Source organism: Candoia aspera, chromosome 9 (genome assembly GCF_035149785.1).
Source record: "Candoia aspera isolate rCanAsp1 chromosome 9, rCanAsp1.hap2, whole genome shotgun sequence".
NCBI lineage: Eukaryota > Metazoa > Chordata > Lepidosauria > Squamata > Boidae > Candoia > Candoia aspera.
The window spans coordinates 5,092,209-5,163,975 of record NC_086161.1 but is presented as its reverse complement, the minus strand read 5'-3'; the positions used below and the strand labels follow the sequence as shown (position 1 = coordinate 5,163,975).

Below are 71,767 nucleotides of genomic sequence, written 5' to 3'. Positions count from 1 at the left end.
TGAGTTGACCGAAAATAAAGGTGGGATTAAAATCTAATAAATAAATATATGTGAAATAGATTTGCTATAATGGGTATGCTGCTGTGGGTTTATTTTTAATTTCCTTTTTTCTTGTCTTTTAGGGTTCCACATACACAGTTTTTTCTCTATACACACACATATACATATGCACATACACCTATTTCAAAGAAAATAAATGAAACTATATCGTCACGTTACATGGTCAAGATGAGGGAAGCAAATCATAATAAAAACGGATTTTCCACAGTTCCTTCTCCTTCTTCCTGGTCTCATCTAACATTTGGTATACAAAGGGACGGCTGGGGTTAAAATCTCATTTTGACCAATGTGAGATTTATTCAAAATATCAGAAGAGAAAGTTTCCAGGCTGTGATGGAAAACTTGTAGCCCTCCAGCTGTTACTCAGTTACAACTTCCATCTGCTTCAGGCAGCCTGGCTAATGTTGAATGAAGATGCCCGGCATTCTGGGGATGAACTCCATTTGACATCCTTCAAAGCCCGTCTAAGTCCCTTCTCCTTCATATTATTGTTCTGCAACTTGCAGCATGAATGATATAATTCAGACACCTCATTAATGGAAAACCTTTGCATTTGGCTGCTGTCACAAAGGCGTGCTTCAAACTAATCTGTCTCCCCACAGCAGCACTTACCTCTTTTAGAGAATAAAGGCTATCTGTGTCATGGCCTGGAGCAAAAACTCAACAGCAGGCTTCTTCCTACCTCGCCACAGAATATTCTCACTTCTCAAATCCTTTCATTAAATTTTCTGGTCTGTTGCTAGAGTCATTATTCAGCCGTGAGATATTGTACTCTAACATGGAAGTAAGTCCCTGCCCCAATGCTAGATTGGCTTCCATTATTCTGAAACACCAAGAATATATCTCTAGCCTCAAAGTTTGTGCTGACTAAGGATCCATTTCACGGAAAATTTAGTTCTTCCTGGGCAGCCCTGGATGCTTAGTATGGGCACTGGTTGAGGTGGGTTTCTTTTTACAGTCTACAGCAATGTTTCTCAACTTTGTCAATTTTAAGATGCGTGGACTTCAACTCCCAGAATTCCCCAGCCAGCATGCTGGCTGGGGAATTCTGGGAGTTGAAGTCCACGCATCTTAAAATTTATAAGTTGAGAAACACTGCTCTGCAGCATACAAGCAGTGCTTTTCAGCTGTTCCCAGGACTAGAACCAGAGGTATAATGTACATTACGAGACCCAATATTCCCATAATAACAAAATGATGATTAAATAAACATGCAACTGTACCTCATTCGTACTAGCCTAATGCCCTAAATAAACCATACACCCCTACAAAAAAAAGTACTTCAGTTACTTAACTTTGCACCTTAGATTACTTGACATCCTAGGTATTCACCTACAAGGATGGGCCATCCCATCTGTACTTCATTGCAAGGACGAAGAAGTAATTGCTGTCTCATTCTAGTTATTTCTCACACACAGCAACCTCTTGAAACTGAAGGCTCCTCCCAACAAGATTTTCTTTACAAATCCTTTTCCAAGACAGTCCTCTGAAGGAGTTTTTCTGTGTACTGGAGGAAGGGATCGTTTTGCATCAGCTAAGAATAGAAGACGCTGTTGAAAACAAAGGAATTAGCACAAGGTGCAAAAATGGTTGCTGAAGGGCCTCAGGTCCATCCTTGCTCAGAAACACATCCAGGCCCTTCTTCTTTCATTCCCTTCTTTCTTAAAGAGAACAGGAAACTTAAAAGGAAGAAAAAAAGAGAAACCCTTCAAAGCAGTACCTTCTCAGAGCAGGACATTCAATTCTAAGCACTTGCGTCTGTATTCCCTTCTTTGAAGCTCTTTTATATAATATGTGCCCCCACCACACACACCATCTTCTCCAACCTCCTGTCTTCCAAATGTATTGGAGACATTTGGCTGAACATGATGGAACCTGTTTCCATCATGTTCAACCAAGATGGCCATTAGCTTCTTGACTGAAGATATGGGTACTGTAGACCAATATATCTAGAAGAACCTGGGATTAGGAAAGCTACTTTACTTTATTCACCTTGTGCCATTTGGGAGGAATCACCAACCCAACCATGTGAGATAAACTTTTCACTTGACAACATACACACTCCCCATCATATTCTTTACTTAATGACTGCGGCATGTTGCAATAGCATACACATGTACAGAGACTTCATCAAGCAAACCATGCAGGTTGAACTTTCACACCATCTCAACCCCATTAATTCTGTATGTCTCAGGAGACCTCAAGGGAAATATCCACATTCTGAAACCTAATTTGCTGAATCAAAATGTACAGAATGAACAGTACATTAATTGTACATTAACTAAGCTGACCATATTTCCTTGAGACAAAAACGGGACATTGGGATGGCAAAACGGGGCAGGGCTGGGCGACAGGCTGGATCGGTGGGCAGGAACGTCTCTGGTTTTCTCAGGCTGGGAATCTTCGGATTCCTTCCTTTGCGAGAGGCAAGGCTGGGCTGGAGAGTCTGGTGAACAGTTGTCCCCAGCAAGCTGTTCCTCCTCTGGCCGTGCTTTTACGTTCTTTTCTTCTCGCTGTTGCAAGGCAGGAGCTGATCGGCTTGCCCTCTGATCACCGCCTATCAGCTGATCCTGTTTTTTTCTTTTTAGGTTTCCTGCCGGGTTGAGCTCTGCGGCTTTTTTCCCGCCGTTTCTGCTGAGCTCCCCCTCTTTCCCCTCAAAGTCAGACTGCCTTCTGACAGGTTCACGAGAACTTTCACATTTTAAGTAAGGTTTTTAAGAAAACAGGACAAAATGGACATTTATATTAAAACGACGGGACGGTCTGGGAATGTTAAAAAAATGGTACTGTCCCATTCAGAACAGGACGTGTGGTCAGCCTAACACTAACCCTGATGCTGCTGACAACAACCAGTTCTGCTACTTCAAGAGGTTTAAATGGCATTTTGCTCTCTGAATGTTGTTCTCTGCATCTAGGGTAGACTCCTCTAGCAACCTTCATAATTTGACCTCTTATTTGGCCATGTTCACCACTTGCGCCTAACCCTGCCAATATCACATCTTCTTTCCTGCTGTATTCCCATTACATCGCCCTTGTTTTATGCCCAGCACATGAATGAGACAGGCTTAAGTCATCCTTAGCAATATTGAGGCTGAAGTCTCTTTCCCCCCTTTCCCTCATACAAGGACAGCTGCAAAGTGTGTAAAATGTGTTTGTCACCCATTAACTTGAAATTAGGGAAGTGCAGTGACTCGAAAGAGGCAATAGAAGCAAGATAGGATCAATGGGGATAGCAAATTTCATGCTGGCAGTTTCATTACTGAGCACTATAACTCAATAATGGGGAAAGGCCCTCAACAGACTTCAATCACACGCTCACATAGACACCCCACTTAATTTACCAAAGATCTTTCATGAGCCCCAATGCTTCTGCAGCTGCCAAGTGTTTATACATATTTCATCTTCAGCCCTGAAGCCCTTTGTGGATGTAGATATTTAAAGGAATTCCCCACCCCCATCTCTCTTCTTGGGGTTCTTTTAATGTTTTCCAAAGCCACACTTAGCTGAAGGCTAAGCACAACCTTTTAAAGCACCAGATCTCCTCATTTCATCAATCATTTTGCACAGGGGAAGGGATAAGACTGCCAACGTTAATTTCATCAGACAGGAAGCTCACTTCCTTTGGGGTTACTGCAAATCTTTCTGTGCCATCACAGACTAACCATAAATTGCCTACAACTGGGTCTTCTGAAAAGTCAAGGGAAACTAGGACAGCTGGTAAATAGCTGAACCTGACATATCTGTGTTAGATTATGTTAATGCAGTTGGAAGAAACAAGAAAGAGACAAGAGAGGGGTAGAGTTAAAACATAAGGCTCATAATGCTGCCAAGCACAAGGGTGTAACCAATGATGCATTCATTATTTATTTATTTATTTATTTATTTCTACTGCAGCTGTCATCCTAAAGCTGCATGAGCAACCTCTTTCAGTTGGTTCTCATATTAGAAATGTATCACCAGCACCTGCACAAAATGGCATCCATTAATGGTCTGGCCCATCACACAACAGCCCTTGTTCAGAAGGCAAAATAGTGAATGCATCAGTTGGTGAAGCCTGGGCACAGAAACTGAGTCACAAATTTCTGGGCTGAATCTAGCACTGCTGGATTAGACCCTGTTTCCATACCCAAGGTGAGAACAGAACTTTAAGTCAGGTTTCCATCACAGCTTCCCAATGTCAACTGTTCATGTGAGCAGCTATGATCATAAAAGGTTTAAGCACAGAAAAGTAACCACTGCAGCATTCCTCTGAATTCAAGACTTATTTTACAATTTTCACTTCTTGCAGCCTAGGCTGATAAAATGGAACACAAGCATGGTTTTCCTTTAGATAGATTATACTGAAATGAGAAATGACCATCAGATCTACTACTGTGGACAAGAGGACCACAGAAGAAATGGAGTAGCCTTCATAATTAATAGTAAAGTGGCTAAAGCAGTGCTTAGATACAATCCAAAAAATGATAGAATGATCTCAATTCGAATTCAGGGCAAGCCATCTAACATCACAGTGATCCAAATATATGCCCCAACCGCAGATGCTAAAGAAGCTGAAGTAGAGCAGTTCTATGAGGATCTGCAGCACCTACTGGACAACATGCCTAAAAGAGATGTTATTTTCATCACAGGAGACTGGAATGCTAAGGTGGGCAGTCAACTGACACCTGGAATTACAGGTAAGCATGGCCTGGGAGAACAAAACGAAGCAGGACATAGGCTGATAGAATTTTGCCAAGACAACTCACTCTGCATAACAAACACTGTCTTCCAACAACCTAAGAGACGGCTTTATACATGGACTTCACCAGATGGACAACACTGAAATCAGATTGACTACATCCTTTGCAGCCAAAGGTGGCACACATCTATACAGTCAGTAAAAACAAGACCTGGAGCTGACTGTAGTTCAGATCATGAACTTCTTATTGCACAATTTAGGATCAGACTAAAGAGATTAGGGAAGACCCACAGATCAGCTAGATATGAGCTCACTAATATTCCTAAGGAATATGCAGCAGAGGTGAAGAATAGATTTAAGGGACTGGACTTAGTAGATAGGGTCCCGGAAGAACTATGGACAGAAGTTCGCAACATTGTTCAGGAGGTGGCAACAAAATACATCCCAAAGAAAGAGAAAACCAAGAAGGCAAAATGGCTGTCTGCTGAGACACTGGAAGTAGCCCAAGAAAGAAGGAAAGCAAAAGGCAACAGCGATAGGGGGAGATGTGCCCAATGAAATGCAAAATTCCAGAGGTTAGCCAGAAGAGATAAGGAATTATTTTTAAACAAGCAATGCGCGGAAGTGGAAGAAGACGATAGAATAGGAAGGACAAGAGACCTCTTCCAGAAAATTAGAAACATTGGAGGTAAATTCCAGGCAAAAATGGGTATGATCAAAAACAAAGATGGCAAGGACCTAACAGAAGAAGAAGAGATCAAGAAAAGGGGGCAAGAATATACAGAAGACCTATATAGGAAGGATAACAATATCGGGGATAGCTTTGACGGTGTGGTCGGTGAGCTAGAGCCAGACATCCTGAAGAGTGAGGTTGAGTGGGCCTTAAGAAGCATTGCTAATAACAAGGCAGCAGGAGACGACGGCATCCCAGCTGAACTGTTCAAAATCTTGCAAGATGATGCTGTCAAGGTAATGCATGCTATCTGCCAGCAAATTTGGAAAACACAAGAATGGCCATCAGACTGGAAAAAATCAACTTATATCCCCATACCAAAAAAGGGAAACACTAAAGAATGTTCAAACTATCGAACAGTGGCACTCATTTCACATGCCAGTAAGGTAATGCTCAAGATCCTGCAAGGTAGACTTCAGCAATTCATGGAGCGAGAATTGCCAGATGTACAAGCTGGGTTTAGAAAAGGCAGAGGAACTAGGGACCAAATTGCCAATATCCGATGGATAATGGAAAAAGCCAGGGAGTTTCAGAAAAACATCTAGTTCTGTTTTATTGACTATTCTAACGCCTTTGACTGTGTGGACCATAACAAATTGTGGCAAGTTCTTAGTGGTATGGAGATACCAAGTCATCTTGTCTGCCTCCTGAAGAATCTGTATAACGACCAAGTAGCAACAGTAAGAACAGACCATGGAACAACAGACTGGTTTAAGATTGGGAAAGGAGTACAGCAGGGCTGTATACTCTCACCCTACCTGTTCAACTTGTACGCAGAACACATCATGCGACATGCTGGGCTTGAGGAATCCAAGGCTGGAGTTAAAATCACTGGAAGAAACATTAACAATCTCAGATATGCAGATGATACCACTTTGATGGCTGAAAGCAAAGAGGAACTGAGGAGCCTTATGATGAAGGTGAAAGAAGAAAGTGCAAAAGCTGGCTTGCAACTAAACCTCAAAAAAACCAAGATTATGGCCACCAGCTTGATTGATAACTGGCAAATAGAGGGAGAAAATGTAGAAGCAGTGAAAGACTTTGTATTTCTAGGTGCGAAGATTACTGCAGATGCTGACTGCAGTCAGGCAATCAGAAGACGCTTAATCCTTGGGAGAAGAGCAATGACCAATCTCGATAAGATAGTTAAGAGCAGAGACATCACAGTGACAACAAAGGTCCACATAGATAAAGCAATGGTGTTCCCTGTAGTAACATATGGCTGCGAGAGCTGGACCATAAGGAAGGCTGAGAGAAGGAAGATCAATGCTTTGGAACTGTGGTGTTGGAGGAAAATTCTGAGAGTGCCTTGGGCTGCAAGAAGATCAAACCAGTCCATCCTCCAGGAAATAAAGCCAGACTGCTCACTTGAGGGAATGATATTAAAGGCCAAACCAAAGTACTTTGGCCACATAATGAGAAGACAGGACACCCTGGAGAAGATGCTGATGCTAGGGAGAGTGGAGGGCAAAAGGAAGAGGGGCCGACCAAGGGCAAGGTGGATGGATGATATTCTAGAGGTGACGGACTCGTCCCTGGGGGAGCTGGGGGTGTTGATGACCGACAGGAAGCTCTGGCGTGGGCTGGTCCATGAAGTCACGAAGAGTCGGAAGCGACTGAACGAATAAACAATTACTGAAATGAACCTCAGAAGATGCAATATTAGAGTGCCATTGCATTAAATATAATGAGTTAATAGTCACAGATGACCTTTACTAGAACCTAAGAAAAAATACTCATTTTTTAAAAAAATGTAAAATACAGATGCTATTATATTTAAAAATGGTAGGATGGAACATATATTTGAGAAACTGCTTAATCCCTGCTTTTAAAATGTCAGCCCTTCATGTTGCTTCCAAAAGATTCCCTGGTCTGTTCAATAAAAAGGGGCATTGTAAAGTTATATCGGTGGCCATCAATCAAAATAGAGTAGGGTCCAATCCATTACAGAGTTAAATGCATTTCATCTTGTTTGAATCATTAGACTGAAATGTGCCTCACCCTGTATTAGCTTACCATCCGTATTTCTTAAATGCATTTCTTTATCTTACTGAGCTCTCCAAGGAATAGCAGAGCTGTAGGCTAGACTGCAATTTGAAGAAAACATCCTGAACCCAGGCAGATTACATCCTGCTGCCAAGAAAACTACAAGGACAGAAATTTAACTTTTTGTTACTATGATTAATACAAGCAAAGAGTCTGCAAGTTTGTCACTACTGTACAAATACTTAAAGAGAAGATTGTGTAGGCTTGTAGGCGGCAGCAGCAGCAATCCACTAGATCAAAGACCAAAGGACCAAGCTATGGAGCAGGAAATGGAAACTTTGGGGAGCAATTCCTTCTCTAACTAACGGATCAGGAAGTGTTCGGGAAGAACAAAGCAAGTTCTCTGCAAGAACTTCTTTCCTTGTACTTCATGAAGGACATTATTTTCCATGTGATGTTGGGGAAAAATAGGATTTTTTCCCAAAGCCTTTTACTCACTTTCTTCTGCAATACTGGACATATAATGAAGCTGTTTGGATGTTGTAAGCCACTGCAAGCACTCAAAAAAAGGTGTCTAGGGCAAAAGTTGAAAAGGAAAGATGATACATGGAAGCATTTGGTGTGGCTTGGCAGTATACACCAAGTTGGAACACATTTCACTCTGTCCATGCAAGGACTGAGTAACATTCACTCTGTTGCCAAAGAGTAAATTCCTGCATATTGAGGTGAGCTCTTGTCAAAGCTGATCCTCCCAAGAGACAAAGTTAATACCATTGTCTCATACGGAAAGGGAAAGCAGGTAATCTCTTAAAACCTATGTGTTAAGTTACTTGTGAGCTGGTCAGATTCAGGTCCTGAATTCTGCAGAGAAAGATCAGGATGAGAACGGGAGAAGGAGGCATCTGGGAGGCAAACTGCTCTCATCACTGCTCTTAAAGCTGCTCCAGACAGACCTTCCGAATTTTTGCCACCGAATTTTGAGAAGTATGGACCTTACGTGTCCAGTGAGCTGGAGAATGCCCACCTCTGGAATAAAGGAAGAAATTGGTCATTGCTATTACACAGGGAAATAAAATATGGTAATAATTGTAGCTCTTGAGAGAAACACATTTCATTATGGACATTCTCGCTGTTTTTCCCTCTAAATAGGTGAACTATATTTTTAGCTAGAAAGTGATGGGAAGAGGCCCTCCAGCATTCTTAGCACATGGTTTCCATCCATTCCAATGAGCTCCCAATTCTGTTCTTTTCCATGTAGCTAGTTTCCTTAAAGATTTGTCCCAGTCTAAAGTCCAACTTAGAACAGATTTGAAGGAAAGGTAGAAAAAATCCCACCACTAACCCACACAGCAAACTTTTCTACACAGCAGCATATGCTTTAATATAGTATAGAAACCTTCAAGGCCAGGGAGTGAGAAGCCAAATGACCATTGACTCAAAAAGATGGAAGGATGAAGCCCAGGATTTAAACCTTGGGGCTAGCAGAGAGAGACAGATACACACACAACAGGGTGTTGCTTTGTATGCAGAACAAAAGGTCCCATATTAAAGAGTGTCATCTGGCAAGACCCAGGAAGAATGCCTTTTTGGTTGCTGTGCCTGCCCTTTGGATCACCAACCCAACTAAAATTAGATTGGCCAGACCCTGCCAGCCTTTCACAAGGACCTTAAGCCCTGGCTGTTCTCCCAGGCATGGGGCTCAGGAGGTCAGTCAAGCTGGTGAGGTACTGCTAATTCATTGTGGTTGGGATATTCTCTTCTCATTATGTATGCATTGTGTTATTCATTGTTATATTGGTGTTTTAACCCTGTTCGCCGCCCAGAGTTGCTTTAGTGAGAAGAGTGGGAATATAAATCAAATAAACTGATAAATAAACGTCTTCCTATAATTCTTTGCAATACATTAACTTATTCAACTTTCCTGGGAATGCGGAGCTGAGAGTTCCATTGCCATGCCTGTTTCATAGCTCTGACTTCTATCGATGTTGATTTAAAAGCAGGCTGCACTGAATTCAGCAAGGCTAAAGCCCAGGCAAATAGGCATGGAGCTGATGCTCTGCCTTACGTGAGCCTCTAAGGATTTCAAGAGACACAGGAGGGAACAAGTCTTCCCTCAGCTCCTGACACATTGATTCTATTAAAACCATGAAGCATTTGGGGAGCATTGATGACAGAGCTCAAGACATCATCTGTCAAAGCAATAATTTGGCATGACAAGCTTGGTGTTTCTAGGGGCGGGGGGCGGGGGGCGGGATAAAATGCACATTTTTCTCCACTGGTTTGTTTCATACCTGGAAAATCCAACCAAAGTCCTACTACCTGTTTGAACTGTTCAACTAAGCAAGAATAAAAGTTGGAAATTAAAACCAAGCTCATTTGCTGGCTCAGAATGCCAAGATGCTGCTGTTCCTTTTTTTTTTTTTTTAGCAACAGTTAAGATTTGCTAATAGCTTCTGCTGACTTTGGATGGATTCACTTTTAATAGACAATTTATCCAAGGTGCAGTATTAAAATCTTCCTTTTCTCTGACTTCTGAAAACACCTCATATCAAAGCATTCTGGTTCATACTTACTTAAACCAAGTAAAGCTAAGGGAAATGCTGAGGTACGACATTTGCTAAGGAAATACTTACCATTAACTGACATCATCTGTGACCTGCTTAATGCTTAAAGCTGAAACATTTTAATATGTTGACTTTTATTTTTTCATCCCACTCCATTTTCCTTCTGCTTAGCCCAAGAGATAACTAAAACAAAGGTACAGCCACAAAAAGGCAGGGTTAATCCATGAAGGTATGAGCGACTTTAATTTCCTGCCTTAAAGTAAATATTTAAGAGAAGGTAACGCGACAGTTGAAAACTAGGTTACAAATATTCTTTAAAGTCTGGCAGATTAAGGTTGCATTCTGTTGCCAGCTCCTTCCATTTACAGTGGTACAAACTGATAAGCAGACAACTCTGAAGACCAACATTTTCTCTTCCAAGACAGGTTGGACAAGAGAGAGATAAAAGCATGCCTATTTTTGCCTTAAAAGACAATTTTGACTCGCAGTCCAATGTGTTCATCTAATGAGAACCCACTATTGATTTATTTATGGGGTGCCAACCCACCCCACCGCCAACCTTAAAGCAACATTAATCACTTCATATGATCAAGCGAAAAGGATTCTTCTGCTAGGATGTTTCTCCAATAGTTTTTTTCGGGACTATCCTATACAAAAGAATTATCCTATAACCTTTTGACAATGGGGGTCTTAGTGTTTGGGGAGATCAAATTGATCATTGCCTTGTTAGCTGCCTGGCATTGCTCTGGCAAGTGGGTCGCCATATAAATAAATTGAATGAATGAATAAATAGTGGGGCGATACAGTGCTGCAAAGTGAGTACAGCTCTGTGACATACTGCATAGAGATTTTTGGCTTTTTTCCCAAGTATTTTGAAGGGGGGGGATATTTTTTAAACCATGTTAAGTTGATGCAGAGCTACTATTCCAAGTTAATTAACTCTAAAAAAAAAATTTTAAATCCACTAATCTAACCTGAAAGAAGAAACACACGTCTCATCTTCCTCATCTAGTGAAATTAATTAAATGTTTTTCAAAAATCTCATCTTCTGCTCTCCATTTGTAGAAACCAAGGATGTTTGAGAGATCTGAAATAATTCCAGAAAGAAGGCTGATGAAGACTAATCCAGAGGAGCCATTATGAAAACAGAATGAAATATTTGAGTACGGCAGGGCTGTATCCTCTCACCCTACCTATTCAACTTGTATGCAGAACACATCATGCGACAAGCTGGCCTTGAGGAATCCAAGGCTGGAGTTAAAATCTCTGGAAGAAACATTAACAATCTCAGATATGCAGATGATACCACTTTGATGGCTGAAAGCGAAGAGGAACTGAGGAGCCTTATGATGAAGGTGAAAGAAGAAAGTGCAAAAGCTGGTTTGCAGCTAAACCTCAAAAAAACCAAGATTATGGCCACCAGCTTGATTGATAACTGGCAAATAGAGGGAGAAAATGTAGAAGCAGTGAAAGACTTTGTATTCCTAGGTGCGAAGATTACTGCAGATGCTGACTGCAGTCAGGAAATCAGAAGACGCTTAATCCTTGGAAGAAGAGCAATGACAAATCTCGATAAAATAGTTAAGAGCAGAGACATCACACTGACAACAAAGGCCCGCATAGTTAAAGCAATGGTGTTCCCCGTAGTAACATATGGCTGCGAGAGCTGGACCATAAGGAAGGCTGAGCGAAGGAAGATCGATGCTTTTGAACTGTGGTGTTGGAGGAAAATTCTGAGAGTGCCTTGGACTGCAAGAAGATCAAACCAGTCCATCCTCCAGGAAATAAAGCCAGACTGCTCACTTGAGGGAATGATATTAAAGGCCAAACTGAAATACTTTGGCCACATAATGAGAAGACAGGACACCCTGGAGAAGATGCTGATGCTCGGGAGAGTGGAGGGCAAAAGGAAGAGGGGCCGACCAAGGGCAAGGTGGATGGATGATATTCTAGAGGTGACCGACTCGTCCCTGAGGGAGCTGGGGGTGTTGACGACCGACAGGAAGCTCTGGCGTGGGCTGGTCCATGAAGTCACGAAGAGTCGGAAGCGACTAAACGAATAAACAACAAACTACATGAGACAAAAGGAATAAGAATTAGATTAGCTGTACTATTCTTCACCCCAAGGATTCTCATCTCCTGGTCTTTGTTCTTCCCACTGATTGAATTTGGCAGTTCTTATCAACAACCAGGAGATTCATCAACAGAAGCAAAGAGGTTGGCCCTCAGCTCTGGATGCAGAGCCAGAGTGACTAATCTTGAAGAATAATCACACACACCAGCAGAGATTGGAACAGAGGGCATCTGGGATTAAAACTACTATGGTTACCCTGCATGTCAGAAGATGGATGAACCTAGCAAAACCACACTGATTCCCTTGAATTAATGGCACCAACTACAGAAACCTTCACAATTGCCATGTTGGAATATTGCTAAAGGCTGTAGCTGTAGGCCTATTTCAGTAGGTTATGATGGGAGTGAGAATCAACCATCTTTAACTCTTCCAGCTTCTCTTTCCATGCACACAGAGCAGACTCAAAAAAAAAATATCCTCTGGTTATGCCAGAAGATACTAATTTCACTGCAGGGGGAAATCAGGTTGGGACAGTTGCAATTGTTCCCTGTTGATGGAAGCAGTAAATTTCTGTTGCTGGGATGGAAATAATTTGATGACTGGAAGTTGGCAGGAAGTGAAGTCCAGAACGAGAGAGAGCCTAATACAAAGGGATACAGCTCCATCCATATATGCAGTCTTCAGATGCAGTTGGCATCCTTTTGTTATCTGTATCAGCATATTTTGCCCATCATTGAGCAGTCTGGCTGATCTTCAAAACCTAAGGAGGTTTGGACCTGGTTAATATGAGAATGGAGACCACCAGGCTCTGGCCTAGAATGGGAAGTTGAAAACATGTCCGAGAAGGAGACAACAGTAAATCTTTGGTACTGCTACTTGCAACCAAGAAAACCACATAGGACACATGAATTGTGCTCAGCTCAGGAAGCATCTACTTGTTAAGAAGTCTTTGGTTCCTTTGTGTGCTTCCAAATGAAGGGAGACCATACTACCAATCTTCGGCAACTGTGCCATCACAATTCAACAGCTCAATCTGACTGCTCCAGGGGCTGCTGGGAAAGTGGGGGGTGGGTTCAGGGAGCCTGTATTTGCTATAGTGATTCTAGTGAGTCATCCCTGCAGTCAACATTTTATCTTTAAGGCCATGTTGCTTGCTTTAGTTTTAAAGGGAATCTTCATCTCTTCTTTGCCTGCTGAATGAAGATGATTTTCCATGTTTAATCCCCATCTCCATTAACCATTTTTGACATGAGGAAAGCCTATTTACTTTTCCCCCAGAAGGATGAATGGGCTGTTGAATGGCCAGAAGTAAGGAACAGCTAGCTCACTGCATGCCCAACCTTCCCTGCTAATCCTGGTGGTTGGTAGGGAGGGGCCGTTCTAGCACACAGCCATGTGGTGAAACTTGCATGCTGAGATTTCTCTCCCCCCCCCCCCTTCTCTTTTCTCCTCTTCTTTCCAGACATGCAAAATTACTCTGGCAGTCCTCGATGTGTCTCTCGGCTGCGCTGCCGCCTCTGACTTTCCTCTTCCAGATGTTGACAGGCTCCGAACTGAATCGGCGGCCAGAGAGGAACGCTCTTCTTCTATCTGCATGGAAACTGAAGGGGGGATGAACAGCAGAAGGGCAGGGAAACCAAAGTTGGATATTTTTCTGGCACATGGAGGCAATTACCCAGAGCGCATTCCAGAGGCGCTGCTTTGAATTTTGAGCAGGTCTGCTTGTCATTCCTGAGTGGAAAGAAGTGGGGGGAAAAAGGGAAGAAAAGTCTCGCTCACAGTGGCGGAATGTCTGTGCTGCCCATCCTCTTCCTAGGTAAGTGGGAGATTTTTGTTTTGGCCTTAATTTAATTTGCTAAGCAAGCCTGAAGTTACCAAATGCAACAGTAAGCAGCAAGGGAAGGGCTCTTGGAAGAAAAGCTGCTGGTATCAAAGTTTGCTGAGCAGGAAGATCATCTGCTTTCAATCGCTCGCTCTTTTATGATTCTCATCGTTAATGTGAGCCTTAAAAAGTTAAAGCCCGCTTTTCTTCTCCCACACTTTCCACACGTAAAGCTCTATTCTTCTAAAGGCTTGGGTAGGCTTTGGGGTTTCTTACACCACAATCTGTTCACAATTTTAATTATTTTAGAGGATCTCTCTAAAGGCTCTTTGTGTGTGTGTGTGTGTGTGTGTGTGTCCCTCTCACACACACGCACATCATGCAGACGATTTTTTGGGGGGGGGAGGGGAGGAGAACGTGTTGGATTCATTTGTCTTTTTACAAACCTGAACAAAGAATCATTGTTTTAGGGCTCAGGGCCAATTTATTTAACTTTTGGAGAGGGTCATTCTGCGCAGGAGTGCATTTCTCCTATTTTAAAGGAGTGCATTGTTTCCAACTGATACTGTTAAAAAAAAAGTCTAAATTAGAAACAGATGTGCCAACATACAAGTTGGAAAGAGGTATGGGGGGGGAGGAAGAATGATAGAAAAAGAGGACTGAGAGGCAAAAGAGAGAAACCAAAGAGCCAAAAAGTCAACCAAAGAGAAAAAGAGGAAGGTACAGAAGGGAGATTGAAGATAAAGACAGTGTTTTTTTTTAATGGTGGCTATTTTACGGAGAGGAAAATGAGGGTTGCTCTAGAATCAGGAGTGAAAAATGGCTTCTGGATCTGTAAAATCCATTCAATTATGAAAGTGTTGCTGTTGCATTCACATTCCCCATTTTTAGGCACAGTAGGATCATCTAGTCCATCCTGAAGCACACTGAAGTGCTACTTATTGAATGGAAGATTACGCACATGCTTAAATTAATGGGCTTTGAAAGGTTTTATTTTAGCTAGATATGGCCACAGTAGCCCATGAAGTAGTGAGAGAGAGAATGCCCAGATACAAGCAACCAAATTCAAACTATTTAAAACATGATTAAGAAACATGTACACTGCAGAGAGCACCTTCTCCCAGACAAAGCAAGATTGATCATCATTTGCCAAAGATAGCAATAAATAAGGCTGTTCCTTCTGGTGCTGTTCCAATAAAAAGAATAACATACATCAGTACCCATAGCTCTTGCCTTAAAGAAGGTTACACAAAATGGAGGAGAAAAAAAGATGGAGACAATGATTAAGGAAGGTAGACTAGAGTAAAACAAGTCAACTACTGATCTCTTTTGAGAGAGAATTAGCTGCTGCCTCTTTCAGCTTCTGAGGTATGTTGTGTGGAGAACGAGCTGCTCCCTCAATTCCTTTTACTACATTGGACTGACAAGCAGGCAGCTCTGCGGGGGGGAAATAAAGAAACCTCCCATTTATCAGGGCCTCACAAAGGTTGCCCAATCCTGCTCTCTCCACCTCAGACCCTTGCAAAGCCACTCCAAGACAGACTCGTCAACTCCCTTAGGAAAGCTAAGGAAAGAACATGAAAAAAGTCCCTGCAGCTTTTTCACATGCATGAAAAAATTATTTGCAGAGGGTTTTTGTAACATTGATGCTTCACAAAGATGAAATAGATGGATACTGGATCATCAGCAGAAAAGATGGTGAAAGAGAATTAAGCATGCATGACAAATCTCGATAAAATAGTTAAGAGCAGAGACATCACACTGACAACAAAGGTCCGCATAGTTAAAGCAATGGTGTTCCCCGTAGTAACATATGGCTGCGAGAGCTGGACCATAAGGAAGGCTGATAGAAGGAAGATCGATGCTTTTGAACTGTGGTGTTGGAGGAAAATTCCGAGAGTGCCTTGGACTGCCAGAAGGTCAAACCAGTCCATCCTCCAGGAAATCAAGCCAGACTGCTCACTTGAGGGAATGACATTAAAGGCAAAACTGAAATACTTTGGCCACATAATGAGAAGACAGGACACCCTGGAGAAGATGCTGATGCTGGGGAGAGTGGAGGGCAAAAGGAAGAGGGGCCAACCAAGGGCAAGGTGGATGGATGATATTCTAGAGGTGACGGACTCGTCCCTGGGGGAGCTGGGCGTGTTGACGGCCGACAGGAAGCTCTGGCGTGGGCTGGTCCATGAAGTCACGAAGAGTCGGAAGTGACTGAATGAATAAACAACAAATGACAGCCTCTAATTCATTAGCCTTTCCTGGTTCTTCCAATCATCTGGTGGCATAGTCTTCCATCTCTGCCAGTTCCAAGTTTGGGATCTCCTCTATAAAGAAAGAATCCCAAAGGCAAGAAAGTGATACTCGAACAAATTTATGGTGGAATAGCAAGTAGAAACATGTTCCTTGGCATCAGGTCTTAATATACTGACCAGAAGCGGGAGGCAGAAGTGAAAGTCTGGCTCCTTGCACCAGAACTAAGTATAGCAGCACAATATAACTAGCCATAACCTTTTGCCAGTTCTTGCAGAAAAGGTGAGGTATGTAGATGGGGTAAACTTTTGACTCAGGAAAAAAAGGATCCAAATGCCTTTATCCAAAGGTCTAATGAAGATAATCTTCAAGTCCTGCTCTTAGGAATTTTGGGAGTGTTTGATTGGCCATTGAAGGAAGGAGGCTGCCAGACTAACCAGAACTAGAATCTGATCTTATATACTTTTTCTTTTAAAGTTTACCTTGCATTTAGGGTTCTTCCAAAATAGCTTTCTCATCTTGTGATAATTTCAATCAAGGTAGGAGACTCTTTCTTGTTTCAGGCAAGATCAAGCAATTTGTAGTCATCTTGTTCATCCAAACAAGAACCAAGCAACTGAGGAACTAAGCAATACCCAAAGAATCAGATTCTCCTGAGATAGAAGGAAGTCGGTCCATTGACATCTGAAGCTGGGTATTCAAATTAGATCTATTAATATAGAGACGTGTATATGGATGTTTCCATTAATCACCACATTTTGGAAGAAAATCAGTAAACTTCACTTTTGAATAGTAGTCCTGGGATGTGAACTCAAAACGCCAAGCTTAGCCACCATACTTGGAGCAAGACACCAAAGGGTGGTGGGGGGATGTGTGTGTGTCATTCCAGAGGCAAGGGTCTCCAAAGATCTCAGTCAGAAGTTCCTTCAAAAGGTTATTCTAATCTCTTCAGGATTGTTTTATTAGTATTATTTCTCATTTCTGTCAAGTGACTGAAAACGATACACTGACAAACAAGTATTCTAGATTTTTGAACAATAATCTTGTATTTTTAGTAGGGCCATTCATAACTAAAACTAAACCAAACAGCATTAAAATACATACTTGTGTCCCCCATTTCCATCTTTCCTTCAGAACTATGTTAACTAGTACTTTTTTTATCATATCCCAGATATGGTATATTGCAATACTTTTTTTTCCGAAATCTTTATTAATTTATTTAATAAACATAGAATTACATACAAACAAAAATTACATACAAATAAACATAGAATTACATACAAACAATAATATCTTACAATACAAAAAAGAAAAGAAGAGAAAAGAAAAAGAAAAAAGAGAAGAAGAGGGGGGGAAAAAAAGGAAAAAGGAAAAAAAGGATATATATATATATATATATATATATATATATATATATATATATATATATATATAAAATAAGTAAATAAAAATAAAATAAAAATAAAAAAGGGGGGATAAGATGAAAAATAAATAAATAAATAAATAAATAGAAAGATTAGGGTTTCCAGCTTTCTAGACGGTACAGCTTAGTATCCTAAAGTATTTTTTTTTCTTAATTCTCTAAATTACCTTCATTAATTCTAATAAGAAATTAAACAATTAAACAATTTGCTATCTATATACTATACATTCATATTAACTTTTTGAGTCCATTCCACATATTTGAAAAAAGGTGTCCAACCCTTTTGAAAGTCTTCCATATTTTTATCATTTAGTTGGTCTGTTAGTTTTGCCATTTGCACCAAATTTAGGGTTTTAAGTGTCCATTCCTCAGGTATATTGCAATACTAATGGTCTGTACAAGGGTGTGGCAATTGGATTTCAGCCGGTATCCAAAGAAAGTACAACTTGAGAAAATAAACTGAGATTTCCTTCCTTGGCTGTTTCTTCTTAGGGATAAACTACATGGGTGGAGAGCATTCTTCCATTCCAGCCAAATGTATGAGACATACTCTGAGGCTGCAATACAACCCAGGTCTTTTTTTTTTTAAAGCAGCCTTGATAGAATGTTAAAGGCTATAGAAATGTTTAACACAGAACAAAATTCTATATCAGAGCAAGGATGCAGAGCACTGAGGTGGTCTTTGTCCTATCAAAGAAAATACGGCAAGTTGAAGTGTACAGTCATTTCATTCCTTCTTTCCTCTCCACTCCTTTCTATCCAAACACAGTTAAAAAGAAATGTTTTCAACTGTGAAGGCAAAACACTTTGTGACTTAAATCTAGGGGCCGGGCTTTGGGGGGGGGCGGTCTTAATTAAACTGCAAGCAAAAGCTGCAAAGCCCAGGGACTGTCATTGTGAATGACTTCCAGTGCCTTTTCCAATTATTTCCTATCACCATTCCAGAGACAGAAAGGAAATAGAGCCCACGTCTCCAACATCAGTTGTTGGGTTATTTTCTCCCTGGGGCAAAAGTAAAGGGAGATTATCAAGAGTAAATCCTGCAGTTGACTGTATCTGGGATGACTCTGAGCAAGGTCAATCAAGAAAGAGGAAACTAAAAAGATATAATGATCAAAGTGCTGGATTGGGACTCTGTTGTGTGAAGCCATCACTCTTAGTAAAATCTTAAGCTGCCAAGTCTGACTTCCGATTCAGATTATAAGGGAAACAGCCAGGATCACGCTAAGCATGGGTCCACGATTTCAATATCTTACATTAATTAAAACTTTTGTAACACGGGATAGTAGCGATATGCAGAAACGCAGTGCGGTTCACGCTTTTTGAACAGGCCAAAGACAGCCCTCACTTCCTTAGAGGAGCCAAAATCCTCAAGAACATATATAAAACTTCAGGGAAAAAAGAGCATAATGAGGTTTTAAAGGTAAGGGCCTATTGAGATGTTCTTCCAAACACAACTTCTGTTTCAAAGAAGTTGCACATAGCAAATTTTTTAAGATGTTTTTTATCCCTTTATGGTTTTTATAAATAACTCAAGGTGGCCACCATAGCTAATACTCCTTCCTCCTCCTCTTTTCCCCACAACAACAACCCTGTGAGGTTTGTTAGGCTGAGAGGGAGTGACTGGCCCAGGGTCACCCAGCCGGCTTTCGTGCCTAAGGCAGGACTAGAACTCTCCTACCGCGCCTGACTGGCTCTTGGGCTGAGAGAGAGGGACTGGCCCAGGGTCACCCAGCCGGCTTTCAAGCCTAAGGCGGGACTAGAACTCTCCTACCGCGCCTGACTGGCTCTTGGGCTGAGAGAGAGGGACTGGCCCAGGGTCACCCAGCCGGCTTTCATGCCTAAGGCAGGACTAGAACTCTCCTACCGCGCCTGACTGGCTCTTGGGCTGAGAGAGAGGGACTGGCCCAGGGTCACCCAGCCGGCTTTCGTGCCTAAGGCGGGACTAGAACTCTCGGTCTCCTGGTTTCTAGCCTGGTGCCTTAACCACTAGACCAAACTGGCTGTAATTTGGGGGTGATCTGTTGTAATTCCAGACCACATGACTCCTTCAGCAGGAACTAACTTGACTAATAGGTCACAGCCTCTGCTTACACAATGTCTTGAATCTGGTCAGCTATAAAGAAAAGAGTGACGCCAGCTTGGCTTTTAGCACTCTTGGTTGCTGCATCAGACCTTCTCAAAACAAGCTAAAACCTGCCAGAGTTGTGACAGATTAGAATTTGCTTATTACCAACACGGAAATTCAAGCTGAATAAAGAATGCCAGAACTTAGTCTGAGGTCTCTTGAGATACCCTTGTTTCTCTAAGACAGGGCTACTGGATTCACAAGCTACTTTGGAGCCTCCTGTTTAGATACTATTACCTACCTATCCCTGATGACCCCAGCAACTTGCTGATAAGTCTGATACTAGAGAGAGCATAAAGATAGCCCTGTTAGAACTAAGGGACAAAGCCTTTATCTCAGGGATCCTTCTCAAGTCTTGGTATTCCTAAATCACAGCAGGAACCTCACATTTTGAAACAAGCTTATGAGAAGCAATCCTGAGATGCCCAGAAGGAATAGCTGCTGGGAAGAAGCAAGAAAGAGGTGTATCTGAATGGACATACATTAGCATGTATGTAATTGCCTATCCGGGGAACCAGTTTTATCTTCAATGTGCCCAGCACAGCTATCGAAGCTTAGGATAACACAGACAGTAGGTGGGAAAACATTTCTCATCTACGCTTTCCAACATTTTAAATCTGATTCTGCATCCTATTGTATTTTGATAAATGCCCTAAATAACTTGGAAGGCACAAAATAAGTCCTTTTGTTGTCCACCATGACACTGGTTTGGTGATGTGCAAAACAAGCCCAGAAAGGCTGATGATTGGATGGTAGTTGACAGGTTAAGTAAAGTTCATTCTTGTTTTTTGTGCAGAAAAGTGTCTGTTTACTTTCCCAGTTGTCTGCCATTACTCTCTGCTTCATAAACCCACATGCCACAAATTCAACAAACAGAACTACTAAGCTTAGCCATTTTGTCCTCAAAGGGTCATTTTGATAACCACTTTCTCTATTTGCTGTCTTCTGTTGTGAGTCAACAAAGTGAGAAGTGACTGCTTCATGGGTTCTTCTGAAGCTTAAAAGACCTGTCTTGACAGGTGACTACAGGCAACTACCATCAACCAAGGCCCCCAGATAAAAGCTCAACAGATTTTTAAAAAGGATTTGTCAATCTCCCAAAGAACGAACTAAGAGATTGAACTTTCCTTTGGAGAGGAAATGAACTAAATAGAAAGAGAGTCTAGATTTAACTTCAACTTTTAATCAGCAAGCTAGATTTTATTTATATATAAGGAAAAACTTCCTTACTGTTAAGATCTGTACAATGGCAGAACATTCTACCTATGGAGCTTGGAGTTCTGGAGATTTTTAAGAAGAGGCTGGAGAACCACATCTCATGGGTGGTTTAATTGATTTTCCTGCACATTGCAGAGGGTTGGGCTGGATGATCCTTGTGGCCCCTTCTAATTCTACAGTCCTATGACTCTATTAACTGTCAAAAATAGGCAACACAAAGTCCAGTTAAGGCCCTGATCTTGTGACAGTGGAGAGAGAGAGCCCAAGGCAAGGAATGCTCACCTAAATACATGCAGGTCCTTCCAAAAGTGACAGAAGGAATACATTTTCACCAATTATACATCACCTCTGAATGTTGTTAATGAAATATGGAAAGCAATTAAAAGCTATTTTAAAAAAAACCCTCCATTTCCATTAGTCTCAAATATCTGAGCTGTGCAGAGGGTTAGTTTAATAAAATCACTCTTTGGAATAGAATTGCTGAGTTGATTTGATGTATCAATCAAGTCAGATGCCTTTCACTTGATTCAAAAGGTCAATGTCCTTTGGATATGCACAGCTGGGCCTGGGCAGACTCACTTTTCTCAAATCTAATATTCTAATCATCATGGCTCCATGATTTAGCTGCAGATCCAAACTGAACTGAATGGACTCTTCAACCGAATCAAGAATTAGAACTGAATACTTTTTAAAATTCAAACTGCAAATTCACCTGAATCATTCACATGAAATAACTCTCATCTGATTTTTCACAACCTTACTGAATGTTCATTTTAGAGTGGCTTGTAGAAATATATCAATAACTCTACCGAACATCAACATACCTCTTGCATTTAGCATAAGTATGGTTTTAAAGAAGGGGAATAATTTTCAGCCTCTCAAATCCACATTTTCCTCACTAGTGACCTGAACTTCAGTGAACTTAGGATGACAGCAGCAAGGCCAAAGTACTGAATGATGAATCTTGTGATAACTTAAAGATTAATCCATGTATTTTTCCAAGGAGTAAAGAGCTATTTGTCACAAATAGAAATGGTGCAGAGAATAATAACTAGTAAGGGAGATGATAAAGAGAATGAGAACCACTGCAGAAACTCAATGAACTAGTAAGGAAAAAATTGGAGGATTTCAAGATCAAGAGCTTGGAAGCAAATGGTTTTATAATGTACATTAAGTCTGCCACTAATTACTTGGACTCATTCTCCACCTAGAAATACCCTGGTATAGCTGATATTTCAGTAACAACATGTCTATTTATAAATTAATCTACTAGAATAACCAGAATGCATCTCCTTTTGGCTGCAAGCTTATCCCAGTATTTTACAAGGGCTGGAGGACAAATTCAAATATGAATATTGAGAATATAATGGCATCAGGGAAAGAAAAATCTCTTTGGAGGCTATATGCGTTGTAAGTAAAGAACACAGTAGTGCTCTTGAGACCAAAGAGACAATAATCAACAGAGAGTCATGCCAACACTCAAGAAAATAACCTAATCTATCTCTATGAACTATGAACTCTTGGGGGATTTGACATGGCATTGCACAAGTATCTCTGATTCTTGTGTAAATACAGATTTACCAAGGCAAAACCATTTTTGATTTATTCGTTCTTCCAATTTCCTACAGCCACTTCTCTTTCTCAGGTTTGCATCTGCAAAAATATTTTTTTCTTCCTATATTATTATTATTATTATTATTATTATTATTATTATTATTTAACTGAAGCTGCATTCTCCCTCTCTGGAGAAGCTTCCCATGAAAAAGCTCTGATAGGAGACAAACATAAAAGAAATAGAACTGGTAGCATGAGAAAGAATTCAACTGATCTGCAAGTAAATTAATTAAGATGCTGAAAATGTCTGTTTTCTCTAATGAAAAGGCACTAAGAAATGCCACAATTTGTCAAAGGTATTCAACTTGTCTATTAAAAGCAGAACCTTTTTAAGAAGAAATATTGTATGCACATTTAACACATGAAATTTGAGAGAAATATTACAGCACTTGATGTTCAAGTCAAAATTGGAAATAAGGAAGCTAACAAATGCCCTCTTGCACATTTCCTGCCTTTATAATTCTTTTAAGCCCCAGACTTCGAATTCAATGTGACATACAAGGTTCTTCCACAACCCATTTTTTTTCTAACCATCCTGTGAAATTTAAGCTAAGAAGATATTGATTGGCGCAAAGATATTGATGAGCTTCATGATTCAGCAACATCTCCCTTCAACATTTTAATCACAACCCATGAATGGAACAATTGTAGGTACAACTGAAACAATGTATGAATATAGATCTGCCAGGATGTAACTCACACACTCAGTTTCACTGAGTTTTCAGAGGAACTCAAAACCCTACCCACTCTTTTAGGGCATTTTGATTGCTCCTAACTGAAGACACTATCCAATTATAAATTTGGGATTTATTTCACCCTGAAGCAACATGGCTAAGATAGTTTTTCATACTGGTTGTAAGTCAACAGTGCCTACAGTACAGCTTCAGCCAGCAATATTATCCTAATTCTGTTCCAAGGGAGACAAGCTATATTCTCCATACCCAGTCTAGCTTTGTTGTAATTTGCATCCTGTTAGGAGAAATTAATACATACATACATACATACATACATACATACATACATACATACATGCATACAGTATTTCCAGGTGCCCCACTCCCAGGACATTCTATATTGATGAGGAGAATGGATAATAACCTTTGTTTCTTGGACACATCTTCTCTTGTAGCCTTCATCCTCAGCAGACCTTACGGGCAGAGGACAAAGTATTTTCAGACTCTGGGCACATCCTGGCCCTAAGAGAAGAGACCTTCCCTATTTTGGGAAGCATGCAGTTTCTCTGGAGTATTACTGTACTGTCACTGAGATTTTGCAAAATTGCTACAGGGCTGCTTGCAAATTAGCAAGTCTGTTTCCCAGATATTTGCATATATAGCTAAAAGGTAATCTTGAAAAGGGAAAAGGAAGAGAGATCCAGCAGACTCTCACCCTTCTAGCCATCTGGAAGGCCTTTAAAAGTTGACTCTTCCCCCAGGCATTGGGGTTGAGTAAGCTGCCACCTGGTGATGGTTGTTGTTATTGGGGAGTGCTGCTCTAGGGCACTGGGCACTGTTTTTTTTGGATGTTGGGGTTCTTACAACTGTTGTTTTATTGTTGTTGCTGTGAGCTGCCCATGGCATAAAAGATAGGCAGCGATGTAAGTTTCCTAAACAAACAAACAACTGTATAAAATACTGTTTCAAGTATTACAACCTAGGACAAAACCATCAAAGGTTCCACCTATTCAATATTCCTCTCTATATTTGTAAGAACAAATAAAACAGCGCTCTCCCTAATTTCTCTTGCACAATATTCCATCCACAACGGTCTAGATGACTTAAATGATTTATAAGGAATATGGAGCAATATAAGGAAAGCATAATGAATTAACACAATGTAACAGGGTTACACCTGCTAGTGCTGCTAAATTATCTCCTCAAATTAACACATTTTATATATGTGAGCTTTGAAAGTAAAGAAATTAACACTCAGCCACACAGCTCAACATCATTATAGTGGTGTCATATAGAGAGATTCAGAACTCATGATTATTTTTGAGAAGTATAAAAAGTATAATAAATGCTCTTAGTAGACATTGTTGGGAAGGTTGAAGAAACAAAGAGTTGCAATTCATTCTTTACATTTTTCCTATATTCCTATTTTTCCTATTCTCTTATTCCTCATTTTCACCATTTGTAGAAGCAGTCTTTACTGAAAATGCATTGAATTGCATGAAAAATTGTCCTTGTTGCTTTCAATTGCCCTCTTTTATTTTTCTGTGTTGTCACTGCCAGTAGCTGTAAGCATCAACCCAGAGAGGTCACCTTGTCCTACTAGCTATGGGTACCTGCAACTGTTATATGAAATTGAAATATATATATTGGACTGTAAAAGGTTGCTGACACCCACTTTAATGTGATGTGCAAAATAGGCAGTTGTTTACTCAACATATCAAGCTAACTGCAATCTGTAAACCCAGACCACATATTAAACTAAGAAAGAAAAGATGGAGGAAGAAGAGGGAGTTTGAATATAAGATGCACAGAGACTGTGGTTAGCACATCTGCCACACAGATGACAATCTCCAGTTTCCTCACCATGCAGCATTCTAGGTTCCAACACCAGTAATGTCCTCACTCAGACTCTCCTGCAGGTTTGTCACAAGGAGAAAATAGAGGTAGAACATAAATGTAATAATAATAAGAGAAGATGGTTAATCATTGGGCCAAGACTGTAAAGCTTGTATCAAGCCTCCAGTTCCACCAGAGAAGACCATCTAATGATGCCAAGTTTTGTTTGAATAATATTGGCCTCATATTTCAAACATCATAACATACCCACAGAGTTCTGGAAGATCTTTGATTTTCCAGAAACTTTCCAGAAAGTTTTGGAAACCACCAAAACTTACCTGTGAGTTTAGTTGCCATATAAACTCTTGTTTGGGGAAGAGAAGTACAGAAAAGTAAAATTAAATGCTAACGCCACTTTGGTTTCCAAAATTTACCCAGGGAACAATAATGTCAATCCAGTCACAGGTTATAATTGAGCCGGTAAATGCCATACATACATAATAACCCCTCACTATTAGTACTTTTCATATTTGTTATGCACTGAAAAGCTAAAGGCCTAATAAGATCTATTTACTGTATTTTATAATAACTGTTTTATGAGATTTTAATGTTTATATTTTGCCCTTGATTTTATTGTAAACCGCCCAGAGTCCCTCTTTCGGGGGAGATGGGCGGTGGCTAAATTTGATCAATCAATAAATATAAGAATCAATGTTATTTTAATACATTATTAAATATCTCTGATGAGGTATGCAAATTAGTTATTGGGTGCTGCACAATGCACCACTACATTTCATTCTCTTCAGTGGTTATGCAAATAAGAAAATGTCTAAGTAAATCAATAACTCAATGAAAAAGACATCTTCAAAACCTCAATTTAAAGTAGCAAAATACTGTTCTCAAAATAAATTACCCCTCCATTCTTGGCTAAATAATATTTTTATGTGCTTCACTGGAGATATTTATCCATCCCTTCCTTTCTGAGAGACTGTTTTCAAATTCTCACGAAACAGAATCCAGATGTTTCAATCTGGGGAAAATATGTTGTTTTGAACGTCCTGCACCGAGTCAATGTAGAGCAATGTAAAGGTGCCATCAGAAACAAAGCACATCTCCCACAAAGCAAGGCTGATAACGATCAGACCTTGTCTAGCTACAGTTTATTCACAAGACCCTAATTTACACATATTCAAATATTTTCCTCCCGTTAGGTTTAAGAGATTACAGGGAGCCCAAAGCTCTCCGATTTACCGAAGGAGAGTGACTTAGCCAACCACTTTAAGGTACAGAGTGCCTCACAGATCCACTTGCTAAGCCCTTTCACTCATCAGTCCTCCTTCTCAAATCTCTTCCAAATAAAGAATAGTGACAAGTTCTTGTTCTAATGCAGAGTTGCAGGGTACAACAAAAAGAGAGCTTTTAAGAACAGAGGAAACTAAGTAAGTTATCAGCTGACACCGAGTATTGGTTTAAGACATTTTGTTTAGGTAGCAGACCATGGCAAAATTGGTCTGTTTATTACAAGGTACATGGTGATGGTGATGACGACGATGTGCCATCAAGTCATTGTCAATTCTTTGCAACTACATAACCTGGTCCTTCAGGTCTTCCAACGGTGCCCCATCACCACTGTAACTGAGTCCATCCACCTTGATGCTGGTCGTCCTCTTCTTCTTTTTCCTTCCACTTTTCCCAATGTTATAAACTTCTCAAGAGAACTAGCTCTTCGTGTTGATTGATGAATCATGTGCCATGAAGTTGGTGTCAACTCTTAGCAACCAGAGAGATAGATTTTCTCCATGACAATCTATCCCTAACCTGGTCCTTCCAGCCTTCCAACGGTGCCCCATCACCACTGTAACTAAGTCCATCTACCTTGCTGCTGGTTGTCCTCTTCTTCTTTCCTTCCATCTTTCCGAGCATTAGAGCCATCTCCAGAGAGCTAGGTCTTCACGTAATGTGACCAAAAACAAGGTACGTATGAAACAGGAAAAAAACCCAGTGTATCCTATATTCACTCTAATTAAAAATACAGAAACATTATGCTTATACCTAGTTCTCAGAACAGATTTTTTATTTTTTCTCCCCAGACATTAAGCAAGCCACACACACACTTCTACAGGGTATATGGAATGTGAAGAACACACAGGCCCTTGGCCTGTGTTTCCTCTTCATGTGATCTCTAGATTGCAGACTGATTCTTCTGAAATACATTTGATTTAAGGATGCTCTTCTGCATGTCTCATAATGGAAAAATGCATAAACAAGCCGAGTTTGGCGTGTGGCGCTTGGCTGGGAAGCCTTCTGCTCAGACTGTGCAGGGCTTAGAGACAGATTCCTGTATTAAAACACTGAGCTGAATTTCTTTTTCATTTTGTTTAAACAACACTGCTGTGAAGTTTAGCTTGGAGAGGCAGATGGTATGACTGCCCTGAAGTTTCTCTAGGTGAAAACACATAGGCAACTTCAGAAAGAGATACCTTTTTTTCTTCTTTCAGTGGTTATGTATATTTTTACCCACTTACCACTGACAGCAAGCATATTTAGTATGAGTGCGGATGAGTCTGAACTTGTGTGGATGTCTTGGCCAGATGAGAGCTGCTCTAAACTGGAAGTGGTTGGACAGGATTCTGACTCCTCAATGCATCAAACCAGCTAATTAAGCAGAAAAGGGGCCTCTTAATGATCACAATCTTGAATGAGCTCCAGCGATCCTGGCAGCAGTCAAAAGCAGAGGCTTTGTGCATGGCTTGCTCCCATCCATAGGAGCCCAACGTCTGGATATATCCTGCCATCAGCAAAGAGACCCCAAAAGCCTGCTTAAAGAAAGGGACAAAAAAGGTTAATTTGTTGGCTGTGCAGGGTTGTCCCAGTGGACCTATCCTCTGTTGCTCCAGAAAGCGGGACCAGAACCAATGGGTTCAAACTCCAAAGAAGGAGATGCAGACTAGACATGAGGACAGGGCAAGCTGAGAGCCAGTGGAACAGGTTGGCACCTGTAGTGATGACTTCTCTTCCAGTAAACGTCTTCAAAAGGCTGGATGGTCATGTATCATGATGCTCTAGTGGACCCTGCACTGAAGAAGGGGTTGGATTAGATGACCTCTAAAGTCCCTTCCAACTCTAGAATTCTATTTTTATATGGTACTAGATCCAGCCAAGATCAAACACCTTTTGCTTCTGTTTATTTTAATAGGATTTCCTTCTTAAAACGTTATAAGGAACATGGGGGCAGAGGGGTCCTACTACAGAATTACTCAAGCAAGGAGTCCTCCAAATTTTTCAGGCTGTGGAAACTGTTAATTTAAAAAAATCGCAGAATTTCTGATCAAGAGGCAAAGCTCTATGTGATAGAAGATTGGCTGCATTCAAGGGAACAGATTGTTTCTTGCCCTTAGTCTCTCATAGAACCCCATCCAATTCTGGTGAAAGTCTAGAGTTCTGCAGAATAGTTTGAAAACCCTGCTAGCACATGCTTGCTTTGAGGATTATGCAACATACCTGAACAAACTGAAGTCCCCAATACCCAATTATTATTTTTATTTTTTTAAAAAGGTAACATGGTTCTATCTGAGATGTCTCAGTAGATGTTAGGTCAACCTCATCTGGGCTGAGAAGCTAAGCAGGTCAGACCTGGTTAGTACATGGATGCAAGATCATCTGAAAATGCCAGGAATGTAAGTTAGACTAGGGTGTTGAAAAATATCCCAGGCAGAGACTTTGTTGCCACGAAAACTTACCATGGATCACAGAGAATCAAGCTTGACTCAAGGACATCTTTACGCACCTATTTGGGTCACAGAATTCCTGTGCCCAAAAACTGGGGGAGGGGGCAGGTTTAGACAGTTCAGGTTTGCAAAGAAATGCAGAATCTGTGTGGGCATGTTTGGTTCACACTTAATGATGTGAGTTGTATTTCGCTAAAGGGAAATTCTACATCTTCAGCTGAAGTCAACCTGTTCTCTTATCCTGACTTTAATTCCAAAATCCCTGGAAACTCAGCTGAACACCAAGCTCAAGAAGCCATCAGAGAGTGTCATTAAAAATAATTGACACTGAGATGACTTTGACATCAAAATCAGTATTTCTGAGAGGAAGCTAAACGGCACCAAATTCAGGAGTGAACACTTTCCTTACTTTTGCCCATGACACACGGTTTTTTTCTGTCTTGAGTCTGCCACTCTCTGACCTCACTGCAGGGTCAAATTGTGGACCAAGGGAACAGAGGCATGAAGGGCAGTGAGCCACTGTCAAAATGGAAGGTGCAGAAATTTAAGTAGATGTTAAAGAAAACCAGCCTTGAATTTAACCAAAGCAGAGACAACCCCATTTGACAAATATTTAGCAACTTAAGTGCAAAACTGTGTTAAGATGGTGAGTGAATATTCCTGACTCAGCCAACTTTTGGTTTATTCTGAGCTATGTTTTGGCTGTCTGGGAGACATGTTGATTTGGTGAAGGGAAATGATGCATTTGATAAAAATTTAGAGCCACCTACACATTTCTGCTTGAACTGGCTCAACTTTTTAGGTAGTTTTAACACCACAAACAAACAAACAAAAAATCCTAAAGCCTCAAAAATCCTTTTCCTCTGAATTTATTTTAAACCAGCAAACCCAGAACTAATTATATTCTGCAGTTTTCACTCATCCTAGCCATGTCTTTGGAAGGTAGCCTGCCCAAAACTTCAACTTGATCTCATAATGAAAGGAAAATACAACCAAGATAGAATTAGTGCATAGGGTAACCAGGCCCAAGAAACCCACACACTGAGTTTTCTAAGCAACTAAGCTCACAGGAGAGTCAGTTTGGTGCAGTGGTTAAGGCAACAGGCTAGAAACCAGGACACCGTGAGTTCTAGGCCCGCTTTGGGGCAGCTGGGTGACCTTGGGCCAGTCCCTCTCTCTCAGCCCTAGGAAGAAAGGTTATCACCTTTAAAGCCCTACATGGCATGGGTCCAGGTTACCTGAGGGACTGCCTCACCCATGACATTGACCCATCCCACCCAGTCAGGCAGAGACAGCATGCTACGGACCCTATCCATGAGGGATTGCTGATCGGCAGGGTCCAGGAGGAGGGCCTTCTCTGCCATCGTGCCCATCCTTTGGAATAAGCTACCCCCGGAGGTAAGACAGGCCCCCACTCTCCTGGCCTTCAGGAAGGGGGTTGAAACCTGGCTATGCCACCTGGCTTGGGGTGGGAGGGATGATAGCTATACATAGAGGTGGTTGGCGCCATGATGGTGGCAACAGTAAGATCTTGATTTGCCAACTTGTATTTATATTTTATATTTGTATTTTTAAACGTATATTATATTTTTATATATTTATATTTAGTACACTATATTTTAGTGAAATGTTATTTTTATTGTTGTAAGCTGCCCAGAGTCGTTGTGTATGAGTTGGGCAGTCAAGAAGTTCAATAAATACAAAAATAAAATAAAATAAAATAAAATAAAATAAAATAAAATAAAAAATAATAAAATAAAATAAAATAAAATAAAATAAAATAAAATAAAATAAAATAAAATAAAATAAAAAAATAAAATAAAGAAGCAAGGGCAAACCACTTCTGAAAACCTTGCCAAGAAAACTGCAGGGACTTGTCCAGGCAGTCACCAGGAGTCAACACTGACTCAAAGGTATGTGCATGCGTACACACACACACAGAGAAAAAAAAATTAAAGGATAGTACACCAGGAGAATTTGGCAGGGGCAAAATTAGTCAAAGCTAATCAGCCACATCCTTCCTGGATCATAAGGGCTTTTTACAACAAACAAAGATATGCAGCTGGTTCAGAAAACTTGTCTTTTTAGCCCAAAGATTAAGCAACAGTAAGATTAGATGCATCCAAAAGAGGAGAAGACAGATGAGCAACAGATGGAAAGTAAAAGCCAGAAAGAGTACAAATAGAGAAGCAGGCAGAAAAAGGAAAAATAGCTACCAAGAACGAAAAGAGGGGAAATACATGACTTCTATCCAGTCACGCCCTTCACAAGTGTTAATCTGGCACCAAATACACTTTTCCAAAATTTCAAACATCCCTGGAGTTACCACATTAGTTCAATTCAGCAGCATGACTAAAACTGATCTGCATAGCATGTGTAACATGCTATGCAGATCATTAATTTACAATATAAACCCTACAGTAAACAGACATTGGTTTAATGGACTTCAGACACAACAACACAAGCTTTTTGTTTGGCCTCCACTCCCATTTAATGGACATGTCTGCTAAATTGAGGGGCCTTCCATTAAGCCGATTTGTTCATTAAATCTAGGTTTTACTGCAAATGCTACACCAATATGTAATTTTGTCAATCAATGCAAATAACATAAATTCAGATTTAACAGACATGCCCTCTTCCCTCCATAGACAGTTAAACTGGACATTTACATTAATAAAAATTCTTGTCTAGTTCCTAATTTAGATAGTTCAGGGAAAACACAACCAACACAAGAGAAGCTATATATTCTGTGCATGAAAATGCATTCTAGTTTATATGCACCTCTCTTTTTTATTGAAAAATACTCAAAGGTTACCATATTATTATTTATTTAACCAATCACCACTAAGCAATGGATCTCATTCTAGTATTTGGAGAGTGAGGGCCACCAAAGAAAATCCAAATTGTTACTACCGACTTTATATTTCCCTGTATTTTATTTAAAACTACACTTCTGCAACCTTTATTGTTTTTATCCTAGAGCAAAAGGAGAAATATTGTTCTCTATGGCAATATTCACCATTTTCTTCACTAGTAAAAGATCCCAGAAAATACAAAAATGATGAAAGATTAACCATTTTTGCATGAACATTTTGGAGTTGGTAGACCCTTGTCACAATGTTTTCTGAATGGCAAAGATGTTCTTTGCTTTGCCCATGTCAATTTAACAAATTAAACAGTCAAGATTTCAACCAATTTCATTCTTTAAAAAAATGCTTCCCTCCCTCTCCCCCAATCTATCTTTGAAGGTACTACTGGGTAGTACTGGTTTATCCTGGAAAGAATTCAGAGCCAGCTTCTCATACTGAGTTATGATGTTGTTACGCATACAGATTTCATTTCTTGGATGAAAAAGCTCATTCACTGGACCCAAAGCCATTAGTAATGAACGATGATGGTAATGACTTCTTTCCCAAATTTTCAGGTTTCCAAGACCCACCAGGAGCAATTCAGTCAATTTTTTTTAGGCACAATAAAAACTTCTCCCTCCTAGGCTAAGTCTCACGCACACTCCCTCCAGTCTTTATGGTCAGTGCGCCTTTATAAAATAGCTGTCCTTTTCACATCTAATTAGCAGCTGATGGTATTTATTAAGCCACATGCAATAACATTCGTTTTGGCTTAGCATGTTAGAAACACTGCACTCATTTACCAGATTTCCTCACAGCTCTCAGCCGGAGCATCTTTTTGTTCGAGTTGTTTCTTGATCTCAAGATGGTGTTTATGCAAAAAGGTCTCTGCAGCTTCACCTTCAGCTAGACCTAAGGCATGGTAAATGAGAATCCAAGCATCCTCTTATGTGCAGGAATGGACCCTTACTGTGTGATACAACTACTTGACTTCCCGTCATAGATATGGAACAGGAGTAGTCCTACTTTCAAGGGAAGCAAGAATTCTTGTGCAATAAGCAATTTTTTTAAGTAAAAGGAACACATAATGACCTAGGTCATTTCCAGATGTGGCTCTAGATCTCCTTGGGAAAAGATCTCCTCAGATGTGGCTCAAGATCTCCTCAGAACCCCTCAGCTCTTAGTTGAAGATGTTGCTGAGTGCTCTCTGTCTGGCCAGATCCTGCCATCTTCCAGCTGCATCTCTTTGCACAAAACCACACACACACACACACACACAAAACCCACCCCAAAATGCTGTTGACTGCATTGTCACTTCCCAAACAGATTTAAAGAGGTATCTGGTCCTGCCCCTGGTTTCAAAACATTCCTCTAAATTAAGAAATCAGTTTACCGGATCTATCCCTAAAAGCAGCAGTTGTTGATAGAGAATATAAATAATCTTAAAAAACAGGCCAAAGGTATTTAATCCCTGTTGGATAACCCTCACCAGGAGGAGTATATTCAGTTAGGAAAACCCAAGAAACACTGAAATTAGTCTAACACTTTGCTGCATCCATAATAAGCATGGGGTTTAAGAAACGGACTTTGGCACAGCTCTGCTGGAGTCACTGAAAAGCCCAAAATGGTGGTGGATATGTAATACACAACTGGAAACAACTGTCGCACAAACCCACGCCTATGGAAATGTTATCATATAGAAACACTTGACGGGTAGAAACTCATCATCTCTAAATGACAAGAAACGGAGACTTCTGCTACTATATTTTTGCCTGAAGAAATGCTTTGATGGGGCTCCAGCACAGGTAGGATTTTGGAAGAAGACACGCTGCAGGCATACAGATCAGCCCACCCTTCCTCACAGGGCTGTTCTTGGGGGAAAGGGGGCAGTGGAAGAAGAAAGTGCTGCGGAGACTGCCTTAGTGGAAAAGCAGGATATAAATCCAACACATTAAATAAATACCTTAAGCCCCATTTATTTCAATGGACTTGCTTTTGCACATGAGTCTAACTAGAATCTGCCTCACCAAAATTTCTATACCATTGGAATGATCAAAGTGATGACACAAAAACCACTTTATGGGAGAGTTTCTTGGCTGTGGACATGCCACAAGTGTTATCTTTTGGCCAAAGGGCAAGCTTCACCTTTATGAAACAAACTCCTCGGCAGATAATTATTCCTGAGAATCGTCAGCATCCTGAACCAATGATGACAGCGACGTAGATTTTCCAGGACTCGTGCTCCACTCAGTATGTTTCCAGGCTTAACTGTCTCTTCTACCTCTACTGGAAGCTTCAACTGATCCAACAGCCAGAAGATTCAGCGTACAACCATCTTACACTTTCTTTAGACGACATTCAGATACATGCATTCTGTGGAAGATGTGCCAACAATAAGGACAAACAGCCTTGGGCAGTTCTTGCTTCACCAAAGCTCTCAGAATAGTAGAGCTGGGTGTGGGTTTTTCTGGTTTTTTGTTTAATTTTCCTGCCCTACCAAATTCCTTGCGCAGATTTGAACAGCGGAGGCCTTAATTGCCAACTGAATTATTCAGCACGTAACAACAACACCAGAGAGATTTTCCTGCCAGGCGACACAGGAAAGAGGACATGACAACGTTTGAAGGATGAACAGTCAGTGAACCGTTAAAAGGAGAAGACAGAAGTAGGCTGAGAACTTATCATCTTGCTTTTAGTCTCCAGACTCCTTCCATCTGCCATCTTTCACTAGCAATACCTCCTGACATAACTGATAAACAGATACTGCACTCCCACGTTGCAGTCATCGTCTCTGTAAAAAGTCCTCCATTTTCCCTCCATATACATCTCAGGTCTCATAAAATATTCTCCACAGTTTCAGTCCTAAAAGAGCTTGAATTATAATGCTTGTTTACCACATCTGGAGATACGGGGGTCCTTCTCTATGATGCCACCTACAACAAGCATTCTTTTCCATCTGAAAGAGAGGGATAGCAATGCTTGAGGGTCATAACGGTCTCTTCAGCTTCCAGATGACCACAGGCGGTTATGTCCTTTTTTTCATCAGAAGAGACCAACAATCACTTTTCACATTTTGGGAAGATTTTGTAGGAAATATCAGGGAAGAAAGCCATTTCCATTCCTATTCTAAAAGCCCTTCCAATATGATTAAACACATGCACAAACACACACGTAAAGGCCCAAAACTGTGCTGCCAATTTCTTGCTGCTAAAAGAGCTGAATTTTAGTAGCACAATTTCAGGCAACTTTTCAGGTTACTGGAGATGGGCTAAGGCTGGTAATTCATGTACTTTGCCTCCCAGAGCCCTCCAGTATCCATGCCCACCTTTAATTTAAAACAAACAAACAAAACTGGCCAACTTGCCACAAAATTTCAGCCACCCAATATCAGGATGCGATGATGTCATATACATGGGATGCTTTCCCTGTTCAGTGATAATATCAAAGTAAAAATGAACACACCTTGCACATTTTCTTGTATTTCCTGGGCTTCTACAGCAAGTAGCCAGGATATAATTCACCTCACACCTTCTGATGATTGTCTGCATTTCAAGCAGAGCCCAGCACTCATCAGATTCTTAATGGTCTTACTTTGCCTTCTGATGATGTGGCATTTCTGTTTAATCCTTCATACAGCTTTATTTTTGCCTTCTGCCATTTGACTTGACTTTTATTCATCCTTTCACCATGCAGATTCCAACTGCCTCTTATCCCTTGAAAGAGCAGAACAAAGAAAAATTCCACCTCCTTTTTTCCCCTCAGTTCTGAGAGAGCCTCCTAAAAGCTTAATCTCAAACACAGACGATTCACATTAGGCTGGGCCTGCGAAGTGCTAGATCTCTACAGCTCAGCTTTGCTCAACTTTGCTGACCTCTTTGCTATGAGCACAGTTGGTTGGTCCCGGTGGGAGCTGACAGCCACGAACAGCTTTTCAGGCTAGACGCTTCTGCCTCTCAACCAAATTCCTGAAACGGACGAGCAGCTTAGGAGGGCATGACTGCAGGCATCATGCTTGTGGGACTGAGCCTGCCTTGCTCAAAACATTCGCACCCTTGAGAGAAGGTGACCTATGGCCTCTCTTCTATTCCTAGCCAAAGAATACACAAAGCAGATGTGCAGCATCTCGGCAGGACAGACAGATTAGGCTACAGAGCATTTTAGCCAATTCTTTCTCCGCAAATAACGTGCAAATCACCACTGTCCTGTTGGCTCAGTTTATGAAGCAGCAGGGGACAGCCAAGTTTAAACCCGAGAAGGGGAGACATGAGACAGAACCAGGCAAAGCACATTCGTCTCTGTGTTGTTTCCTGCTCAGTAGGAGAGTTATCTGTTTGATGATAAAGGTAACCCTTTTCACCAATTCTTCTTCAAGTGAACCTAGATCAGAAAGGGAAAACTTTGACCCACCGGATGTTAATGGATTACAACTCCCATCCCTCCATCCTGAGATTGATGGGAGCTCAAATCCAACACATGCTGAGCCCCAAAATAACATTCTCCACCTTTACTGACACCTGCCCCACCCTTTGCATCCATTCCTTTGCTCTGCTTATTGAGAAAGCGGTTGCTGTACACTGAGCTAGACAGAGACCGAGAGGGCAGCCCCCTTAAGAACAAAAGATGCTGAGCTCTTCTTCCAACTTCTGGCTAGGACAAGATTATGCATACATAGCACAAATCCTGGAACTGAACCTGCCAATACCATAAAAGGGATGAGGACAGTAGACGGCCAGTAGGCTGCAGTAGGTTATAAAAATTTTTTAAAAACCTAATTAACATAATTTGTCGCACACATTTTCTGTAAATGGAAATGGTAGTCTAATATTATAGCAAGATAGTGGGCTGAGTGAGGAAAGTGGTCAACTCGGCTCTCAATCTCACTGTGTTTTATGGGATGCAGTAAAATGCTGCGGTCGGGGAAGACCTGCCCCCAGTTCCTCCCTTCTGTGTTCTTCTTCTTTATTAATAATGATATGCAGTTCTGTAGCTAAACACAATAAACTTGAAGCTTATGTTCATTTTTGAGTTAAACTTCTTCCTTTATTCATAAATTGTTGTTGTTTATTCGTTTAGTCGCTTCCGACTCTTCGTGACTTCATGGGCCAGCCCACGCCAGAGCTTCCTGTCGGTCATCAACACCCCCAGCTCCCCCAGGGATGAGTCCATCACCTCTAGAATATCATCCTCCACCTTGCCCTTGGTCGGCCCCTCTTCCTTTTGCCTTCCGCTCTCCCTAGCATCAGCATCTTCTCCAGGGTGTCCTGTCTTCTCATTATGTGGCCAAAGTATTTCAGTTTTGCCTTTAATATAATTCTCTCAAGTGAGCAGTCTGGCTTTATTTCCTGGAGGATGGACTGGTTTGATCTTCTTGCAGTCCAAGGCACTCTCAGAATTTTCCTCCAACACCACAGTTCAAAAGCATCGATCTTCCTTCTCTCAGCCTTCCTTATGGTCCAGCTCTCACAGCCATATGTTACTACAGGGAACACCATTGCTTTAACTACGCGGACCTTTGTTGTCACTGTGATGTCTCTGCTCTTAACTATCTTATCGAGATTGGTCATTGCTCTTCTCCCAAGGATTAAGCGTCTTCTGATTGCCTGACTGCAGTCAGCATCTTCAGTAATCTTCGCACCTAGAAATACAAAGTCTTTCACTGCTTCTACATTTTCTCCCTCTATTTGCCAGTTATCAATCAAGCTGGTTGTCATAATCTTGGTTTTTTTGAGGTTTAGCTGCAAGCCAGCTTTTGCACTTTCTTCTTTCACCTTCATCATAAGGCTCCTCAGTTCCTCTTCGCTTTCAGCCATCAAAGTGGTATCATCTGCATATCTGAGATTGTTAATGTTTCTTCCAGCGATTTTAACTCCAGCCTTGGATTCCTCAAGCCCAGCATGTTGCATGATGTGTTCTGCATACAAGTTGAATAGGTAGGGTGAGAGTATACAGCCCTGCCGTACTCCTTTCCCAATCTTAAAACAGTCCGTTGTTCCGTGGTCTGTTCTTACTGTTGCTGCTTGGTCGTTATACAGATTCTTCAGGAGGCAGACAAGATGACTTGATATCCCCATACCACTAAGAACTTGCCACAATTTGTTATGGTCCACACAGTCAAAGGCTTTAGAATAGTCAATAAAACAGAAATAGATGATTTTCTGAAACTCCCTGGCTTTTTCCATTATCCATCGGATATTGGCAATTTGGTCCCTAGTTCCTCTGCCTTTTCTAAACCCAGCTTGTACATCTGGCAATTCTCGCTCCATGAATTGCTGAAGTCTACCTTGCAGGATCTTGAGCATTACCTTGCTGGCATGTGAAATGAGTGCCACTGTTCGATAGTTTGAACATTCTTTAGTGTTTCCCTTTTTTGGTATGGGGATATAAGTTGATTTTTTCCAGTCTGATGGCCATTCTTGTGTTTTCCAAATTTGCTGGCATATAGCATGCATTGCCTTGACAGCATCATCTTGCAAGATTTTGAACAGTTCAGCTGGGATGCCATCATCTCCTACAGCCTTGTTATTAGCAATGCTTCTTAAGGCCCATTCAACCTCACTCTTCCGGATGTCTGACTCTAGCTCACTGACCACACCATCAAAGCTATCCCCGTTATTGTTATCCTTCCTATACAGGTCTTCTGTATATTCTTGCCACCTTTTCTTGATCTCTTCTTCTTCTGTTAGGTCCTGGCCATCTTTGTTTTTGATCATATCCATTTTTGCCCTGAATTTACCTCCAATGTTTCTAATTTTCTGGAAGAGGTCTCTTGTCCTTCCTATTCTATTGTCTTCTTCCACTTCTGCGCATCGCTTGTTTAAAAATAATTCCTTATCTCTTCTGGCTAACCTCTGGAATTTTGCATTTAATTGGGCATATCTCCCCCTATCACTGTTGCCTTTTGCTTTCCTTCTTTCTTGGGCTACTTCTAGTGTCTCAGCAGACAGCCATTTTGCCTTCTCGGTTTTCTCTTTCTTTGGGATGTATTTTGTTGCCGCCTCCTGAACAATGTTGCGAACTTCTGTCCGTAGTTCTTCCGGGAGCCTATCTACTAAGTCCAGTCCCTTAAATCTATTCTTCACCTCCACTGCATATTCCTTAGGAATATTAGTGAGCTCATATCTAGCTGATCTGTGGGTCTTCCCTAATCTCTTTAGTCTGATCCTAAATTGTGCAAGAAGAAGTTCGTGATCTGAACTACAGTCAGCTCCAGGTCTTGTTTTTACCGACTGTATTGACGTCCGCCACCTTTGGCTGCAAAGGATGTAGTCAATCTGATTTCAGTGTTGTCCATCTGGTGAAGTCCACGTATAAAGCCGTCTCTTAGGTTGTTGGAAGAGAGTGTTTGTTATGCAGAGTGAGTTGTCTTGGCAAAATTCTATCAGCCTATGTCCTGCTTCGTTTTGTTCTCCCAGGCCATGCTTACCTGTAATTCCAGGTGTCATTTGACTGCCCACCTTAGCATTCCAGTCTCCCGTGATGAAAATAACATCTCTTTTAGGCGTGTTGTCCAGTAGGTGCTGCAGATCCTCATAGAACTGCTCTACTTCAGCTTCTTCAGCATCTGTGGTTGGGGCGTATATTTGGATCACTGTGATGTTAGATGGCTTGCCCTGAATTCGACTTGAGATCATTCTATCGTTTTTTGGATTGTATCCGAGCACTGCTTTAGCCACTTTACTATTAATTATGAAGGCTACTCCATTTCTTCTGTGGTCCTCTTGTCCACAGTAGTAGATCTGGTGGTCATTTGATGTGAAGTGGCCCATTCCAGTCGATTTCAGTTCACTGACACCCAAAATGTCTATCTTGACATCTTGACATTCATAAATACATGGGCAAAATTGCTTCTTCTTAAAATGGGGAAGTCACAATTTTGTCTACATCTTAATTTAGGAATTTCCCAACCACATACACTAACATCAAAACAAAAATCAGTCCAAATGCCTGGCATGACATTGTCCTTTGAGTGAATTCTGCCCTCTTGTGGTGCAACTCACAAAATATATTTATTTTTTTTAAAAAGTTGCTATTGATTTCCATCTTCTAAGAGGGAGATACCTCTGTAAACAGTGCCTTGTTTTCAAAGGTGAGAAATCCCAGTGGGAAAGTAGGGCTCAAGTCATTGGGGAATATGGACTGCATTGCTTAGCTACCAACACTTAACAAATGAAAAAAATAGACCTGTTTTATGCATATACTGAAGTTCTAATTATATAGCAAAAATATATGTATTCATTGGGTAAGGACTACACACCTCTTTGATATAATTCATTTTTAGAGAAGCTGCTGTTGTGGTAAACAGGGATTAAGAGCAGCCACATTACCTTAAAGGAGTTTATTTTGATGATATACTCACAAGTTATTCAAGGACTTCTTGGGGGGGCGGGGGGAGGAAAGGAGAGAAAGATAAAAGCTGCTGAGATTAAGACTGAAATATTCAAAAGTAATTCAATATTCAAAAGTAATTCCAAGCAGACTTTTTCCCTGTTCTTCCAAAATATCTGACCCCACAGATTGAGTCCAAGATGTGGAACGTCCCCATGGATGTAACATGTTTTTGCTTTTTTTTTTTTAAAGCAATCCTTGTGTGTGTTTGGAAATACACACAAACTTGAGACAGAGCTGCACCCTATAAACACTGCATATCTGAATGCTAATCCACCAACCTATAATTAGATTAATGCACCCAAAGACGTATTATTTATTTGTTTTGATAAAAAATAAACATCATTAATCGCTGAGTATGCATTGTTCTTTTTGTTAACAATCAGCTCCTCCCCCAATAGAGATTTACGTCCCTGTTTCCCATTTTATCTTTCCAAAAGAAAAGGAACCAGCAGCTAAAGTAAACCATCCATTTTTTTTTAAAAGCAAGTACAAATCAATTAAATCTCAAATCAGAAACCCTGGACAGCACCATTTTATGTCCAGGTGAAGAAGGACTATGCACAGCAGAAGTACCTAGGGTACTGTGAGAATGGAAGATAGATTTCTGGGTGTTTGGCTGACCCACATTGCAACCAGAAAGGCAAATAGAAAGAGCATTATTTACGAGATCAGAATCTGTTAACTGGCTTAATTCTTCTCTTTCAGCCTCCTGTTCTACTTGGATGTCACAAGCTCAAACAGAATTTAAAAGAGTGGCCGAAGGAAACGTGACTTTACCCTGTCATCATCGGCTGCACCTTTTGGAGCCAGCAAGCCTGGATATTGAGTGGCTGCTAAAGAATTCTGAAGCAGAACCCAAAGTGGTATGTCCCAGCCCTAAATTGCACAGTCTCTAAAGTGTCAGCGTGTGGCTCATTTCCTAGGATCGTCAATATGTATGGAACAGCCTTAGGTGTGAGAAAGCATGTGGGTTCACAAGACTATGAATGAGGCCTTCTTGCAGATGCACACTGCAAATAGCATCTTTGTACATGCTGATGTATCAGGAGTAATTAATAGAGAGCTGAGCAGAAGGCAAAAGGGTGCTTTGGAGCATAAGCGTTCTGCCTGCCTGTTAACTCCTTAAACCAAGGAATCTTTGTGATGCCCCTACACACCCCAAATCTCCCTTTTGCTTTAGCTACACAGCCCTCAATTATTGTGATTTTAGGTCAAAAGGAAAGGATCGGCTTATAGGAATGTGAATCACACACTGATTTTCCTGCAATGCACACAGCTTTCACAGCAGTTATCTGAGCCCTGAAAACTTATTTATTTTTCCAACCAGACTCAAGAATGACTGATGCCCAGTCAAAATTACGAGTCATGACAAGCCATCAAATATACAATTTAGTTGGTAGAAAACTTCAGAAATTCAGGAATACCAGTACCCAACAGCCATCTTGAGGATCGCCTCTCAGTTAAGTGGACTGGCTATCTTTTTTTCATACAGAGCAAAGATAGCAGAAGATACACTGATGTCTACTGCAGCTTTCTGGGTGACTTGGAACAGATCAGCCAAGTATTACTCATTCTCAATTGTTTTGCAATAGCAGCAGTCAACTTTCCCCAAACTCTCAGCTATACTGATAAAATGAAGTGTGAGATAATCCTTTCACAACAACAAAATCAGGTTATGATTGGTTCCAGACTACAGCTTGAAAACTTGAAGTGCTGTTCACTAAGCACACAGACCTATACGATCTTTTAAGTGAAACTGTCCTAATGATTGAATGCTAGAAGCAGGGACCAAGAGAGAATATAGTTCCCAACATAAGGCTTGGAATAAGCTTTCTTCTCTTTAAATAGCAAAACAGACTGGCAGATCTTTCAAAATGAATCCATCTGCCCATTCCAGTTATAAACAGTCATTTGGAGATGATTAGTCTGACTTTTAGAGATTGAGAACTCCATATTTCATCTCCTTAAACTCAATTGAAATATACATGTCTTCCTTATCTAATCAGGAAATATGTGGGAACTCTGGATTTACAGACAAACCTATTTAGAGTGTGGCCAACAGAACTGTTAGGGCCTATGGTAATTATGAAACTGAATCAGTGCACAATGTTATCAGCCGCTTTGGAATCATGCGACTGGAGGACCTGTTATTGGTTGTGTGAAGTGAGTAACCATAGCTGGTGAGATTACAATCTTGTGAACAGATAAAAGCTGGCAGGAATTTAATACCATGAGGAACCTTTTGCTAAACTAGCAATGGCCATGCTGATAAGCTAAATTGATGAGCAACTTTGTCTCCCAGGTGATCACTTATGCAGGAGGCAACATCTATCATGATATGATCGAAGAACAAAAGGGTCGTGTTTCATTTGCCTCCAATTTCCTGACTGGAGATGCCTCTTTGGAGATTTCTCTTCTGCAGCCAAGCGATTCTGGGCAATATACGTGCAAAGTAAAAAATGCTGGACAGTACGAATGGACTCATATCACGCTGAAAGTTCTAGGTAAGACTGTCACGATGTTTTCAAAGTAAGTATTTAGCCTTTCTGTTGAACGTTCAATTTTTCTGACTCACAGAAAGGATCTCATTGATTTTTTTTCCTCCTTTCCAGAGAAACCTTCCAAACCCAAATGCTGGAAGGAAGGGGAACCATCAGAAGGAAAAGAAATCACTTTACAATGTAACTCTGTCTCCGGCACAGCCCCTATAATGTACACGTGGCAGCGTGTCGATGCAAAGGGAAAACTGGAACCCCTGCCGCCCTTGACACGGCTCAGTAAGTTTTGCCGGTTCAAACCCATCCCGTCACCCTGTTTCTGACCAAAGTGGAAAGCACCACTATCTGCTAACATTTCAAACCTCAACGCTCAGACGCAGCCGATGTGATCAGCCAACAGCAGGCTTACTCCTCGCATTCCGAGATGCACAGTTTGCTTTTAAGGTCTGATGCTTGAGAGTGTGCCGCTTAAATGGAGAACACACATCTTTAAACAGTGGTAGTAGAAGTGCCTCTGGGTGAAATGGGCCCAGTTACCATACATACAGCAATCTCTCCCAACCGAAAGCATTTAAATAACAAAAAGGATTCAAGTAAATTACTAGGGCGATGGCAAAAATTAACACACGTTCCCTGACTCCTGAAGATCACTCAATCACCTTTCACCTTTTGACTGCCCTTCTCTAGAAGTTATTGTTATGCTGCCTTTCATTGCACAGAATATCAAAGCAGTTTACAAGTCCAGTAAAAACCAGACTTTAAAAAAATCAATTAAAAAAAACTTGTTTTAAGGGAGTTAATGGGTGGGGAAAAGACCAACCTGAAAGGCGAGTTTTAAAAATGCCTAAAACCCATCAGTCTGGGGGCTGGTTATTATTAAACTTACTCCCCCATGAACTATTCTATTTCCTATTTAAAGCCATTGCTGTATTTTACACCAGCAAATTAATTCTATAATTTAATGATATGATTATGCGCTAAAGTTCATCTAACCTTGTTCCTCTTTTTTTTTTAGATCTGTCTAATCCTGCCCAAGTTATTATGAAGAATCTCACATGGATGTTCACAGGATCATACCAGTGTACTGCCTCCAACGAAGCAGGAGAGGACACCTGCGCTATACAGGTGACAGTGCAATGTAAGTATGAAAGAACTCTAGGAAGATTTGAACTGAGCTCGGGAAAACTATTGGCAGCCAGGGCAGCAACCAGAGCACATGCATCGTGCTGCAATGGTAGCTTGCCCCGCTGGCAGTCGGGCTGCTACAGCAACCTGCAGAGAGCCATGGAAATGGCCTGGAAGCAAATGTTCAGGAACCGTTATGGAAATCAAAAGGACAGCAGCATTCCTTAAGCCCTGGGAAAGTATTCAGAAGATACTCCCCGAGTCCCTGGGGCATAAAGGGGAGGGAAGCAAAAGCACCATCAGACTCACAAGATTCTGTTACTGTAGCCTACCACAATAAAGTATAGTTTAGTCTCCCTGGGGAGTTGGTTTCCTGCTCTGGTCTACCTTGTAGTGCTGGCACAGCCCTCGGTAGAGCATGATTCAATAATGCAAATGTGTGATGACAGAGCATGAATCATTGTCACCAGGGCTCCCTGGCCTAGGAAGGGCCGCAACTGGCACACCAGTCTAGGCCAGGGAAAGGCACGCCCAGCCACAGAGCCGGGAGTTGAACAGAACTCCCCAGTGAGGGACTTGCTGTTCCGAGGAGTGACCTCACTGAAAGGAATCACCACAATCAAATTGCAGCAAAACATTTCTGGGCATCCAATAATTCTGCCTTGCTAGGATCCAATTTGAGCTTCTTTCATCCCATCCAGTACTTCAAATGCTGGGTTAAGACCTCTGCAGCATCTCTGGCTATGTTTGAAGTAGGATGTATAACTGAGGATCATCAGAGTATTAATCAAACTCTACCCCACCTTACAGATGACCTCACCTGACAATTTAACGTAGATGTTAAATAGCAAAGGGGTGGTAGCTGACCCTGTGGGACTTAGAGCTTTTTTCCATGACTATCAAATGGAACTGCTCTTTAGAAAAGAGCAACACAACCTTAAATAGCGCCCCCTACCCCAATGCGCAGCCCAGAAGGATACCATACTTGAGAGGTATCTAAAAAGGCTGGGAAGGGCATGCTTCCTTCATCCAGGTCAACCTCTACTTGTATTCAACATCAGCATTCAATTTTTAAAAATTGAAAGTCTAATGTGGAAAATATGCCAATACCAAAAACATTTAATGTTTTAAATCTAAACCAGAAGTCATTATGTCAAATCTGCAATGCAAGAGAAAGCTGATGTAACACTAACCACATTTATGGCAATTAATGGTCTGTATGCAACAGGGTGGATTACAGCACTACTGAATATGTGAAATGATAAATTACTACCCTTTGCATTATCAGACATGCATTGGCTGGGGGGGGGAAAAAAAACCAACCAACCCACCACTCCAGGGTCAAGTTAATTCAGTTTAACCTGTGTTACAATGTTTTTCACAGTTTAGCAATGGAAAGTCTCCCTTGAATCACGCTCATTTCCTGGTGACTACACAAACATGTCCATGTTGTTTCCTTGCAAACTATACAGAAGTGGTTTGTTTTTAACTTCTTCCAGAATAATTTTGCAACTTCCCAAAGCAATGTACAACTTGGACTTCCTGGTGATCTCTGATTCAAGTACAAATCAGGTCCAATTTGTTTACCTTTTTCAAGATCAGCCAAAGTTGGCCAGGGCCTGCCACCTCCTGTGACTAATGACAATGAGAACATAGTATCAATTTTGAGACAAAAGAAAGGAGACCCGTTGAAAACTTCTATGCAACAGACGCCAGACCTACAAGGGCAGTATTTGGCTGTACTACAAATAAAACCTAGCATTTGTTTCTAAATTAACAGATCCCCCAAATGTTGGCATCATTGCTGGAGCAGCCTGTGGAGTGATAGGGGTATCCTTGCTAGTTGTCCTGGTTGTGTGGCTAACTATCAAAAGGAAAGAAAAAAATAAATACGAAGAAGAGACTCCAAATGAAATCAGGTAATTGCCTCTCTAAAAACCACTATTTAAGTATTCAAAAACTTGTAAAGATGAAGTCCCTTAACTTTGTTGCAGAACAGCCTCAGACCTGGGAGGATACAAGCCAGCGATAAAGCAAATGTATTGTATGCAATTCCAAAATCAATCACCAGCATTGTTTTAAAGGACGTCATATAGTAGGGCTCCGAAACACCTCTTCCAGAGACCATACGGAGCAAATCTGAGTTGTGAGAAATATTAGTGTGCTCTATGAGCTAACAGTCTGCCAAAAGTTAAAATCTTTTAACAGTTTGGTGCTACTTTTAAAGATTTAACGTATTTATTATGCCATTTGTTTCCCTGGATTACAACTGCAGTGCCCTGTGGAAAAAACAAGAATCTTTCCCCCTCTGATACAGCTCTTCTTCTTCTATATACTGTATAACAAGTTTACATTTACATTTTCAAAGACAGAATGAGGGGTTCCTTCACAATTTTGAACTACTTAGCCATCAGGGTCCATGGGAGGGTGCATACACTTTTCATAACTTGTTTCCTTCCTGTGAGATGAAAATATTCTGTGTTTGCTCAGTCTCCTCTTGCTAGATGTTTCTTGTACTTTCTTTGTGGGGCATTTACAGGAAGTTTCCAGAAGTATGACTCAATCAACACCTCCCTTATGACTTAAAACATCCCTGCAGTTTAATTCTATTTGAGATTACACATCCCTCCTTTATATTCCTTTCCTTGTTATAATCAAATCATGTTGACCTACGTGCCTCTGGAGCAATCATTAAAAATCCTCAGGTATCTCCTTGATTTACCTAAATTGATTTTTTTCTTCCTAAAATCAAAATCTCAAAAAGTTTTGTTTTGTTTTACTTGGAACTTATCTCTTCCCTGTTCTGTCTCCTACTTTCTTTTGCTCATCTTTTGTGCAGCTTCAGTGTCTGGGTCTTTTTTTTTATTTCACTGCTAGTTCCTGAAAGCCATATAACAGGATTATAAATTAACTGATATAGGAAGAAAAGTAGAGGATGCCACAAACCAGCACAAATGACTTTTGCATGTTTAACACAGGAAAACGTAAGGGAGAAAAATAACCACGATAGTTGAGGGAAATCCAAGAACCAGTGGCTAGAATTCCGGATTTGGATAAAAAACTGAGATGCAAACTGTATCATGCTGTAGATGGATCTTGGACAAGCTTTTAAAGGAGAGTAGACAAATCCACGGAAGACAGAAGTATCTACGTGCCTTTCAGTAGCACAGTAGTCAGCCTCAACACTGGTTGCTGGCACCAGTTTTAATTGTACTTGCAGCTTTTTACAGAAATAGAATTCTAAACTATACTCGGACCTGTAGGCTGATCCAACAACCCATAATCTAGGAAGGGTGAATACCCATGTAAAAGGTAGATGATGTTCTGCCTAGGTGTGAATCTCAGCTGAGCCAGAAACAGGGCAATTATGTAGGTGACATTCAGCCATCTAAAATTCACTCCCAGGATTCAGACAGAGGGTCTGGAGGGAGAATCCATTTCTCAAGGCAGAGTCAAAGGTTCTGTCTGCATGCTGACCTATGATTAACTAAACCATGGTTTGGTGAATTAACCCAACTGCCAGGTTCATACAAGGCAATGAGCCATTAAGTAACTTCAATGTCTAGGTTCCTACAACACATCAACCTATAAATTAGTAAATCTGGTCTTAGCCTAGCATGTCATGCAAACCAAGCTAAGCCCAGTTATCATTAATTAGGGGAGAACCAGGACCACAGAAAAGGAAATGATAGCAAGACATTCCTGGAAACAATCAGGAAACTGAAATGAATGATGTTTAAGACTCTCAGAGCCCTGCCTAAATGTCAGGAGCATTCGTATCCATATTGAGAGCCTTATTTCTGAGTATAATTTATTCACAAGAGTTCTATTTCTCAATCTAATGTACCTTTACCAGCCTATTACCCATGTTTTACAAAAAAGTACTATGGTTCCATGGGTGATTCAGCTGAGGGAAAGCTTTTTGTATCATGAGGGAGCGGCTAGGAAGGGATCTCCCTGCCCAGGACAGGGTTTCTCAGACTGTGAGGTGTACCTCCCTTGGGGAGGTGCAGACAAGAGTCCAGGAAAGGCATGAAGAACCTTTTAGTTACCTTGTTACAATAAATCCACCTTCCCCAAATTTCACTGTATTGTTTTTATTGTTCATTTCTGTTCATTTTGGTGTTTGGATTTTTAGGGGAAGTGTGTACCTTAAGATTACAATGAAGGGAGGTGTGATGGCAAAACTTTTAGGAACCCCTGGTCTAGAAGCTTTCTACTTCAGGATTTTCAGAAGTAACCTGCTGTCCAAAACCAGGAAGCCCTTACTCCAAGGAGTCCCTCCGGGTGGGGATGAGCACAAAATATAACAGTCTCATGATATAGGCAATACAATACACACAAATTAATTCAACCCATATCTAACAATATCACACACACACAAGATCTGTCACCCAGTTTCCAACAAAAGGTAGTTCAGACTCTGTAGTTGACATCACAAAATTAATAATAGGTCACTTCCAGAGAATGCCTTATTTTCACAGCTGGTGCCCCTATAGTAAGGTTTCTTATTCCTAGGTCAAGAGTGAAAAAAAGGTTCAAATGCTTTGTCACCTTGAAGCTTTCAAAATAACACTACTACTGCTGCCACTACAGGTTGCTTTTACCATGTATCAAATAGTATTGCTCAGCAGCTAACAACAACACTTGAACACCATCGGCATTGACAAAATCACCACCAGTCCATTGCAAAAGGCAGCTTTGCTTGGAACAGCTTACATCCTGCGACGATACCTTTAACACCATCAAGCAACATCTGCCTATCCTAGATCCTTGGGAAGGACTCGCTAGGTGGATAAAAATGCCAAATCTAAACATCTGGCTGACTGTGCAACCAACAACAACAAAACAGTATTCCAGAGAAAATTATTTTAAAGACTGCTACATTTTTTTTAACCATGGTGGGTGAAAAGTATTTTGTCAACAGGAATAGTTGACAAAATACTTTTCACCGATCGTGGTTTGAAAAAGCTACCTACTACTACACATGGCTAGACAGCTGGCAACTAACCCAGACCATTTGTTAAATCTCAAACCCATTAAGGAATCTACGTTGTATGAATGTTACTGGTCCTTATTACTTGGACTTTTAATCGTTTTACTTTTTGTTTCTTTTAATCCAGAGAAGATGCAGAGGCACCCAAAGCCCGATTGGTCAAGCCTGGCTCTTCCTCTTTGGGTTCCAGAAGTTCACACTCTGGTTCTTCCTCAACTAGATCAACAGAAAACAGTGCCTCTCGCAGTCAGCAAACACTGTCAACAGAAGCTACCCCTCACCTAACCCCAACACAGCACAGCCACCTGGAAATGAATGGCAGGAAAATTGAGCCAAAGAGAAGTAACTACACCACTCTGACGAAAACAGAAGCTACCACTGCAAGGGTGCCTGCTCAGAGTCGAGCTTTTCAAACCGTTTGATTGCTGTTCCAGCTATTCTGGCTCCAGAATCATATCCAGAATTTACACGCACCAGCATTATGCAATTAGATTTTATTTTCCAATGCAACATTTGTTTTCTATATTCACACACACACACACACACAAACAACAAAAACCCTCAGTATTTCTGATCTTTCTGTTATGAGATACTGTACAGGCAGACTTGGGGGGAAAAAAACTCATGTTGACTTGTAAAAACGATTTCTATTTTTTAGGATTTTTTTTTTAAAAAATGTGATTAATCCTTACACGGAGATAAGGGAATGTTGACGCAATGGGAATAGCATTTTGCAGTTTTGAACCAATTGCTTTTTTAAAGAATACAGTGGAATACAGATAGTCCAAGAGAATTCTGAAGGGAAAATGAAATGCATACATACACAATTGTCCTCCCAGTTGTGACCTCAGTTTTTCACTGCTGATGTTAAGTCAGATCAGCTTCAAAAGAAAACTGACAGTACTTTGCATATAGCTTTTTTCTTGAATTACCAACATTTGGACAAATCACCAACAAAAGCTGTAACTCTGGAAAAAAGCAAGAAGCAATACTGGGCTATAATTGGTCTTCTTTACTGGAGGGACCTTCCGTGAACATGGAACTGCATTTATTTAAGAAGGTATGTATGACTGAATACGACTAAAGAATATAAATATTAGCCCACTGTGACCAAGCTAATGTATTTGTATGTATGTATATATTCATAAATAAGAAGCAATTCCACTGAAGGGAATTATATCCTAATGGATCATTAGAATGTGAGATCAGAAACAAATCCTGAATTCCATGTACAAGTTTTTAAAAAATGTGTTTCGAAGAGTTTTAAAATACTGTTCTCTATGCTGGACATAGTGACATCCATTATTAGGATGAGTAGCGCCAAAAAATTTTTGGGGGGAGAGGAAGCATTTTTTAAAAAAACAATACAATGTCATGATTAGTAAACATTTTGAGGTAATAATCTAGAAGATGTGACAGTTTTGATGGATATAGCATACTCAAACTTGTAAGACTAAATGCAAAATTTAAAGAAAGTATGAAGAATGGAAATGAGATAAAAATAGAGACTTCAGCATCAGTGTTAGGAATGCATTCATCTCTCCAAAGTGAGAAGTTTCACCCATGGATGCAGCTAGTATTACCTGGCTTTAAGGATAAGAAAATGCAAGATGTTTGCCTTCAAGTGCCAACTAGATTGCAGTGCTGATGAGCTTTAAACTGATATTATTCCATGGGGATTATTTCCATCACATTCTTAAACACACTCAGCAAGAAGGAAATAACAGAACCACTAGACTCATACATTATAAGAGTAATTTATAAATGGTTACTCAGGATTCAAAAGTAGGATGTGCATTGATAATGCAGGGCAGTCACTATTACAGATCGTATAAGGCTGTGACAGAAAGCTATTTTCACAAGAAATAAGAACTAGGCTTCCATCCATACAACAGACACACTTAATTTGCAAGTCTCCATAACAAAATTCCTGGAGTATCTTGAAGCACATTCAACTATGATTAAAGTCAGCATTGCACGAATTCCTCAGCAGAGTCTTATATATACTTGCTCAGAAGTAAGTACCAGACATGACAGGCTTCCTGTCTATGTTTGTTTAGAATGTTAGGATTATTCCACCCCTTTCAACCAAGCAATTTTATCCCTTCATGGACGGTTAACCCAATATAAAAAAAGCAATTCAGCTTACAATTTATCATGAAGCTCCATAATGCAGAACCCTAACATGAAGAAAGTAAAATACAAGGCAGATGAACTATTTCATCACTCAGTATAATGCAGATCATCAGATCATGATGATCTATCCCAAGCTGTTTCCACCACGTTCTGAATTAAAAAGCTATTCAGTCGTTTTTTTAAAATCAATGCTTAGCGAGCCAGGTATAGAAATCAAATAATTAGGAGGATTTGCTACAAAATAGAGCACAACTGTCTTAACTCTTTTGGGGGGGGGGGGCTATTGGCAGTTATTTCTGAGAAAGTAGCTGGCACCATGACAAAATCCCTGTTGTAAACAATGGGGAATCACAAAATTTACTATGCAGCGGAGACAACAGGTTCCTTGAAAGAGAAATTGGTGATAAATGCACACACTGAATTAGTTTTCTGCTCCAATAAAACACCCTAAGCAGTTTCCCTAAATCACACGCAAATATTACCCAGTTCTAAAATGAACTACTCCCAATAGCACTCCAAAATCATGTATTCCAAAGCACAAAAAGTGCATATGCCCCACAGTACTAAAATGCAACAAAACCCAAACATCCCATTCTACAAATACACATACTTTTCTAAAAAAATTCCTGAAAGTTCTGCCTCCTTTTAAATCAAAAACATGCATGCACCCCATTCACCAATTAAGCACATCTCTTCACCCCACCAGTTTTCTTCATGCTCATTTTTTTCCAACTCCTTGGCTTGTCTCCTTTCTCCTCCTCCTAAAAACACCTACTCTATCCTTCTTATAGCTACCCTTTAAATTACACTTATGCTTACACAGCTTATTCTTCGTTATCACCCATATTCCTGGTTTCCATCTTACCCATGTTTCATTGACTTTCCTAACTCACTCTCTTCCTCTTAGGTCACCCAGTCTTGAAAGCTTACCCAGCAGCAGCTTTTTCCTTTTTTCCTGACAAATCTGTGGCCGTCTACCTGTCCAACCTCTCCTTTCTCAGTTGTATTTTAGCCACAGGAATACAGAAGCATGCCGAAAAAGAAAGGGACAGTAGCTGGAATGCTGCTGGGCCTTCCAAACACTCAAGCGCTGATTTTGTTGTTTTAAAAATCTTTAAAATGTTTTATACTTCAAAAAGGGAAATCCATGGGAGGCTTGAGGGGGGAGCTATCTGAGCATACTTGTACAACTAGACACTATGTTGCCAATCCCACTAAAGAGATTTTAGTCAAGTTTATTTATTATACACACAGCACGTTTCGAACCTTCAATTTTTATTATATTCACCAGCCAAACTCTGCAATTCTTTGACTGTGAAGCAGATGATCTGGATTCTACTACTGAAGAGAATAAATGAGATTATAAATTGAATCCAATGTAAATGAATTTCTGATATTAAGGAGGGAAGAAATAATGGCGCAAGAAAATACAGTATTTCAAATCACAAGGATTTCACTATTAAAGGGAATATTTAAGCACAAAGGCTTTGAACTCAATGACTCTAGATAGTATTTCACAAGGGAAACATCATATTATGAACAGCCAAATATTATTTTGTAAAATATTGTTTAAATATTGTTATCCTGTATGCAATTTACTACGTAGTACTGTTGTATAAATCTCTACTTTTGTTTTCTATTCTTGAACTGGTAAACTGAGAACACCTTGTCTGCTGTCATCGATGAACTTGTGCTCAGAATGAGCAAAGCAAAGGGAAGTAAATATTTATTTTAAACAGCTTTGATTCCACGATTTTAAGACATTGTTCTTTTTAAATAAAGGCTGCCAAACCAATACCGCAGTTCAGCTAAACCAAACATAAACTCCTCCGGCCAGTTTTTATTTCAGGGTGAGGTTGAGGCGCTCAACAACATTTGAGCAAACCATGGATAAACATCTTGGGTAAATCCAGGCAGGGCCTGGCTGACCGATGTTTCTGAGCGATGAACTAGGATCTGCTCTGCTTCTTCAGCTGTCTTCTTGCCCAAGTTTGTCAGGGCAAAAAGCAGGGTCACCTCCCAATCTTTCAGCGTCTCTGCAAATCCTTGGCTTTAGAAAAATCTGCCTCGGCCTTTGCTTCTTGGTATAGTTTTACCAGTCATCTCCTATTTGGATTAAGGAGAGAAGAAGAAAATCCTTTCAGGCACAAGAAAGGCCATAAGGCGCTGTCACCTTGGCACTGAAATCAATGGATCGCACTGGGACCTATCAGCGCCCGCGGCCTGCATTAAGCGGCTCTAGGGCAAGGGTCTTCTTGGCCATGCGCAGAGTGCTGCCCTCGCAGCGACGGGGGCTTTGACCAGCCAGCAAGTTTAAGGCCGCCCCGCCGTGGCAGGAGCTTCCCTTGTCTCCAGCCTCTGCCGCTGGGAATTGTGGGGGCTGTAGTCCAGTATCAGGCGGCCTCAGAGCGAGGACGGCTGAGACGAGGCCTGGCGCGACATGGAAAGCCAGGGGCGGGAGAGGTGTTTGTTGCTCCTCTCCCGAAGGGTTTCTTTCATCGAGCCGCTCTTCTCGCGTCCTCCGGTAATCCCGGCCCTGGCCTTTCGCCCACGCCCTGCAGCAACCCAGCTAGCTCGGCCGCCATTTTGTCACCGCCGTCTCCTCCAAGGAGGCGACTTTCCTGGGCACGCCCATCCCCTTCCTGCGCGCGGATTAACTCGCGAGCCGATTGGCCAACGGCCTCCCGGTCGACCCGCGCGGGAATCGGATTGGCTCCTTTCCTAATGTTTCCCAACACGGAACGTTCCCTCCCGGCCGCTCCCCGCCGCTTTCTCTTCTATGAGGGGCCTTGTCGCCCCTCCCCGTCCATCGGGTTCTATACAAATCTTGGAACGCCACTCTGGGAAGCGATTGGCTCCGTCTCGACAGCAACCCGAGGCGCCGAATCGCCTCTCCCTCGTTCCCTTTGTTTCGTCTGCTTATGCAAATAAGGTGCGCCATGCGGGAAGGTCATTGGCTCCAGGAGACGTCACCGAGCTCGAGCGTGCCTCCTTCCCCTCGCTCTGGGAGGGATGAACGTTCTAGAAAAAAGGGAAAGAGGAAGAAAGGAGGAAAAAGCCGGCCGGCTCCCCTTGACTCACGCGCGTCGCAACCCGCCCCCTTCGCCCTTCTTTGTTGCGTCACGGGTTGCCGCTGCGGCCATTGGCGGAAGGCCGACCGGCGAGGCCGCCTGATTGGCTGCCTGGCCGGAAAGAGGCGTAGCTCTTCTGGAAGGTTCTCCAGAGGTATATAAGGTCCGGGGCCAGCCCGGGGAAGCCGCTTGTCCCCAGCCGGTATCGTGGCAGCTATTTTATTTATTTATTTGTGCGCGCGGGCGGGCGAAGCAGGTAATTTTTTGTTCCTCTCCTCCTCCTCCCCTCGGGCCGGCAGAGGGCCGCCCCTGGTTCTTAACGGGGGAAAAGCTCCTTTCCGCTTTTCGCGGTTTCTCTTCTCCTGCCGCCGGGAAGCGGGGGCTGCTGGCTCCGGCGCGGGCGATGCAGAGGGCGGCGCGTCGCTTCCGAAGGCGACCTCCCGCTGCCCTTCCTCGCGAGGCGACGCCGGTTTCCCGGGCTGGATCTCCCGGGCCGGCCGCCGCCTCCCTGCCGAGCCTTTGTCTCGACCCTGCGCGAGGGTCCGCGGGCAGCAGAGGCGAGCCTGCTCGGGAGGGGTGCGGGGGCTGCAGTGCATCGGGGACCGGGCCGGGCTTCGTCCCCGGCGCCCCCGCCAAAGCCTGGCCTTCCCCGGCTCGAGCGCCGTGCGGAGTCGCGGCCCCCGCCGGCCGGCCGACCTCGGCGGGGGGGCTGGGCCGCCGAGCTAAGGCGATTACGCCGCCCTGCCTCCTCCCGGCATGGGGGGGGCAGGCCCAGGCGGCTCCGGCGGCCGCCGCCTGCCGGTCTGGAGGCTCTGCCTGGCCGGGGGAGGCTTCTGGCGTGAAGCGGCCCCGGCGAGCAGGGAAGAGCCCCGCTCGTGCCCCCGCAATGGGCGGCGGAGGCGGCGGGAGACGCTCGGAGCAGAGGGAGGGGGGAAACTGGGGCGGGGGTCTTCCTTCGCGACCTCCCCGCCCTCCAGCAGCGGAGCCGGGAGCGGAGCGCGGGGGCGAGGGAGCCGCCTGCCAGCCGCTCCTGTTGCACGTGCTCGGCAGCGCGCTCTTCCGGTCCCGGGCAGCGGAGCACGTGGCTGGGCCGAAGCCCCGCCCCGCCCCGCCCGCCGCGGGGGTTTCCCCAGGGCGCCGCCACGTGGCCGGGCGGGTTCGCGCTCGGCCGGGCCACGTGGTCGCCCATCCGGGCCAGGCGGGGGCGAGTGGAATTGCACCCGCGGAGGGAAGCGTCTAGGAATCCTCTGGGCATGCGTAGGATGGTTACAAGATCGCTCCTGAGTCAGATCGGGTGGTCCAGGGGAGGCTTTTCCAGGATCCTCTTGCATACTGTTAAGATGCAACGGTCTGGGTGCTAGGTGAGTGCTAGGTGAGTCGTTTGGTTTCATCCAATGAAGGGAAAAAAACTTTATTTAACCTTTTCCTAAAGCCTTAGCTCAATATTTTCCCCCTGGCCCCTTTTAAGAGGTGTGGACTTAGACTCCCAGAATTCCCCAGCCAGCATGAATTCTGGGAGTTGAAGTCTACACCTCTTAAAGGAGCCCAGGCTGAAAAACACTGCTTTAGGTCATGAGCTAGAGATGTTCTGTGTGGACTAATGGCTGATTTCTTAATTTTTTAATGTGTTGGCAGTTCACCATGTCTAAGGGACCATCTGTTGGGATTGATCTGGGCACCACCTATTCCTGCGTTGGTGTCTTCCAACATGGCAAGGTGGAAATCATTGCCAACGACCAGGGTAACAGGACCACTCCAAGCTACGTGGCGTTCACTGACACGGAGAGACTGATTGGTGATGCTGCAAAGAACCAAGTGGCAATGAATCCCACAAACACCGTCTTTGGTAAGGAGTCATGTGCCTGGAAGGGGTTACTATGTGGAGATGCGTAGCACTTAGGAATTCCTTTGTACCTGTAACCACCTTGGCTGAAAGTAATCTTTGCTTTAAAAAAATGTCACTGAGATGGTGTTCTGGAGGCTCCTAGGAAAGGCTAAATTATTTAAACATCTTGCTTAAGAAAGCCTTAAAAGTTCAGAAGTTGAACTTTGTTAATCTAATACAGCAATCAACATAGATAATAGCAGTGACAATATTCACAGCAGGTAGAGTGACATAATTCCAACACTTGGATTTTATTAATACTAGCTGACAGTGGTAATCAGATTTCTGTTTCCTGAAGCAGTGGGAACTTAAGTTGTAACTCCTCAGGGCTTCTGTAAACATAATGGTTTTGGAAGTTAACCTTTGTTAACTATAAAATCGCTGGAATTACAATCTTGTCTTGAATGCTACCTGTTACAGTCACTCATTTTTAGAATGTACAATTTAAACCAGCCTTTTTCAAGCTTTTGACCCTGGAGGAACCCTTGAAATATTTCTCAGGCCTCAGGGAACCCCTGCACATTCAGGCTCAAATAGAGGCCAGAAGTTCCAAAATTCTTATATTCGTTTCATGGGTAGGCCTGTATGTATGCAGTAACAGTGTTTTTACACTAAAAATAATGAAACTTACCTCTTTAGTGTGAAGTTGCCTGAATCTGAAATAATTTTTTAAATAAATTGTGATTTCTCAGGGAACCCCTAGTGACCTCTCGTGGAACCCTGGTTGAGAAATGCATATTTAAACTAATAAAGTGTGTACTTTAACTTGCAAGTTTTAACTAAGAGGGATTGAAGAGCAGTTTTAATTAGCACATACAACAACTAAAATATCTTCAATAGATGCCAAGCGTCTGATTGGCCGCAGATTTGATGACGCTGTTGTGCAGTCGGACATGAAGCATTGGCCTTTCACTGTCGTGAACGATGCCGGCAGGCCCAAAGTCCAAGTAGAATACAAAGGAGAACCCAAAAGCTTTTATCCTGAAGAAATTTCTTCAATGGTGCTAACCAAAATGAAGGAGATCGCGGAGGCATATCTAGGAAAGGTGAGTTCTTCAAACTGCGTAAGAGAGCATAGTCAAATTTAAAGCGAGTGCCTAGTGCGGTGTTTCTCAGCAACTTCAAGATGCGTGGATTTCGACTTCCAGAATTCCCCAGCCGGCAGAGTTGAGGTCCGCATGCCTTAAAGTGGCTGAGGTTGAGAAACAGTGCCCTAGGGAATTGCCCCACTCTTGTAACCTTTTTCCTCCCCTCCAGACTGTTACAAACGCTGTGGTCACAGTCCCAGCTTACTTCAATGATTCCCAGCGCCAAGCAACAAAAGATGCTGGAACCATTGCTGGTCTCAATGTGCTCCGGATTATTAACGAACCCACGGCAGCTGCTATTGCTTATGGCTTGGACAAAAAAGTGAGTAGGGATCCTCGAGGTTGGGAAATGGGGCTCCCTGGTTTCTGCCCTGGGTTTTCCATTGACCCTTTCTTTTTCTGCCCCAGGTTGGTGCCGAGAGGAACGTGCTGATCTTTGATCTGGGCGGTGGCACTTTTGACGTCTCCATCCTCACGATCGAAGATGGCATCTTTGAAGTGAAGTCTACAGCGGGAGACACACACTTGGGGGGCGAGGACTTCGACAACAGGATGGTCAACCATTTCATTGCCGAGTTCAAGCGGAAGCATAAGAAGGACATCAGTGAAAACAAGCGTGCTGTCCGCCGGCTCCGCACAGCCTGTGAGCGGGCAAAGCGCACTCTATCCTCTAGCACTCAGGCCAGTATTGAAATCGATTCCCTGTACGAGGGTATTGATTTCTACACTTCCATCACCAGAGCCCGCTTCGAAGAGCTGAACGCCGATCTGTTCCGTGGCACTCTGGATCCCGTGGAGAAAGCTCTGCGGGATGCAAAGCTTGATAAATCTCAGGTGCATGATATTGTGCTGGTGGGCGGGTCCACCCGCATCCCCAAGATCCAGAAGCTCCTTCAGGATTTCTTCAATGGCAAGGAGCTCAACAAGAGCATCAACCCCGACGAGGCTGTGGCCTACGGTGCAGGTAATTACAATGCAACTCGGTTGTGCCCGCCAGGAACAATCAGAACTTTTTGAACCGTAGCTGCTCCGTTAAAACTTTTTCCTTGTAGACGAATCTTGGAATCTTCTGTGAATGTCATTTTCTGCCATCTTGCCCAAGTGCGTTCTATTTAACATCCTTTGTAGCTTCAGCCAGAATTTGTTTAATGGATAACCCAAAGCCATCTGAGAAAGTAAAGTGTCTGCTAGGGTAATCAGGCACATTTTGGGGGATGTTGCTCATATTTGTTTGTGTATGTATGTATTTACTTGTTTATTTTTCCATAGCTGTTCAAGCTGCAATTCTCTCTGGGGACAAATCTGAAAATGTGCAAGATCTGTTGTTGCTGGATGTGACTCCTCTCTCCCTGGGCATTGAAACAGCTGGTGGTGTCATGACAGTCCTGATCAAACGCAACACCACAATCCCCACCAAACAGACTCAGACATTCACCACGTACTCTGATAACCAGCCAGGGGTGCTGATTCAGGTATGCAAAACCCATAGGCTTTGCGTAGGGGAGAATTTCTGTCATCACCAAAATGTGGTCCGCAGGCCAAGGTTTGGTTGCAATGATGAAGGTTCCAAATCCATTCGTAGTTTCCACCAGAGGTTGAAAGACCTATGTTGGCTTAAGTACCTTCCTTGGATGTCTGAGCGACCACCTGGGTCAAAAGGTCCTGCTAATTTTCTTCAGGGCTGCTTCATTTTAGTAGTAGAAACTAGGAAGTTTGAGGTTTATAAATAGAACTAATGAATAAATATCTGTAGATGTACCTGGACTACAACTCCCACCCTCCTCCACTGGTCATGCTAGGCTTCATAAAGGCCCACAGGGACAAAGGTTTCCCCCTCAATGGGTGAATTTCCCATTGTAACCCACAATTGATACCCAGCTTAGCTAGGGCCCACTCAAACACGTTTTCTGCATGCCTTCTCAGGTGTATGAAGGGGAGAGAGCAATGACTAAGGACAACAACTTGCTGGGCAAGTTCGAACTGACTGGCATCCCTCCAGCTCCAAGGGGTGTGCCTCAGATTGAAGTAACCTTTGATATTGATGCCAATGGCATCCTCAACGTGTCTGCTGTCGATAAGAGCACAGGCAAGGAGAACAAGATCACCATCACCAATGACAAGGGTAAGTTCTGTAGAGAGGTTGGGCATTGCTTAGAAGTCATCAAATGAAGTCCCATTGATTGGTCCCTACGGCCTTGCCTCTGGCTACTTCACTGGCCGCTTGCCTCAGTTATGTTACCTTATTTGCCTTGACATGTCTGTTCAGTGGACCTTAAACAGTTTAGTCTTTCAACCTCACCCAGCAAAACTCTGGACAACATTAATAAAGCTACTTGGCTAACAATTTGGCTTCTGTCCTGTCAGCCATTCCTATTCAAATCCTCTGAAACTACTTTGCTTAAAATAAGTTGAGAAGTACCACAATTTCAGGTTATTGAGTATTTGGCATGGAAGCCTCAAAGGAAATCCATTAACTAGCAGACCCTGTTTTTTTCAAAGGTCGGCTCAGTAAGGAAGACATTGAGCGTATGGTCCAGGAAGCTGAGAAGTACAAGGCTGAGGATGAAAAGCAGAGAGACAAGGTGTCCTCCAAGAACTCCCTAGAATCCTACGCTTTCAATATGAAGGCAACTGTGGAAGATGAGAAGCTCCAAGGGAAGATCAGTGATGAAGACAAGCAGAAGATCTTGGACAAATGCAATGAAATCATCAACTGGCTGGATAAAAATCAGGTCTGTGGCAAACTTCTTGGAACATCCTTTGCAGAGGTTCATTAGCATCACAGTGAGGCAGCTGTCAGTGACTCTTAAAAGGTCTAAGTTGTGGTCGCAGGGATGAAGGTTCCAAAACCATTCGTAGTTTCCACCAGAAGGTTGAAAGACCTGTGTTGGCCAAAACACCTTCCTTGGATGTCTGAGCGACCCTTGTATTTGCATCACACATTATTTCCAGCTTAGTTGAAAATGCTTGCCTTTTGGACCCAGGCCCCCTCAAGAGAAGTTAGCTTCTCTTTTTTTGTTTACTAGTCTTCTGAGCCCATTACTTGAGACACAGCAATGTGGGCATCACTAATCGAGAGGTTATTCTAGGCCCATCAGCTCATAGTAAATGTCCAGAGATTTACAATGTTTCTCTTTCCCCTCTATTTTTAGACTGCTGAAAAGGAAGAATTTGAGCACCAGCAGAAGGAACTGGAGAAAGTCTGCAATCCCATCATAACAAAGCTATACCAGAGTGCTGGAGGCATGCCTGGAGGCATGCCTGGCAGCTTCCCTGGTGGTGGTGCACCCCCTTCAGGAGGGGCATCTTCTGGACCAACCATTGAGGAGGTTGACTAAAGGTCCATGACGTGGCACTCCGTGGGCCACCTTCAGAACTGAAGGACTCAAGACAATTACAAGGGCATTCTTCGTACTTTGAACATGTGCACAGGGAAGGGAAGTAAATGCTGCACTTTACCAGTACCAGTACTGTATAAGGAAAAAGTGGAAATGTAATTCCAATCCCAATAAACCTATTTAATTGGCAATGTGGAGCACGTGTTCTGTTTTTTCTTACCCCGCTGTTTTGTAAATCCCTATCAGTTCCCAGGATTTCTTAGCATGTTTACTAGGGAATTCTGGGAGTCAAAGTCCACACATGTACAAGCTGCCAGCGTTGAGAAACCTGTGAACAGATTGGAGAGCCCACAATGCTCAGTAGGTCTCTGGCTTCAGGTAAACTTCCATAGTACCTGATTTATGGCATCATCTTAGCTAGCTTTGCCAATTCTAATAGTGGAAAGCATCAACGTGTGTCACCACTGAGTCAAATTCACCTGAAATGGAACAAGAGGGATGAGGCCTGCTTGGTGTTTGCACAGGAAACCACCAACAGCCCATGAAATCTGGGAGAATATGGTTTCCTTCTAAATGGGAATCTTGGAATTGGGTGTCTTCATCTCTTAAAGCAGTTTTGTGCCTCTGTCAAGAAAAAGGCAAGAAACGTCAGTATTCCCTATTGTGTTTAACCTGAAACAACACACAAGCTTAATAACTAGGCCTATAATGAAGCAAAAAAACCTACAGGTTATCAACTGGCCTGATGCTAGATTTCCATCAAATGCTTCTGAATGCTGAAGAGTATTGAAGGTGGGACTACAAGAACTGGAAGTATTTAGGATGTAGAATCCAACCTGGTTCAGATAAACATCAGATTGGGAAATCTCATGGCATAGGCAAGAGGATAGAATGGGTACAGGGACTGTAGATTCACTGTCCTAACATCCATAAGCAAACATGAATCCTTTCCATGACATTCAAATTTCATAGCAGTCGAGCAGGATTGTGCTGTCTCTCTGGCTTGACGTGGAATATTTTCCGCATTTGGGGGTCCTAAACACTCAAAAGTGGAAAAAATTGAAAAAGGCTTCCTAATTAAAGCCACTGCATCATCTCTTGTACAGAAAACCTGAGCTGGGGCATTTCCTGATAAGCACATGAATAGAAGGTGACTTCCCATTCAAAGTCTGTCAGTGCCACATCAATACGTAGGACATTTGGAATCATGAATAAAGATGATTAAAGCTTCAGGATATAGGAATCTGCTGTCTTAATTCTGTGCAGCCACAAGCAGGAACAACCCTTTGAAATGGACCTTCAAAATACACATCAGTAAAGTAATGCAGTTTGAAGCACATGTGAGTGAAAAGGATTTGCTGAGTACAGTGATTTGAGTTGCTCTTGAATACCTCTCCAAAACCTGGCTAACAACAGCAATCAATACAAAGAACCCTCATTTGTGTTCATTGTGTGCACCAACAATCCTATATTCAATCTGCAATCTGTGGTTACGTCAAGAATGTCCTAATTCGGTTTTCAGTATCTTGTCCAACCTCCAAATTCTGCAATCTCCAATGCCCTCCTAAGGGCAGAGTGCCAGAATGGAAATAAGAGGATTTGCATCTTTCCACCTCTTCCTGATAAATGTTTTTGCTTTGCTTCCCAGCCCCCAACTTTCTGTACAATGGGAAGGAATGTCATTTACCCAAGGGTGATAGGGTGGTGAACTGCCCTGGCAGCATTTTTCTGCTCGTCAGCACCACACCTCCTTTGGACAGCAGAGATATTAATCCCACCTTGACCAGAATAAGACAGTTTCCAGGTCTGGGCTTTCTCCTAGAGATGGGAATGCTCTACAATTTCAAGAGAATTCCAAAGTATTTTATGGCTCCCTCCTGAATAGTGTCCGGGGAGTCTTAACCTTACATAGTTTTGTATTCTCCTCTGCTGAGCGTTAAGACTGATTACTTGCTGGCTTAGAGGCTCTGACATTAAAAGCACTTCTCAGCTTTGGCTTCCTTTGGCTAAAATCCATCTGGTTCAACAAGTCTGGAAAACTTTCAAGTTGGTCTCTATTTAGTGATGTCTTGATTAGTCCAATACCAAAACCCTGGGACCTGGGAACTGTTGAAGCGACCAGTGCTACCACTTTTTCCAAGTTAAAAAGGTGCATATGTGCACATTTGTTAGCAAAAGATGGGTTGCCTATGGCATGCATACCCCATGTGAGAAGGTAAAGCTGCCCTCAGGTTGAATTTGGTGGTGATTGCCCAGATTTTTTTTTTAAAATCTGTGTAGTTGTGTTCAGTTCTTGGAGACTGCCTGGACAAGTCACTGCGGTTTTCTTGGCAAGGTTTTCCGGAAGTGGTTTGCCATTGCCTCCTTCCTAGGGCTGAGAGAAAGTGACTGGTCTAGGGTCACCCGGCTGGCTTTGTGCCTAAGGTGGGACTAAAACTCATGGTCTCCCTGATGCCTTAACCACTACACCAAACTGGCCTGGCCAATGATTTTGACTGCAGCCCAGATGTGTTTTGCTATTGCCTTTTTCCAGAATGCGTTTTGGTTTCCCAGCCTAGCTTCTAACTCCAGACCAGGTGCTGTCCCTGCTGAGACATTTATTGTACAGGCCCACTTAGGCACTCATGCTGTTGCCCAGAAATGAAGATCTCCAGCAGCAACGGTTAAGGCCAAAATGCTTTTCTCCACCAGAGGTCAGCAGTTGTTAATTTATGGAAGGTTTTTCTGGTATTTATTTTTCAAAGACAACATAAACCATTTTCTTGCCCCCCTCTTGTAGAGGAAAGAAGGGCCAGGGAAATGAATCTGTTGACATTAGCTATGGAGGACCTGCATGACAGAAGCAGCAAAGCAGACATTACACAATGTTTTCTTTGTGCCGCCTTCGTCCTCAGCGTAAAGCACTTTCGCTTCAAAAATTAGGAGGCTAAGGAAAAGGCTAAACTAGATTCTCCAGTTACCGGTTGTGTCTGGCAAGATGGATTTATCAGGCAGCCACCCATTTGATCATACAAATATGCTATTCTGTGTCTCCAGATCAAAATAATCAAATCCAGTCATGGGTTTATTACTAGAAATGGCTACCACACAATGGAAGATTGCAAATATGCAATATGCATTCTTTCCCTGCTTGATCATGTCCCCATTTCCCCCCACCCCCTGGAGCTGCTGTTCTTCCTGGGTCTGGGTAAGGCCCAGTCACATCTATTCTGTGTGCAATCCTATGTTTGCAAATAATTAATGCAAAAAGCGTTTTATGAGCAAATAAAAACCTGAAGTGATTTTATCCCTTTTAAGCAGGAGAAAAATGATCTGGTGGAACTTATGAATTATAACTACAGCTAGTCCTTGCTTGATGACCACAATTGGGACTGGAATTTTGGTTGCTAAGTGAAACAGTCATTAAGTGACTCTGCCCCAATTTTACGACCTTTATTGTGTCTGTCGTTAAGCGAATCACCACTGTCATTAAGCAAACTACATGGTCATTAAGCGTATCACACAGTCCCTCATTGATTTTGCTTGCTGGAAGCTGTCTGGGAAGGTCAAAAATGGCAATTGCATGACCGCAGGATGCTGTGATGGTCATAAATGTGAACCGGTTGCCAAGCGCCCAAATCATGATCACCATAGGATTGCTGCGATGGTCATAAGTGCAAGGACCGGACAAAAGTCAGTTTTTCCATCACCATCATAAGTCTGAGCCATCACTAAACAAATGGTTGTTAAGCGAGGACTACCTGAATATGCTCCTATAGCTTTCCCCACACCGGTGCACATCTGAGGATGATCGGCATTGGTTCAACACATCCAGAGGCACCAGATTGGGGAGATTCTTTCACAAGACTCAACCAATTATCCTTACCCTCCTTTCCCTTTTCTCTAGTTTGCCTTATCTGTCACAGGCTTCATTACATCCTGACTAAAAGGGAAGGAGGGCAGAAGAAGAACATTATTTGGTTGTTGGAGGAGCTGAGAACAGGAACAATCCTTTGACTTCTGGCTGGAAACATTGCATGGACTTCCTCTTCTGTCTGCGATGCAGATTCCTTCCATGAAGACATGACCAGCTGAGCTGAGTTATGACTCTGGAACCGTTTCTGCTCTGTTACTTGTCCAACAACTTTCAGCCCTGGGAACCGGGTTAAAAGTGAGCATCGGTTCTCCTTCCTCTTTTTGGCTTCTACCACCACCAGGGATCAGCTGCCAGAATTCCCCTCCACCCCATTCCTCAGCATTATTTTCTTCTCGCCTTCCCACTTACCTTACTCATATATGGATTAGAGCCATTAATTTTAGATTACAGGCAAAATAGCCTCTCACAACATAGTTCAGTCAAGGACAAAAGGCTGCGAGAAAATTGCGTCCTAAATTAGGACTCGACTGTGAAGTAAATAATTCTTCCCAACGTTCATCCTTATACGCTACTAGCAAAATCCTTCTCTGACAGACATCCCTGCAGTCGCTGGAAAGGGACCATCTACTGTATGCACAAGGCAAGAAAAGTTGGCAAAACAGGGATATCCGTAGGGATGGTTAAAAAAAAAATCAAGATGGTGGCCATGGCAGTGTGATTGAGCCTCTGCCTGTTGTTGTTTTTTTTTGGTGGGTCACAGCATCATGGTTGCCATCTTAGTGTTTGGACCACACTCTGTGGATGCCCCTGTCAGCAAGCTTGGAGGACACCCAATGTTTACAGAAATCTCCCTGAAAAATAAAGGAGGAACAAGTGAAAATGTTGTTAGTGTTTTTGCTAGTGTAATGGTCTGTGGGAATGACCCTGGGATACAGGAGGAAGATATCTTAATCCACAGGAGGAAAAGAGGTGTGGGAAGTATTTCAGAAGGGACCCTCCCTAGTTTTCCAGAGAATAAAAGGAGAAGAGGGGAGGAATACTTTCAGATTTGCAGGATTCTGTTAATGTAATCTTACAATAAAAAAATAGAGCTAGTATTCATTGTGCTTCTTGTCTGGACTACCTCAAGGGCTAACATGAATCTTGCAAGGCTGAAAGTATTTCTCCCCTCTTTTAAATGCTTCCTATGCCCTCTCTCCTCCTGTGGACTGAGATATCTTTTGCATGACAGTGGTCCAGCCTGTGCCTTCTCCTCCTGTCTCCCAGGGTCATTCCTACAGCTAGCTACCAAAGTCAACATTTGCTGGAGGTAAGCCAGAAGGAAAAAACAAGCAGAGTAGAATGGAGTATCTTAGTGGGCATGTTAACTATTATTTTAATTAGGGCAGCCAAATCAGGGTTGTAAAACTGCAGTTGACCACTAGAGGGCTGTAAAGAGTTCTAATGTTGACTGTTTGCTGCCTCTGGTAGTCATTCAGCTTCCAGCAGCCCAGATCTGATTGTTTAATATTTTCCCCTTTCCATCACATTAAATGCTATAATTCAGTGCCGACTGTTGAAGGCTTTCTGAACTCAAATGTGGTTTCACCTTCCAAAACAAGCAATTTTTAGGAAAGTCTTTTATTAAATAGTAGTATTTGACGATTAACTGCTTTGCAGTTTGGGTTGGGAAAAACAAAAGTGGCAGCCTGTAGATTACTGCTTGCTACATGGATAAAAAACTGGAATATAGTATTCCCTTTTTCCTGACTACTTTGCCGACGCATCAGAGTCTGCTGTGAAAGATCTAGTGAACCCAAAACATCTTTTGATTGGAAAAAACAGAAAGTTGATAGTTCACAGCCCTTCCGATCCAAGGACCACACAAACGTTCTCCTGAAGCTTCAGTCAACAACTTCAGCAGCATTTACATACGTATGAATATTTCTGTCAATTTGGTTTTTAAAACTGAAGAAATAAAGGATTATTACATCCTATGTTAGAGATGCTGGGAGAAAATACCACACAGGCATAGGTGAAAATATCTTTAAACTTTAGATGCATATCACTTTTTGATGCAAAGAGCACCAATGGTTTTCCAGAAGCCAAGGGACATTTCTATATCTGTGTTTTACATTTCTTCTCAGTTTGACTTTTCCTTCAGCTTAGATAGCAGCAAAAAGTGGATTTCTAATTTCTGCTGCTTAAGTTTGATTTATTAATAAGCAGCCCTTTAATTAGCTGATAAAAGGGGACCGAGAAGGTGATGGGAAGAAAATAAAAATAAAAACTCTCTGATTTTTTCTCGTCCCCACTTGCTCTTGATTGATTTCCCAACAATAGCTAATTCTATTATTCAAAGTGATTTCCCCACGGGTGGGCAGTTTATTTCTGTTATCAACTATCTGATGAAATCTTTAAACATGAAATATTAAGCTCAGTAGTGGCAAATCGCATATCGAGCTAACAAGTCACAAAGCTTCCGGAGTTGGCTGTAGAGTGTAATTTGAAAGCGAGAGAAGTGAGAATGTCACGTGGGCAGCCTTTGTGAGCGTGCATTAATGTCTCTTTGACGCTGGTTGCCCATTGACAGTAAATTGACTTGTACTAATAGTGTACAGGAGGAGGGAAGTAGCTTGGAAGGAAAAGGGAGGGGGGCAGTCGGCCAAAGAAGGACTGATGTAGCAAATAGAGAATATTGACTGGCAAACTGTGGTGCCTTGCTCGCCTTTAATCTACGCTTGCCCTCAATGGGAGTGTTTTAATGCAACTTTAGCATCAATTGCATTTCTAGGCTGAGGACCTGTTGTTGCAGCACGCAGCGCAAACGGCAAAGCGCAGGGTGCGCGGCTGCTTTGGAGCTCATGGCTATTGATTGCTGGGGGCTCAGGAGCCTGGTTTATAATTATTTCATTAAGCTGCTTAATGGTTATCAAATATGAGCCCTTCTATTGCTCTGCTGAGAAAATATAATAAGTTGAAGTTGGGTCACTACTCCGGCCTGGAGCTTTCTAATAGACGGCCAGGTGTTTGGGAAGAGACAGTTACGGATCCCTTCCTGCAAAGGATTGGGGTCTTTTGGGAAAAGTTTGGTACAAAGTTGGTTTGATCACAGGAATAGCCATGAGTAGGACCAAGAGGAGCTGGTGGAGCTGGTGCAGATGAACATCACTGCTATCTTTTCCCCTGCCTCTTTTGGACCAGAGAAATGATGTAATGAAGTCAAGCACAACTTAAAGGAGGTTGTATCTTCTTAAACAAAATGCAGAAATAATCAAGGTGGGACCTAAGGTAGGTCCAAGAAGCTTTAAGAAAGCCTTTAAAAATTATGGTTTATGGTTCTGGAGATCCTCAAAAGCTTGGCATCAGAATGAGTAACTTGAAAAGAGCATTGAAAACAGGTGTTCTCAGAGTTAGTCCATAAGGTCAGGATGGCAGCTGCAACAGTACAAACACAGCTCTGTCTGGTGTTTATGTGCGTTGTGGACACCCCTGATTAAAAAAAACTCAATTTGTTCTAAAGGACAGTTTTACAACCTGTGGTCTCACTTACTCCTTCAACAGGTTGGGCCGGGCCCTTGCACCCCCTTCAAAAATGGCCCCCCGTTGTAATTTTGAAAGTGAAGGAGGAGGCAAATTATTAAATAAACAGGGAACTAATTGGACCAATTACACTGAAAAGATCTAATTCCACTGGAATTAAATTTAGCCTTCCATCCAAGACAATCAGATTTCATTCTTTTTTTCCCCATGGCTCTACTCATGGCTTTGTCCTGGGGCCAAAACATCATTCCACATTCCTCTTCTGAAATAGCACAACAAACCAAGCTCCCTGTATTTCTTCGGCAAGATGAAGAGAGCCTGCCCCAATGGGTGATTAAAATACAGGATGAATGAAAAGGATGTTATGGATATTTATGTCCTAGGTTAAGCAAAGCCTTCCTTTCCTCAAAGATAAAGCTAGACCAGTGTTTCTCAGCCTCAGCAACTTTAAGCTGTGTGGACTTCAACTCCCAGAATTCCCCAGCCAGCCATGCTGGCTGGGGAATTCTGGGAGTTGAAGACCACACAGCTTAAAGTTGCTGAAGTTAAGAAACACTGAGCTAGACAAATGTCCTCCATCTTCCCACAAAAGAATGGGGAAGGTTTCAAGATCTCCAGATCTTTTCCTCAGGCTTGGTGGGAGGAAAGGCAGTGGATGGGGGGAAGAAGCAGAGAGAGATCCACAAAGAAGGGTAGCCGTGAGGTCCCCACTCTCACGATGGAGAACACCGATTGCAGGCTGAGTCCAAATGGCATCACGGGGAGGCGACTGGGATCCCAAATTATAGAAAGAAGCAATGAATGCCACCCCCAGCTGACCCAGTTCTGCAGAACCCTGTTCTTATCTTTGGACTTCTTCTTGTCCCACCTGTTGTTCTGCAGATCTTCAAGGTGGCATTTTCTTCTTAGCCAAGCTGTTGTCCAACTCTTGGCCTCATGGAGCAACTGGCCTACCTGTTTCTTCCACAGACAAGAGATGGCAAGAAGGCATTTGTATTCAGGTTTGGTTTGAAAGCCAATGGATTCATTTTCACCTTGTATGTTTTTAAAACCCCGGGCACTTTGGAAAGGCACCGCTCTAATTTTAACAAGCTGGTTTCTCTCTTTCGCTCTTTCGCGGGTCTGTAATGCAGCTGGGTAGACTTCTTTATCAGTATTCTCTGCCGTCTTCCGACAGACGCTCATTTTCTGTTGGCTCAACCCGTGCTGACCTCATTTCCCAGCACAGAGCAGCCAAGGAGTTGGTCAAAATTAGCTGTATTAGCAGGTCCTGATATACTCCATTTATTTGTGAGGCGACAAATATTTCAGCCATTAAGATCATTCCATCTCTTATCACTTAAATGCACTCACTTACATTCCAATTCACTTCCTAATTTAAAAGCCTGTTTGTTGAGATTGTCAGAGGCCGAGAAAGGAGGCGAGGAGGAGGAGGAGGGGGAGGAGAATAGCATAAATAAATAAACAAATTGCCAAACACTTTATTCAAAGAGAGGGCTGTACTCTTATGGGCAAAGTCCTCATCATTTAGTCATAGCCGTGGCACACATTCGCTTGCTGTGCTGAATAACGCAACCTGAAGATCCAGGATTTCCAAGGCGGAGGAAAGAAAGGCAACCTTGTGCCTCAGTTTCCTCTCCTGAACAATGACAGCAAAGGGCAAGGTTGTTTATGTTTTTGATTTGACGCTTCAGTGTTAATCCAGAAGAGTGGAAAATGAAAGGAGGGACTGTAGCTCAGAAAGTGTCCCAGCTTCAATCCTTATTGGTAAGTTCCCATTTAAAACATTGGACTTTAGGAGGAAAGGCCCCAGTTTCAGTATAAAACTGTGTTTTGCCTGGAGAAGCGCTCAGGTTAAATTCATTTCCAAGAGACCAAGAACAGGGGCCTCTTGGAGCCTTGAATCCAGCTCCTATTGATGGACCAGTCCAGATTTGAAGTTTTCCCTGATGATATTCTCCTGTTTGGGCAGAAGAGCTGTCATGCACAAAGGACAAAGACGTATAATCTAAAAGAGGACAAAGAAGCAAGGGAAGGTATATGGAAAGAAGGGGGGCAGATCTCAAAGTAAAATGGAAGTCAAATTGCCTTTGCTTCAAGCATGATCCCTGATGATTCCATTCGTGCATCCACACAGCTTTCTTGGCATCAGCTTGCTCCTGGTCTCTTCCCACGTGTCTTTGGATATCCTAGTTTAGTCTGCCATTCTTGGATTTCTCATCATGTCATCATATTCACATACCTTACATGTGAACATGACTCAACTGCAATTTTTAAACAAGGTCTTCCGAAAGGAGAAGGTACAGAGGGGGGACTCAGCCAAGATGCAACTATGTGCCAAGGTCCCTTCAGTTTTAAGACTGGCCCTGGGGTGTTTCCCCCTTATAGCTTTTGGAGTGAAGCCGTTTACAAATCTTACAAAAAAAATCAGACATTGTCGGGCTTTTGCATCAGCAACTTCTTGGTTCAACCCACCACCATTCTAGATGGATTTCTGACATCAGATCCTTGGCCTTTAAAGGTAGGGAGGTCAATGTTGCAGCAGGAGCAAACTTTGCTCTGTTCCAAATTCCCAGTTGGCAAATGGCTGGCTGAATCCAGGGATGGGGAAGATGGGCATCTGACAACCCATATGTTTTCAGCTATAGCCAGGGGTGTCCATGGGTTGTGGTCAAAAAAGTCAAGATGGTGGCTGTGACAGCACAGAAACCAGGCAATAAGCTTTGATCACACCATCACAGCTGCCTTCTTGACTTTTTTGGACCACACCCTGCGGACATTCCTGACTACAGCTCCCATCATTCTCAGCCATTGGTAGATCTGAATATTCACCCATGTTTGCCTACCTACAGATGAGTCTCAATTAAAGAAGGGAACTTTGTTGGGAAGCTCAGCATAAGTTATAAGCTAACTGAGAAGAAGAGTATCATCTATTTGACCATGAATAGAAAGTCTTTGATTTCAAACATTGCACTAGGCTAATGGTTTCTAAAATGTGGTTAAAATAACTGTCTAGCTGGGAGGCAGCATGGGATTGACCTTGGCTGATCCTGAAAAAGCTAAGCAGGGTCTCACCCATTTACTACTGGGAGGGGACATCTCTTAGGAATCCTCTGGCTGTAGGCTAGACTGGGAAATCAAATGTATATGTATATGTGTATGTGTATAGGAAAAGAGCACTTCTGTGCTTCTGCTGAGAAAACTACATGGACATATCCATGCAGACAAGCACAATTTAAAGAAGATTGTACAGGTAGTCATTGACTTATGGTACAATAGAGGCTGGAAAATGCATCATTAAACAGTGATCACTAAGCAAGGCATCATGTGACCACACCCGATCTTACATTTTTACAGCAGTCATTAATTGAATCATATGGTTGTTAAGTAAATCACACAGTTCCCCATTGACTATGCTTGTCGGAAGCCGGCTGGGAAGGTTGCAAATGGCGGTCACGTGATCCTCGGATGCTGCAACCGTCATAAATACCTGCCAGTTGCCAAGCACCCAAATTTTGATCACATGACCGCAGGGATGCTGCGACGGTGGTAAGTACGAGAACCAGTCGCAAGTCATTTTTTCAGCAGCATCGTAACTTCGAACAGTAGCTAAGCGAATGGTCGTAAGTTGAGGACAGCCTGTATCTTCTTAAAATAACTGGTGCATATATAAATAATAAGATGTTTCTCAACCCTCTCCATTGGTTCTTGCAACCATCCACTTTAGATACTCAGAATAAATTTCTTTTGAGGTCATTCTGTATAATCCAAGCCCTAAAGAGGCTTTTTCAATAGCATCTTGTATCTGGCAGCAACTAACCACTGCATACTTATATGTCCACATCTGTTTCATTAGTCTGAAAAATAAGTTTGAATAAAGCTAGAGTAGCAATTAGAGGAAACAGCTTTGTAGCAGGAATGGAAAACAACAATAGCTCCAGAAGTATATGGTTTAAACCGTAATGTTAGTACATTTTTCTTTAGGACTTATATTTTGTTCTCTCTATTCTTCCTTCTTTCCTTTTCAAACTGGTTAATGAACATTTCTATCATCTACAGTTCTTGCATGATTTATCTTTACTTTCTCATTCTATCACCAAAATAGGGTAATTCAACACACACACACACCAAACTACATTGTATTTGTTAAGTTTCAGTATTTGGCTTACAAAAACACTGGGAGATCAACCGTTGATGGAAATGTATTGATTTTTGTTCCCCTACTGA

The 71,767-nt window shown here is 42.2% G+C and overlaps 2 protein-coding genes, 1 long non-coding RNA gene and 2 other non-coding genes across 6 annotated transcripts; all 5 read left to right on the top strand.

Annotated features, from left to right (window-relative positions):
- The first annotated feature begins 13,526 nt into the window (after positions 1–13,526).
- CLMP (CXADR like membrane protein) lies at positions 13,527–49,860 on the top strand. Of its 2 annotated transcripts, none has more exons than XM_063311175.1 (7): positions 13,527–13,911; positions 40,731–40,888; positions 42,328–42,529; positions 42,638–42,802; positions 43,539–43,661; positions 45,429–45,567; positions 48,772–49,860. In XM_063311175.1, the coding sequence occupies exons 1-7, from the start codon at positions 13,884–13,886 to the stop codon at positions 49,064–49,066; spliced, it is 1,110 nt and encodes a 369-aa protein (XP_063167245.1). In that variant the 5' UTR covers positions 13,527–13,883; the 3' UTR covers positions 49,067–49,860. The 2 variants fall into 2 exon arrangements, with proteins under 2 accessions (XP_063167245.1, XP_063167246.1); XM_063311176.1 differs by lacking the exon at positions 13,527–13,911 and adding an exon at positions 34,179–34,302.
- Positions 49,861–50,643: 783 nt separating this feature from the next.
- Positions 50,644–52,448, top strand: LOC134502685 (uncharacterized). The gene is made up of 2 exons (XR_010068475.1): positions 50,644–51,687; positions 51,721–52,448. It is a non-coding gene; the product is annotated as an uncharacterized LOC134502685 (long non-coding RNA).
- A 3,007-nt stretch (positions 52,449–55,455) lies between these two features.
- Positions 55,456–60,357, top strand: HSPA8 (heat shock protein family A (Hsp70) member 8). Its single transcript, XM_063311603.1, has 8 exons — positions 55,456–55,697; positions 56,577–56,782; positions 56,994–57,146; positions 57,233–57,788; positions 58,094–58,296; positions 58,748–58,946; positions 59,324–59,556; positions 59,977–60,357. The coding sequence occupies exons 1-8, from the start codon at positions 55,475–55,477 to the stop codon at positions 60,160–60,162; spliced, it is 1,959 nt and encodes a 652-aa protein (XP_063167673.1). The 5' UTR covers positions 55,456–55,474; the 3' UTR covers positions 60,163–60,357.
- On the top strand, positions 58,374–58,467 carry LOC134503015 (small nucleolar RNA SNORD14). Its single transcript, XR_010068492.1, has one exon. It is a non-coding gene; the product is annotated as a small nucleolar RNA SNORD14 (small nucleolar RNA).
- On the top strand, positions 59,651–59,745 carry LOC134503016 (small nucleolar RNA SNORD14). The gene has a single exon (XR_010068493.1). It is a non-coding gene; the product is annotated as a small nucleolar RNA SNORD14 (small nucleolar RNA).
- Positions 60,358–71,767: the final 11,410 nt, after the last annotated feature.

Bases quoted from the DNA above. Each gene is read 5' to 3' on its own strand.
- CLMP (XM_063311175.1), top strand. From the start codon at position 13,884: ATGTCTGTGCTGCCCATCCTCTTCCTAG. The intron at 40,889-42,327 runs GTATGTCCCAGC...TTTGTCTCCCAG, and splicing joins CTGAAGCAGAACCCAAAGTG to GTGATCACTTATGCAGGAGG. The intron at 43,662-45,428 runs GTAAGTATGAAA...CTAAATTAACAG, and splicing joins TATACAGGTGACAGTGCAAT to ATCCCCCAAATGTTGGCATC.
- HSPA8 (XM_063311603.1), top strand. From the start codon at position 55,475: ATGTGTTGGCAGTTCACCATGTCTAAGGGACCATCTGTTGGGATTGAT. The intron at 57,147-57,232 runs GTGAGTAGGGAT...TTTCTGCCCCAG, and splicing joins CTTATGGCTTGGACAAAAAA to GTTGGTGCCGAGAGGAACGT. The intron at 58,297-58,747 runs GTATGCAAAACC...ATGCCTTCTCAG, and splicing joins AGCCAGGGGTGCTGATTCAG to GTGTATGAAGGGGAGAGAGC.